The sequence below is a fragment of the Pelmatolapia mariae genome, linkage group LG4 (genome assembly GCF_036321145.2).
Source record: "Pelmatolapia mariae isolate MD_Pm_ZW linkage group LG4, Pm_UMD_F_2, whole genome shotgun sequence".
Taxonomy (NCBI): domain Eukaryota; kingdom Metazoa; phylum Chordata; class Actinopteri; order Cichliformes; family Cichlidae; genus Pelmatolapia; species Pelmatolapia mariae.
In genome coordinates, this window is record NC_086230.1 from 5983646 (window position 1) to 6055734 (window position 72089).

The following is a 72089-nucleotide window of genomic DNA, read 5'->3' on the forward strand; positions in this document are numbered from 1 at the left end:
TAACTAACCTTATGAATAAAATAAAGTTCACTATCAGCAACATCATAGCACCCACCCAGCTGTGTAGAAACTCCGTCATGCTAGCTAGCACGCAGTACAAGTTATTGTAACTGACTGTAAAAAGTCAGCACAACGAAAATAAACTCCACCTAAACTTGGTTTATATCTGACCCAGATAGACTGCAGGTCATAACTTCTTACCTGAAGTTCAGTTCACCTGACACTCGGACCGGCGGCTGCCTCGGGTCTCTCCTCCTGCCTCCCCTTCCCTCATCCACCTGCTGGCCTCTGTGGAAGCTCCGCCATAGCCACCACAAAACAACTGAGTTATTCTTACACATCGGCCAGCATCTGGCCAATCCACCACCTCTCATTGTTCATGACATTACAAAAAAAATAAATAAATAAGTCATCCGCCCACCGGGCAAATGCCCGGTATGCCCGATGGCCAGTCCAGCTATGTTAACCTGTTAATCTTTCGCCGAAAAATTGTTTTCTGCGGTGCCGTCTTTCGTGCTTGGCTCTCCTACTTTTGCCAACATGACGCTCATAGTGCAGAAGCCTATGCTGCATTCACTTACACTCGTATATCTGAGCTTCACTGTGAAAACATAATCGTGCATTTGATATTTCATTGAATTTTATTGTTTTAGCTTCGGGGTGGCACCTGGGGTGGCCAGTCTGGTTGGGGGGGGGGGGGTGGCCCCCCCAGGCCACCCCGCTGGACACGCCACTGTTACATCCAACCCCCCACCACCAACACAAAAAAACCCCAAAACGTAAAGATTTCTCTTTTTTTTTTTGTTATTTGTTAGAATCTAACCAACAGTGAATCAAAAACTCAATCAGAACATTAATTAATAGTAAAAATTACAATTAGCAGCCTTCGTCCTAACTCCACTGAGTTCTCATGTGACCTTGGGAAAACTTTGGAGTTTGCTCACATGTTCCCACAAGGACACTTGGCTTCACTGATTTTGACTAAATACAATAAATAAAGGTATTTAATTTTGCCAAGTGATTGTAAAAGATGGTGCCCTTTAACGTGTTTCCTCATTATATTCCTTGACCTTTCAGGAATGGCAGCCATGAGCTGTGATGAAGACTTGCAGTTGCACAGAATCACCAGTAGATGGCAGCTTTTTGACAGACAGCTCTCATTGGAAGATGAGCTGTCATGGTTGTCATGTGTGTGTGTACACACACACACACACACACACACACACACACACACACGTTCATTTCACAGTCCACAAAAAAAACAACTTTAAAAACCTGACTTCAGGCCACTAATTTCTGATTTTTCACTTCACAGACATAGTAGTGAGCAGAATTCAGTTGGCATTGATCGCTTCAGTGCATCATGGAGTTTTTGTCTATTTTCTGAATGCCTGAACTAACACTTGTGTTGGACCACCTGTTAAGTAGTACTAGAGGCATCAAACCTGCGTGATGAACCTCATAAATAAGGAACCCCAACAAATTCTAGTATCCTTTTTCTGTCCTTGTTCCTAAATCTTCCTCTTCTGGGTCACTGCCCTTTCACCTCTTCTGCCCCCTCCCTCAATTCTTGACTGCTATGTACACACGTGTGCTTCCCCTCTCACATGTTTTATCTCCTCCCACCTCCCGCTGTGCTCCCCTCCCCTTTCACCAGCTCGCTCACATCTCTACTTTCTCTCTCTGTCTGTCTCCGTTGGTGGCGCTGGGATCCATAGGCGTTCAGAGGACAAGAACTGGACAGGACACGCACCCTCAACACCACGTAGCAGCACTACCACAGACATGTCGGACTCTGAAACCGCTGCCGCCCCTGCTGAGGCCCCCGTCCCTGCTGCTTGTGCAAACATCAAGGCTGACCTGGACAAGTGGTAGGTTACTCGGTGCATGTTGGAGTGATTAAGAGAAAAACAGTTTATATGTTTCTTATTTGCATATTCACATATCCTTTAGAGTTGAAGAAAGGTTCTTATCCCGGATACGGAAAACACAATAGGAACCTCTTGCAGTTCTTGGGTACAGCTTTGATGCCTGCACAAGTTCACCTCTGACTCTCAGAGTTGCCTTTTTACACGCGTTTACACGCTGAGAAGTCAAAACTGAATTATCTGGATCATTCGTGATGTTCTTGGCCGTTACTTAACGAGCTATCAAACTGGAAAGAAAAACACCACGGCACCCAAATTAAGGGGGAGACTCGCATGTGTGGCAGCGGCTGGTCGTGGACTGCGGCATCCTAAAGTGCGCCATCCCAAAATGGAGTCGCTTCAGCGGTCATCGGCGTTTGCGCTAAAGGTCTCCACATCTTGCATGTTGAGATGTAAATGAATTTGACAACCTAGCTGAGCGCAAGTTTGAAGGTTATGAAAACTTAGGGTACCCCATGTAGGGCAGAGCGATTAAGGGATTAATGATGCGTGACAGCGGTGGTGATGTTCGATGCTTGTCCATACGGATGGATGGAGGCTGGGAATCTGCTTACGTCACTTGCCTCCCTTTCCCCAGAATTCCTCGCGTTAGCTCATTCTGTTCGTATCCAGTGTCTCCTTTAGCCTCTTGCTATGTCAACGGACACAACAGATGCTGCTTTGTGAGAATGGAGGATAGCAATGACATAACACTACTACAGACATTTAGAGGTCTGAGTTCTTCACAGTCAAATTCAATGAACTGCAGGGAACAGTTTTTCTAGTGATTTCTTCGGTAGTAGTTGGAATTTGACCTGTTCTGGCGTTAATAATTATGTGCTGACAAAGTAAACACATTTTATCGATAGCAAAAGCTGCCCAGTTTTCTTCAGCCAGCCTGTTTAGTCTTGATAAGGTGGATATGAATGTGTGAAGCTATTAGATAAGCAAGCAGGTTGAGTGGGAAAGGAAGGCATGGCATGGCATGGGTAATTGGCTAATCATGCGCCAGTGTGTTGATGACCTTTACGATACCTCTGATATTTCTAGGTGAATGTTGAGGTTTAACATATATTCAAATGAAATATACAACTGATAACTGATTGATAACTTCAGTTCCTCTTATGTTAAAGAATACACTGGGCACTCTGGCCAAAGCTGGCACTCTCAAGAGTATTTGAAAGTACAACGCAAAATGTTTTAAGGTGATAAGACGTTCTGTTGCTCACGCGGCATATCATGGTTTTACAAGATTATACTGTATGCGGGTCATTGCATGAAGCTGACCTGAACCTAACCTTGAAAGGTTGAAAATCAGGCAGCACCAGCACTATTTGTCCTTTAAGTTGTATAGAGCCAGAGTTAATCTGAGGGAGACAGTTGTCCTACACTGATATTTGTCCCATAACCTGTAATCTCTGTGGCATCACTTTTTAAACTAGGGATACATTAAACAGAAAAATAATTATGCAAACAAATTAAACATCAGTGAGTGCAGAATGGCAATCACTGTGAAATCAGTGTGTGTGTGTGTTGAGCTTAGAAATGTCACCAGAATAGGTAACTTTACAGAGTTTTTTTTTTTTTTTTTAAGGAATTTTAGCTATTAGTTTAAGCTAGCTTCACATACCTGGTTTGTTGTTTACCTTCTTACAGTGCTATTTTTGGCCACATGGGCCTTGTAAATGACCCATTCATTAAGAATGGGAGGATTAGGTACTAACTGGTAAACACACAGCACTTACCTGCTTAGCAGTTAGCAGCTAAATGTTAAATTAAAACTACAGGGGTGTGTCGTGCTGGTAGCAGCTAATGCTAGCATTATAGGCACGGTCCCATCGTTCTAATTCCCTAAGATCTGTAAGCAGACTTAAACTGAAAGTCTAACCTCTTAGCTGTTGGGAATCCCACACTCATTCAGTTTTGCTCCTAAAATTCATACGTTATATGTAACTAAAGGTAGATTTATTTTGCTGATACTGACATTCAAATTAACTTCTTTGGTTTAAGGTACGGTTTATACAAGTCAGCTCTCTATAGGACTCTTGCATCAGTATACATGCTCACTTATATGATGGATGCTCCTATGTACACTCATGTCCTGAAAGGAAGAGTTCTTGCTATACTGCTGTCTCTATCAGCCGTGTTATCCCAGCCAATTTTGAGCCAACTATAGAGCCAAGAGGGCTCTGCCCTGTGTAAGCAATATATCAGAAATACCTGCGTATTTATAGACAGCAGCTTGTCAAAGTCATGGATAGAAATGTTACGAGTGTGACTGTATATGCTGGGTATCATTGCATGTTACTAGTCGTAGGTCACATTACTGCTCCACCTGACACCTGCTCCTTTTTAAGCAGGGCAGCCAAATAAGCAAACGCTTCCCTTTCACACCCAGCTGGAAACTTATAGGGCAGCCATGATGGCTTTGGGTCTCAGGTTCTTATTACAGGAATCCCTTTGTACTTGTTCTGTGTTGGACTAAATTGATTTTGCAAATTCTGTTCACACATTCAAGTTTTTCATGTGAGAGAATTCATTTCTATGGCATTTTGCCTTTTAATATAGTCATGACCCTGTCAAGGTCACAGTGGCAAAATCACAGAGGTGAAGTGAGCAGGTTAAAAACTAAAATATAATGCATGAACAGTATATCAACTATATTTTCTGACATTTATGATGAACTGAACTTATTATTCAAAATATGACTAACTAGCATTAATCAAGTGTTACAAACATTACAAATGATTAATATATGTTTATTCCATACATTTTTCAAAAATGTCTCTTATTGATAAAAGAATCATATGTTGTGCTATCTGTTTCAACCAGAGGTCTCAGACCACCACCAGAGCGGCTCCAGTGGCTCCCTTCATTTATTTAAATTCATTTATATAAATAAATTAATTCATAAAAGAAGGCAATGTGCCATGTTTATCGATGTAACTTCTATTTATCGCTGCTGAAAATTATTCGTTAAATTGTCTAGTTGCAAAAATGTGTAACCTATACCTGTATGTACCTGGGCTGCGACATGTTTTATTTATTATGATTCATTTGCAAAAATACAGGTAGGACTGAAAGTATCTCTTTAGCTTTTAACATAAGCATAGACATACCAACACATATTTACGTCCTCTACTTCAGGTTGTTCTGTTTTGTTGGTATAACAACAATGTATTTTTTTTAAAGAGCAAGCTCTTTTTTTTTACTTCAATAATTGCATCGATGCAACAAAACATGATATTACTTTAATGAAATTGCAAAGTTAAAGTACCAAATGGTCATAAATAGCTCACTGAAGAGTAGCCACAGTCTCAAAGTCTCCTCAAAAATGAGGAAGACTGGTTTAGACACCTGTTTGCAGGCCATGGCGATCTATGCAAACTCCTACAGTGAACATGCTGAATGTTAGCCATAGGAACTGTGGACATGCTGGCCTTACTCTTCCTCTGCCTTCCATAAACACTCTCACACTCACTTCCACAGTCGGCCTCTTTGGGCCCGATCGCCTGCAGCTGTATGGACGCACATGCATTTAATTTCTGGCTGGAATTTGGTGACTCGGCAGACGTCAGTAATCTGAGTGTAGCACTGCTGTTGTGACAGGCTAGCAACAGCCTCGTCCCCTCCAGCTCACCATGCTGCACAGACAACAGCTTTGATGCCTGTGGAATCTGTTTATTCGTTGTTTTGGTGGTTTTTTTCAACTTCCAGATGGGTAAAGTGCATTTTACAAAAGCAGATTTTTGAAAGACTCAGATGCTTCGATAAAGGCACAAAATGGAACATCCTTACTTCTTCGGGTCTTAACTTGTTGATATATATTTTTTTAAGAAGTCTCAAGCAGAAATGTTGGAGAATCAGCGTCCTAATAAACTCTGTGATTTGATGATTCTCATCGCTACCTCACAGGAAAGTGACACAGCTAGTCACATGACCTCCTGGCTAAATCCTGGCGTCTGCATCATCATTTTACCCTTCTGCACCTGCTCACTGATCTATTATACATGTTGGTCCCAGTGGACTGACTATGGCGAGCCCAGCCTAAATAATTCAGATTACGCTTCCTGATTGTGTCCAAGACAAGGAGACAACGTCCCTCCTCCATGCCGTGCAGAGTGGCAATCAGACCTGGACATGCTTGGATCAGGATACTAGTGCTCAGTGGTGCAGAGTTGCTTTCATTCAGTCTGCGGTCATGTATTCACTGAAACAACCAATTGGTTTTGTTCCTGGTTGCTTGTACCACGCTCATTCAGAATCACGCTCTCTCTCCCTCTCTCAGAAGATTGCGTGATGCCTCTAGTTGCGATGATGTCATCAGCTCCTTACCCTCGTCTGCCCATGCATGTGAGCACCCTGCTCTTATGCTTTATGTAATCCCTATATTTTCTTAATATTTGTTCACATGCAGATAGTAGGACTTTATTTAAAAATGCTAAATTAAATGAGAACTCATCTGCAGCACAGCCACATAATAAAGGTTATTTCTTTTGAAACATAAAGGATATGAAACAAAACCATCATTTTATTTTGACAAGTACAATAATGTTCCTGTTCTTCTTCTTCTTGTTGGGTTTGATTCAGAGACATGTACATGCATGTTGATGGCACTGTGGCAGGATTATCTGGCAACACAGCCTCAGGGTTAGATTCTGTTCAGCGCTGATGTTGGGTCATTATTGCAGTGCGTGCAACATAACCACTCAATGCCCCACTCCCATTTCCTTGCACACCCTCGCCAAGCAGCAGACACACACCGTTCTCTCCAACTCTCCTGGCAAAGTAAAGTGCTGAGTGATAATCTGCAGCAGCCAGCTGTACGTTACATCACTCTGAAGGCGCCAGGCCACAATATGAAACGATAAAGCAGTATGCTCTGTGTAGCTCAGCTGGTGTATTAAAATGGATCTGACACACTTTTCAGACTTACAGAATAGACTGTATTTCACTTTGTTGCATGTTGAAGGCTGAAAATCAAACTGACCTCTTCGTATTTTCCGTATATTATTTTATTTACTCTGGAGCTGGTTAGCTTAATTTAGCATGAATACTCCACATGGGACCAAATATCACAATGTCAGGTTTTCACCTATTTGAAGAAAAAAAAATTCACAATAACAGTAATATTACAGTATATAAATAAATATATAAATAAAATCAGGAAAAATGCATTTTTACCATACCAAAGGTGTAAGCTAGCTGTTCCCAACAGCTAGCTTACAGCTTAAAGTAAGCTAACAATGTCCTGGCGCTGTGTGTGTGTGTGTGTGTGTGTGTGTGTGTGTGTGTGTGTGTGTGTGTGTGTGTGTGCTTTTCCCAGAAAATTTGTTTTCCCTTTCTCCAAATTATGGTTAGGGTGGAGTTAGGGTTAGAATTACCCACTCAGACCTCGAGGGGTTAACTGTCTGCTGACATCACCAAAATGGCAGCCAAACGAATAAAAGGAAAACCAATCTTCTGATCATAAAGGAAAGGTAAAAGCAGCAGACAGATTAAAAACCAATACTTATAAAAGTTATACCGTATAAGTGAGTAAATCTACATGCTGGATGAAAAGCAAAATCTTTATTTTGGCAGTGAGTAGGAACCGTTGTGAATAGAATTGGAGTCGGGATGGAGGGATTGAGGCCCCTGCTCTTCAGTGGGTTGCAGGAAAAGTGGAGCAGAGAGATAATGAGACATCATGAAGGCGTAGGAGGAGCCAGTCAATTGGTTTACATTCATGTAACATGAACCCTCTCCTCCTGTGGCCTCCCCCTGTTACCTCTGTGTCTTGTTATCTCTCCATTATCACGCAACCTCCCTGCCTCCCTCCCTCTCTCGTGTCCGATCAAACAGATGGGTCCACGCACACGGCTGTTCTGTCTCCCTCCCTCCCTCTCTCTCGCTCCATCACCCTAATGCACTGTGGCAGTGTCGGCTGCTGTGTTCGCTCCTGAATGGGAAGCCTGAAATTATTCCCAAGCTTGAAATCTCTCTTCCTCTCTCGCTCTGTCACATTCATCCCTTCTTCCTATTCTTCATCTTTTCTTCTTGTTGAGAGCTGTTGCTTGTGTTTTTGCTTCTACCAATGTTAGCACACCAAACATGCATGTGTTTTGCCAACAGAATTCCTTGGATTGGGATCCAGTTGATGCTTAACTCCTGTATGTGGGTTTACTTGAGGTCTAACTGTTGTTAATCTTTCCTCCAGTGTGGCAGAGAAGGGAGCCGGGGGCTGCAAAGATCTGATGGAGGCCTTCACTGCTTGTGTGAAGAGTGCAGCTGAAGGGACGTCATGAGGAGTCGCCCTCCAGCCTCAAATGTAAGCATGTTGCATAATTGGATGATTAATTCCATAACAGCTTCAGTCAGGGGTTATTTATAGAAACCTTTGTGAATCGTCTGAAAATGGTTTTAACAGGAATAGAGAATACAAGTGTCTATTCTCTAAATATATCTTTAAAAAATGAACTATGGCTGAATTCCCTTTAGCTGGTCCTGCTGTTTTACTGTTCCAACGCTGACTATAATGACTATAATGCTCAGCTTAGTCTTACTTTGACATATCAAAAGTTTGTAATTATTGCCAAGACTTGGGAGGATAATTTTTAGGAGGAACAAAAATGACATATTCTGATAGACTGGCGAATCAAATACATATATATGACTAAATAAAGATCCAAAATCTCATTATTGAGATGCTGAGTTTTAAAATATTTGCCGCTTTGTCAGTTGAAAAGCAGTTTCAATAAGAAGACACTTAAAATGGCAATCCACTCACCAGAATTAATAAACAGCCCGACTGAGTGATCGGTCTGCTGTAGATATCAGTTCTTGGTGAGGAAACAGGTATTTTAATGCAGGCGTAAATGTATGCAAAACAAAGGATGAGAATGCAACTGGATCAGCCAGACCACATACAGAGATGATCTGGATTTCATTGGATCTGAGCCATGTGGGACTGCAGCCTGGACAACACCTGTGGCCAAAGGTATTCAGCAGGCCTACTGTATAATGAAAAAGGGAAGAAGCAAGTGGTATGATTTTGGAAGATTGCAACATGTGACACTCCTTGTCTGTATCTGTTTGAGATCAGCGGTTAGATATCAGATTATTTGTCAGGTCTGCCCAAAGGATCTTTGCCTTCATCCATCTCAAATGTCTATCGCTATTGCAGGTCCACTGCACTGAGTCCTCCAAGTTCCCAGCATTTTCCTTCTGCACAACAGCACTGGACCGATGACAACAACTCGAATGATGAAAATGATGATGATCATCACAGAGAGGCAAACACTGTGTTGATTTGGGCCGAGTTTGGGATCTGGTGGCAGAAACCACAGTTTCCTCCCCCCTGTCCTCCCCCTCATGTTTTAGGCTTTTCTGGGTCCCGCAGTCTTACCCCCTATTCCCCTCGTCCCTATGGCTGATATACATTATAATGACAATTCCAGAGAGCCAATGGGCTGTGATGTAAATTGTCGACTTGAAATGAATACTTATAAATGGAAATAAAAAGTATGAAATACTTGGTATAAAAACCAACTTGCGATTTCTGGCCTCTTGATTTGTCATACTGAGGATGCAGCAACCTTTGACCCAATCCTAGTTTTGCCTTGTAGAGGTTAGAGGTTAGCATGTACACCAAGACAGTAAATACGCAGAATAACTTCTAAATAAACGAGTAGCAATCTGAACATGTTTGTGATCATCAAAAGGATAGAGTGATGACACTGCTTCTGACATCAATGCTAGTTAAAATGGCTGTACAGAGACACACATTATTGTATTGCTACAGTATGTCTTTATTTTTCTGCAACATCTCCAATTTTCCCAACATACTGACACTTTTTCAAAAACATATATATTAATTATTAATGACAGTTTATAAAGTAAATATGTCCTAAGGACTGGTTTGTCTAGGGACTGTTTATGCTTAGCTATCTTCAATGTTAGCATTTTGATGCTAAGGATGAAACAGTGGAGTTCCAAGTTATCAGCTAATGCTAGCTAGCTTGGTTGCGATACACATATAATAGGGTGACCAACCATCCTCTTTTTCCCGAACATGTCCACTTTTCACGTTCTGTCCGGAGAGTCCGGGAGGATTTTCGAGATTGATGAAAATGTCCGGGTTTTTCTATAGGCCTACAGAGGAACCATATGTGTGATGTCATCTCCGAGCTGATGCTTTGTGAGTGTTGTTCTGTGCTCACAGACCAGACAGACAGCGCGCAGCAGCGCGCCTGATGATGTTTAAAAGACGTCAAAGCGCAAGTGGAGCTTTTCAGATAAACTGCAAAATAAATTTCCCTCGTACGGTCCCGGTAATTTTACTTATAAAGATGAGGCATTATTTCTGTACCATTATTTAATTCCAGAGGTTTTTGAGTTATTTTTTTTTGCCCTTGATGACTTGTAAAAGCCTATATGACATTTTTGTTTCACCATTCATTAACCGCACAGAGAAGGCATTGTTTGAATGTGTTAAAAATTTCTTTAAGCAAACAGTATTATTAAAGTTCTTCATGAATGGGCCAAGTGTCCTCTTTTTGGAAATCAAAATATGGTCACCCTAACATATAAGAGAGTTAAAACTAATAAAATACTAGAATCTCACTCACCAAGTCTGAAGGACAAATTTGTTAGATGGTTTGTACCACACAGCAAAGCACATCATCAGTCAGGCAATCTGCAAAAATGCTCCAAATGGCACTAACAGCACACACAAAGAGACAAGGTCAAGTTCAATGAGTCATAGTAGTGAAGGAGAGCAGATTTGATGGGGACACATCAGTGCTGACATGCCCCTAACATAACTGTACAGGTGGATGACTTTTAATGAAGGTGTAAACTATTAATAGAGGTCTAAACTTTTTATTATTTTTTATTATTTTCTTATTTATACCTGGCTTTTTGACCATGACTGTTTTGTTTTCCGTCCGTTAGATCAATCAGCTTTGCTTGATTAACTGTATTCAGACTAAAATACTTTAAAGGCTAGCTTCAAAGCCAAATGGTGCTCAACCGTTTCTGTGTGACAGGACTGGCAGCCAGTATGACCCAAAACACAAGAATCAGTTTTTAATGAAGAATAAAGTCTATAAAAAGACGATTTTTGAGTTCTAGAGGTTGTCCCTTTAATGAATGATGGCAATCTTGATTACCCAGCAAATCAGAGTTTTCACACAATATTTTAGGTTATATTATAACTTAACATATCTTGCTGTCCTCAATCCAAAAGACAACTGTTTGGGCAAAGGTTCTACAAGTTGCAACAAATGTTAGCAAGAAAAAAAGAAGAAGAAAGAAAGAGCGAGCAGCTAATGTGCCAGTTACAGTTCAGCATTGTAGTGGTCCTTTCCAGTAAGTCCACAACTTCCTGTATTTTTGAAATTCACTGACAACACACGTAAGTGGGGTAGATCAAGATCTTTGTGTAGATCAAACTTTTTCTGGCACACCCTTGAAATGCTCGATTAAATTTAGACCTGAGGGAGTTTGGAGACTGGACTTCAACAGTTTTTGCATTTTGGTGAGGTGAAGTGTCTGAGACCGCTTCCACTGTAGCAATGGTTTATTGGGTAACTGAATGTCAGAAATCAAGAACATTGCACTGTAACAGAATGAACAGTATTATACATGAATCTTTTATGGTTTTCCTGTTCTAGTGTAAATATTGCAGATGATCAGTGTATGACAGAGTAAGCGGTAAATCCAATATAGGTGCTACAGTATATATTACCATCCTATATACCATTTGGACTTATACATAATCATATATATCTTGCATGTTGACATAGATACACCAACAGCAGGGATTACGTAAGGTTATAAATTGCTGAAGAGAGGGAAATTCAACATCTACTCCCAGTCATTCAACTTGTTCAAGTGAGAAGCCTCAAAGATGGGCCTTTACTGTCAGCTGTCTGTTTGGCTGTCCTAATCCAGCCCCAGGGGGTAAGTTCGGACTCTTTTTGGCATCACACCCATACATTCCCAGATTAGTCTGTCCTCAGCTTTCACACAGAGCCTTGCTTTCAAGAGGTCTCGAGTTTGTACATGTTTATGATACTTCAGACATATAGAAAAAGTACATTGTACACTGCATAATTTGCAGTAGTACTGTACAGTCACTTCAGAGGTATAAAAGAGGTATTATTACATTCAGAAAGTAGCACCAGTGTGATAAAAACATTTTTCTAGACACCTCAAAACACTTTTTTTTAACTCCTGCAATTATTTTTCTTTTACTTTAAAAAAAAAACATGTTCATACAAAATCTGTCCACAGTTGTATCCATTTCTTTTATTTGTAAAAGTACCCATAGTGAGCACAAGAGGGACCCAAAGACCCTCCACTCACTTTCCATAAGGTCTTCTTTCTTCCTTGAAATGGTCTTTCCTGTTTAACCCTCTGAGCTCTAAGGCATCCTCTGTGATGAGTTTAAGGCAGGGTTAAGATTATAACCTCTGCTGATCTGGAACTCAGAGAGTTTAAGTCAACTGTACTGAAGAAAATGTGACCAGCAGCCCACATTATGCAACGCTGCACATATGCACATATTGTCAGAGCAGCCCCGCTATGTTTCCAGAAATATTCCCCAGCTATCAACACCTGACAGGACACATCATGTCCCACATTCTCAAACACATATGCACATATATCCCTGTAATGTCCACAGTCAGTCTGTAGGCCTGACTGTATAAGGACCCTTTCTTCAGCACAAGAAATAGTAACATCAATCATAACGTGGAGCATATGTTACAGGAACACAGTGTCGAACTGCCTGCTCTGTGCTTGACATCAGATATACTGTGTCCAACAACCTAAATGCTAAATGCCTCAGGAAGATTCCCCTGGGGGGAGGAGATGCAGTATTTCTGTCTGACTCTTGTAATATTTAAAGAAATTAGGTCACTGCTGAACTGTATATAACCATCATCCTTAACATTACATTAATTATCATTTCATCAAAGTGTTTATTGAAGCTGCTGGCATTATGTTATAAGTTATATTATAGGGGTTATCATAATCAAATATTAACATGTTTATTACAGGTGCAGTTATAACTACTTTAAAATGATTGAGTTAATATATATATATCATAACTCAGAGCCTGAGTATATTGTTACAGTAAAATAGTAGCTGAGCAAAGGCCTGAATGTATTCAGCTTCTTGTGGTATTTGAGTTTGCTTAGTTACAGGTGACGAAAGGATGTCCAGTCCATGGGGACCTCAAAGGCCTGAGATCTTCACCATATTTGGATGGATGGGGAACTTCTGTGTCTGCAGTTATCTCTTAAAATACATGAATGTTCTGTACATGCAAATTATGTGCTTGTAAACGCAAGAGGGGGCGTTACAATACCCTGATGTTATAAAAGCAATCTAGAGTGTATTTTGGGCAGAGATGTACAACTGATGTTTTGCAGTTTGCACCTCTCCACGCTGCGTGCATTCATTAAAATCAATTGTTTGACCGACCTCTTCTGGACCATCATTGTTTTACTCTCGTCCTCAATTTCGAACCCGTAACATTTGGTGCATTGGCCGAGGGTTGAGAGAGGGAGAAAGTTGGAGATTAAGACCGAGAGGGTCCGAGGTACTCAAACAGGCAGACACGGGTCAGTGGTCGAAGTGAGGGGACATAAGCCGGCTTATCTAAAGGTAAGGCACTACCTGTTGAATTATTTCCAAACTGTGCCAGATTGACGATTACAAAATTAAAAGTCTACTCACTGACATTACTGGTAAAGGTCTGTTTTGATTTTGGTGAAAATCTCATGAGAATGGAAGTTGAAGTAATGAGAATAAGAGAAAATAAGTAAAGAGTAAAGAGAATAAGTGTATGAGAAAAGTGAATTAAGATAAGTTTAAGGAATTACACTGGTAAGTGAATATAGTAGGACAGGGAATTTGTGAATTTTGTGACATTAATGTCTCCATTGATTATAAAGCCGGGCTTGGACACCGATTTGGTTGGTTTTGTGGTTTTGTGGGGTGTCTTCAAAAGTAATTAAATTTCTGTAGAACGGAACTCTGGGAGTTCTAAGAAGTGCATTGTTCGGAGGTGACGCTCCCAACTTCCTGGGGACGCTCAGGATTTTCCTTTGGAAGGGATAGTCCGATTGGCAATCGTGGACAACTGAGGACGGTCCAAAATAGCCACTGACTGGGTCAGTTTACCGTCCGGGACGGTATTTTGCACTTTTTTGGTCGATAGAAACCGGGTTTCGGGCGTGTAATTTACAATTATAACTTCGGGGAAGTATAGTTGGTTGCCGCTTTTAAATTGTCTTAGATTACTAGTTATCTGACCACGGCCCGGGGCCGAGACTGGTTTTAATTGATTACAAAAAACTCAGGGAGTTTATCGGTTGGACCGTTAAGGTTAAATTTTTCTAAATTCGGTAGGTTGTTCGCTTTCAGGCCTTGTACATATTTGTATATTTTATAAGACGTCTCGGTGTTATAATTTGTTGTTATAATTTCTATGTTTGTATATAGGCTCTGTCTGCCACGGGCACTGCAGCAAGCTGGTTATCTTGAGAGTGTGTGTGTGTCTATGTAAATGAGATGCCTGTGACTTATTTAGAGTGACATTTCCTGTTTACTAATGAGTGGCTAATGACTGACTGCAGAGCCTGGGCTAAGGACGACTTGAATTGGTGTTTTAAGGGAAGAATTGCTTTTATTTCTACTTTGTTGGCACTACGGTTGTTAGATACGATGACTACTTTATGATACATGTAGAATTGGAGTATGGGTTTTGCTTTAACACGTCCTTGAACGACGTAATACTTGTTGAAAGTAATAGGACTTGTGTTTTATTGACTCTTTGTACTGACACCGTGTTTTTTGACTAACATTTTATAACAGTTTGTGTAAATACACATGTTGGATTCAGGGTATTGTGTAGTTGAATATACATGGACAGGAGATGTTTATGACGTAACCTGTCGATGTCAAGCTGTGGTTTCAGATACTTATTACGGCTTTTTAGTAACTTCAGTAATAAGGCGATCAGAAGAAGCATTATTACATTTTGCATGTAGTAGTATTGTTATATTTCGGGCCCTGGAATTATGCTGTAGGCAGGATAGAAATCTAAATCCCACTGACGCTGATTAAAGTTAAAAGCGTTGCTCACACACATAAAGAGTATTGAGATTAAGTAAAGTTAATATAATGGATAGAGCCCAGAACATGATATTGTCAACCAACTTTGAATAATTAAAGGAACATTAGATGAACAAAGTAGGTTAGTAAGGTGTAGCAGAGAGAGGCTGTTTGTTTTTATCCCTTACAGGAGAAGATTTCCACTAGAGAGGGACCCAGAAAAGGAGCAGAGACCACTTAAGCATGAAGTGTTTTTAAGTGGGAGCTGGTGTTTTATTACTGGACCACCTAGAGGACATGAGGTGGTTGTCTGATTTGCTGAGTCAGAGGACGGCTAGAGAGGGTCAGAGTGGGTCGAGGAGTGACCCAAGGAAATGGTGTGGTGATGTCTCTGGAGAGACATCAAGAGAGGGAATTGTAATATTTAAAGAAATTAGGTCACTGCTGAACTGTATATAACCATCATCCTTAACATTACATTAATTATCATTTCATCAAAGTGTTTATTGAAGCTGCTGGCATTATGTTATAAGTTATATTATAGGGGTTATCATAATCAAATATTAACATGTTTATTACAGGTGCAGTTATAACTACTTTAAAATGATTGAGTTAATATATATATATCATAACTCAGAGCCTGAGTATATTGTTACAGTAAAATAGTAGCTGAGCAAAGGCCTGAATGTATTCAGCTTCTTGTGGTATTTGAGTTTGCTTAGTTACAGGTGACGAAAGGATGTCCAGTCCATGGGGACCTCAAAGGCCTGAGATCTTCACCATATTTGGATGGATGGGGAACTTCTGTGTCTGCAGTTATCTCTTAAAATACATGAATGTTCTGTACATGCAAATTATGTGCTTGTAAACGCAAGAGGGGGCGTTACAATACCCTGATGTTATAAAAGCAATCTAGAGTGTATTTTGGGCAGAGATGTACAACTGATGTTTTGCAGTTTGCACCTCTCCACGCTGCGTGCATTCATTAAAATCAATTGTTTGACCGACCTCTTCTGGACCATCATTGTTTTACTCTCGTCCTCAATTTCGAACCCGTAACACTCTCAAGAGAAGAGCCTAAAAGGGGAAGGATGTGTGTGCGTGTGTGTAAGCAAACATTTTAATATATATTATGAAGTAGTCCTCCTTGGTCTGTGCAGCTACCAGCCTATGTAGCTGCACAGACATGTAGCTGCATGTATTTCTTTGGTGCAAGAAATTTCAGCTATAAATAAGGTCACGACGAATGTTTGTGCATCCCTTTGATTCTGGCAACCATGTTGCTACCACTTTATGCCAGACTGGTTCCAGCTTCACACAGTGACTGAACTGTATGGATTCGAGCTCCTCTTGGAGCCAGACATTGCACGGGAGCCTGATGGTGAGCATTTGGTGGACAAACCTTGGCCTGGTGGCACCTGGTCAGGCACACGCCAAGCTCCTACATTTTGAAACCACCACCCATTAGGCTATAACCGTTGGAATGAAGCGCTATAAGATACACGGCGGGTAAGGAAGGATGGAAGATCACCTGCCCATACACTCATAAATGCAAAGCCAGATATAAACAAGATCCAGACTTGCTCCTTTCTTCTCTGTCAATGAATCATTTAACATTGGCTAAGGCAGAAAACTGCCATGTGGTCTGATGTGTCACAATTTCAAACTTTTTATAAAACTGATGGACACTGCAACTTTGTGGCTAGAAAATTCCATCAGAAGGAGAAAAAAGAAAGACGCTAGTGTAGTAGCCTAACAGCACCACCCTTTGGTTGGAAAATGCACTTACACCAGCAGTTATACAGACTCATCTATGAAAAACAAAAGATTTGTTTTACTCTTGTGAAAATCAAGTTTTGTGCCCCTCTATCTTTGACTAATGAATAATGTGCACAAATGTAGAATTTTAATGTGCAATGAGATAAAAACAGCATCTGTGACACAAAAGATAACCTGGCATGAGTGGACTTACAGACTCACAGAGCACTGTAGGATAATCTGAGCTACATCAACCTGACTCTATCCACAGATTAAGATTAAAAGGGATTAAGATTTGGATACGTCATACAGATATCACAATGTGGAAATTTAATCACATACAGTGATGCAGCACCCAGTGGTTTTGCGTTGGTTTTGTGTGTGTGTGTGCATTATATCATCTGTCCCTGGGGTCACTGAGGTCTGCTATACATGAAGCACTTCATACACCTTTGACAGATCAGCCTAATGCTAAATGTTTCTAATCTAGATTCAAGCATGGCTGGCCACACTCTAGTCTTAACATCAGTTGTGAACTAGATTAGCAATGAAAGAAAAGAAACCAGAGTGCATCTATATATACACTGCTTATGTGCAAACCATGTGCCTGTAAGCCAAGTTATTCCTGACCCTGGAAACAACTGCTATTAAAGATTTTATTGTCCACTTACTTGATTGATTTCTTGCTTTTGACCCCATTGCTTTATCCTCCAATAACAGAGTAACGTTTCCTCCTAGAAATCAAATGCTCACTGCTACAAGCTTAGTGAAGTATGGCTGATAGCCCGTAATAGCTACTGCTGTGAGTGGGTTTATAGATTTTATTCTTCATTAAAAACTGATTCCAGTGTTTTGGGGCTGCCAGTCCTGTCACAGAGAGACGTTTGAGTGCTAGCTGGCTCTTAAGGAAGCACTCAAAGTATTTTAGGCGGAATAAAGTCATGCAAGCAAATTCTTAAGACGGAAAACAGAACAACAACAATCAGCATGATCACCACAAACTGTATGTAAGAGACCAGCACAAAGTCACACATTGGTTTTTGAAAGCCAGCAGTTAGTGTTTAGGCCATGTTGGGGGTTTTTTGAGTCAGAAGTGAACATATTTGTACAAGAGGGTCGAGTGCTAAGTTATCATGCTTAGATATCAACAAGCAACAGTAAAGTTTGCAAAGCACACTAGTCACAAATACCTGCTAACTGGTGCTAAAAAGCCTAGAATACATATATCAGAATTTAACTCACCAAGAGCACAGACCTCTAGGACAGGCTGTTTTTATTAGCAACAAATCATCATTTGTTAGATAATTCCAACAAAAACACACCTAAAAAGGACCAGCACCACAAAAACAGTGACTCCACTTAGTGGAGGAGAGGCTCTGCACACAGCAAGGCCACAAGTCACCACTTTTAGGATCCATCTGTCAGTCTAAGCAGCCACACCCCTAACTTTAAGCCTTAATAGATTATAAAGGCTGCATTATAAAATAATCCCAGGCTGCCAGGCACACAGTAGTTACAAAAGGGCAAAAAGCGGTGGGGGGGTTTTCTTTTTGCCAAACTCTAAAAAGGCAGCTGACTCAAAGTCAGCTGTTGGACATTTAACTTGGGAGTGTTTGGGGGTTGATTAAATCTTGAAGCCGGCCTCCATTCACCATGTGGCACCTCCTGTTGGATTCGTTTTTTCAAACTTGGAGGTCATCTCTTAGCAACCAGAAGTAGGAGGAGGAGTGGCCCTAGTATAGAGCCTTGCTGAACTCCTGCAATTATTTTCAACTTCAGTAATCAAAAAATATATTTCACAATTAATGACAAAGTGCCCAAGTTGGCTGTTTTTCATTTATTTACATATTTATTTTTAATTAAATTTTCATTTATTTATTTATCTGCAATCTTAAACGTTCATAACTTCTTAAATATAAGGGGATTAGCATTAGCATTAGAAGAAAAAACTGAAACAGTGCTTTCTGGGTAAATGTTAAAGGATAACAGCATGTGGGACAGGTATAGGCGGCTGGTCAAACCAAGTTATAGCATATGAAAGTTCTTCTTTTAATCTACACTTTGACACCAGACTTGTCTTCTGGCTGTGACTCCTTCCATGTGTTGAATACAGTACACTCATTTTTTCATTTTTAACACTCAATTTGGAGCCTTCAGTGCTTTCAGTGTTATCCTTTCAAATTCTACTCTGGTAGTATTATGTTCTTGATGCCCACCTCGTTTACTTCAGTGTTTCCTGTAACCCAGACAGGTATTAAAAGAAAATAAAAAGCTGATTCTGAGGGGTTAACAACTGGCAGACTGGATTCATTTTATATGGAATGATCCTGTTACAGTGCATCCAATTTTGCAGTCATATACAGTAATAAAATCTAACACCAGAACCCAGACAGCAGTAACATAGATTAAACTGATGTAAGTTCACGTTGCTGCCATCAAACCTGCAGAAAAACAAAGAAACAATACAATCGAACTTTTACACTTTCTTCATCTATGTGTTGTTCAAAAGTTTTGCCAAACAGATTTTTCTGTGTGCTGAGCATGTGCAAAGTAACACATCAATTGCGTGACTGACTGAATTACGGCTACATCGCATTATAACTGGCGCTAATATAACTTCTGTTTTATTTTAAATAGAAGCCAACATTGTAACAATAGAAATGTCATAATGTTGGCTTCCATTTAAAAAAAATGACAAACGAGATTTCTGTTGGCATATTGCCATTATTTGTACTGAACCAATTATTTATTTGTGTACGTCTGTGATGCTGATGTTTACGTGGTCATGTGCCTTTTCTTTTTTCTTTTTTTTAAAATTACGCTTATGCTGTTGTTGCAGTCAGTCACAAACAGCATTGTGGAACTTTGCAGTAGTTAAAAGGATGGGTGGGAAGGGGGAGGTGGGGAGTTGGACGAGGTAGAGGCGTAGCACCAGGGAGGGGTGGGGCGGGAACTATGGAACCCGGATGCTGATGCTGACCCATGAAAAGGAGGAGGAGGAGGAGTGTAATAGGTGGAGGAAACAAGAGGGGTAAAAAACGGGTAGCGGCAGAGTAGAGGAGGACATCCCGTCAATGATAAACACTCCCATGGATGCGGCCAACTTCGGACTACCTGAAAGACTCGAAACTAAAATGTTTTTACTTATTTAGCGTTTGTTTTTCTGCTCCTTATGCACGAAGCAGCCGGCTAAGGGAGGAGATGCGGTGATATCATGAGCAAAACCGGCCAGCGAGAAAGAAAGGAAAGACAGAGAAGAAGAAGAGAGAGGGAGGGGGAGAGGGAGCAGGGGAAGAGGAGAGGCGGGGAGTCGGCTACCACCAGGCCAGCTGAGGATGCTTGTTGTTTCTAGAAGCGGGATTAATCACCGGGTTGAGCGCTGATCCTTCTCCCGGCGCAGCGAGCGCACCTCTCCACGCTGCAGCTGTCCCGAGCCAGCACGCCTTTCGGCCGTCTGGCCCGGTCTGCCCCCGAGGCTGTTTGCCTTTTTGATGCTCTTCCCCCTCTTCCTCTATTTCCTGATGCAGGGCCGGGGAGGGGGCGAGCCAAAGTGTGCACCGGATATTGGAAAACCCATTCTTCTTGCTGATGCTGTTTGTGATAATAGATTGTTATCTGGACAACGCCGCATCTACACAGAAAGGCAGATTGTGACCAAATGAGGCCCGACTTGACAGGAAGAGGGGAATGTATGGGCTCGGGAGGATTATGAAAACATTTTTTTTGGACGGCAACAGAAGAACGGGGGTCCCTGATATCGATCAGGGCATTCTGGCTTCGGATATTTGAGACTGCTCTTACAGAAATCAATCTGTGGCAAATGTAGCCTTCCTGTCCAGGTCTGAGTGAGATTTTTCGTTACTGCTGTACTCTTGGCCAGCTGCATAAGCTATATAGGATCAATCAGCTTTAAACTACAGTTATTTATAGCAGGGGGGTGGGTTTAATGTGACTGTTCGCACCTCTATGGACATCTCCCATCTCTGGTACCGGCTAAACCTCACACGTCCTCATCTCTGATCTTTTCCTACCTTTCCCTTGAATGATGCCGCTTCCTGTGCTTTGGTAACACTGACTTGAAAGACTCTGGATTTACAGAGTGGAAACAGGACCGGTTCTCACTCCTGACCGCATGACAAACAATTGCATGGGAGTAGCCTGCAAGGCCCGGCTTTAGATCACGACCAGTCCGCACCTCCTCTCTTCTCCTTTCCTCCTCTCTGCACCGCCGTATAGCCGCCTGTAATGTGCGTTACGGCATTACGCACGGAGCAGGAGCGAGCGCTATCTTGATTTGCCTTATATCTGGAATAGAATTTCATCTCGGGAAGGATGAGCAGCAAAGAGCTGACGGTGGGCCAGTCCAGTCAGTTTGTGGGGCCTTACCGGCTGGAGAAGACCCTCGGGAAGGGACAGACAGGTAGGCACCCTGCAGAGTAACGCAAAAAACAGGGCGTCTGCAAGGTGCGCCGGGGTGTAACACCCCACTGCAAAGCCACTTTAACATTTCTGTAATATCGAAGCTCATGGTTTAATCCGTATTTATTCTGTACACTAAGTCTTCTCATCTCCTGTAGTTTTATCCCTCCACGGCCTTCTTAAAGGGTCTCCCAAAGGCTAAACATTTTTGAGGAGGTTTCTGAGAATGGAGATAACTCTAAATCATTTTTTAAAGCTGAGTTGGAAGAATAAAGCTTTTTGAATTAATCATGACATCCCTTCCTTCCTGTTATTCACACCGCATCATGATCTGCGATATTCAGATGCTCTCTTCTCCTCCCTCTGTCTTGCTTCTCAGGACTTGTGAAGTTGGGTGTCCACTGTATAACAGGGCAGAAGGTGGCCATAAAGATCGTCAACAGAGAGAAGCTCTCCGAATCGGTCCTAATGAAGGTACAGCACTCCAAATTCACCTCATCTACTTATCCGGCTGTCTTTCTAGCTGTGCCGTGCATATAGTCACTGTGGCTGTCATTATGGTGGCTGCCAAGCTCAAATCATGTTAAGCTTGCACTCTGCAAAAATAGCAGCAGAAAATGAGTCTTTATTTTTGTCAAGAAAAGCCCGGCAGTGTGTTGGAACTTGGAGCTGCCGAGTGTGTGTGGGCACTGCTTCTGTATACCGAACAATAGGGATGATTTCATTCTGCTAATTAAGCCCTCTGATGAAAGCAACTGCAGCTGAAATACACTGGACTGAACTGAAATCTAAATAGCTTGTTCATGTTGGCGTTTTTAATGTGGTTGATTGCTTGGAGCTTTACAGGGTATGTCTTTTTTAGAACTGGCAGGTTGCACAAGGCACACTTTAGGCGCTAGACTTGCAGCACGGTGCTAGCATATGTTTTAAGATGTGCAAAAATGTCAGCATCCTAAAAACACTGGATAGCTCAAGATTTCACGGTGAGGCAGGTATATATCACACATCTGGTATGTTTGGCTTAAACATCACGAACTTGCTCCTGTCCCATTTCCATGTGTGTGTTTATTTTATCAGAACAATACAAAATAATGTTTTCTTTCTATAGTCTGATAACTGTGTTGGGAAAAAAGCAGCATTCACCAATAGCACGTGACAAATGCCCTGAATCATTCAAGCTTAAAAAGGCACAAAATTCAAGGGATGAACCAGTGCTGTGTTCACACATAACAGACAACTTAGCAAAGAGTTAGTGCTAGTGCTGCAAAAACACATCATTTGTACCAATTTCTTTAGCTGAATATTCAAAAAAATGCCAAAGAACAGTTTGACAGACAAAAAAATTATATTTTTTGCACCAACAAAGTGATTCCAAAACATGGCAAATCTTGTCATGTGTCGTGTGTCTTTAAAAACAAGTGGTGGACAAAAGAAATGACAGGCCTAAAATCTATCTGCAGTCGATGACCTGAAGAAGGAGAACCATCTCAGAAACACAAAAGAAGTCCAGGTGCCTCTCTTTGAATCTTGAACAGTATCTGAAAGTTGTGCCCTTAAGGAGTAGGAAAAAATCCAGCAAAGAGTTGACACAGAATATGAGAGATGCATGTGACCTTTGTTTGGTAAACTCTCATCAGAAATGGTCTCACTAGAAGGATGGATGTCAAGAATCCATCTTAAAGAACAGGAACAGGAAGAAAAAACTGAGGTGTGCCAGGATAGAAAACACACAATAAAACACTATCAGTCATGGATTGGCTTCCCCAGAATCTGACCTCAGTTGTATTGAAGCAGAGTGGAATCATGTTGACAGACAACAAAAGGCAGCCAGTTTCCAAAGAAAAGTTTTTGATGTCCTTCAAGAAGCCTTGAGGACTATTCCTGAAGACTAGTTTAAGAAATTACAAGAAAATGGCCTCAGAGAGTTCAGACTATGGTGAAGAATAAATGTGGTCATACTAAATACTGACTTATATTTAGTATGACCAATATTTTTTTTTACATCATATACTGTATTGCTGTACATTTTTGAATGTTTCAATAAATTGCTGCACATATTTCCCAATTTCCTACCAAAATATAAAGAAATCACTGTGTGGCTCTTTTACATATATTTTCAGTTTTATGCTGTCTTAAAATATATTTCTTGCATCACAGTCCTGTTGTATTCTATTAAACCAAGCAGTTTTTCATAGATGTGTTTTACAGAGACAACAAGTAGTCCTTAAATGGCTTCACAAAGGTCTTTGTTTAAACTTTTAGGGCATTTCAGACTATATTTTTCAGCTGTAAAGTTTATTTAAAAGACAGTAGGCATGACATGAATTTACTGTCCAGCAATCAATCTGGCAGTGTGGAAGGAAAATCAATGCTGCGCCTAGTTCTCTGCCACGTGTTCTGCTCTATAATAGGTCATGCTGTGGACAGCTACTAGAGCTGAATGAATGAATAAATATTTAAAAGGAACACTTAAAATTACATTTCTTTTAAAAAATAGGCATCCATATTTTCATGTATTGTTATAAAACATAAGCAATAAGCATAAAAAGTTTAGCAGTAGCTAATATGAGGGCTGTCTGCCCCTGTCTAAGGAAATACAAGTACTGAATTTCAAATCAAATCAAATCACTTTTTTTGTCACATCACATGTGCAGGTACACTGGTACAGTACATGTGAGTGAAATTCTTGTGTGCGAGCTTCACAAGCAACAGAGTTGTGCAAAATACAATAATGTAAAACAAGCAAAATATAAAAATGGCTAATCTAAAAAGTAATAAATATATGTACAATATGTAAAGGTATATACATTACTGAATGTGTATACTAAATATGTTTTTCTACGTGTGTGTGTTTGAGTGTGTATATAGTATGTATATACATGTTTTACAAATGAAATAAAGTAAACAATAAAATAAGATATATAAAATATACAGAGGTTGGTATGTGCAAAACAGTGGTATTTATATACAGTATGGAGTGCATAATGTTGAAGTTCCAGTAGTGAGGGTGAGGTATCTATGAAGTGTTCAGCAGTCTGATGGCCTGATGGAAAAAGCTGTCTCTCAGTCTGCTGGTACGGGACCGAATGCTGCAGAACCTCCTTCCTGATGGTAGTAGTCTGAACAGTTTATGGCTGGGGTGACTGGAGTCCTTGATGATCCTCCCCGCTTTCCTCAGGCACCGCTTCCTGTAGATGTCTTGGAGGGAGGGAAGCTCACCTCCAATTATACGTTCAGCACACCGCACTACTCTCTGGAGAGCTTTGCGGTTGTGAGCGGTGCTGTTGCCGTACCAGGTGGTGATGCATCCAGTGAGGATGCTCTCAATGGCACAGCGATAGAAATTTAGTCAGATAAATCTTGAAAATGGCCTTTAGACAGAAAAACTAGCTTTTGCTTTGGTTTCATCATATTTGACTGATCAAAGATTAATAAAATAAAATGTAACTTTATAAGTTTTACAGAAAACTGCTCCTGGAATCAACTGGCACAGCCTGGTCTCAAGGCAAAATGTGAAATAGTCACCGAAAAGAAATATTTTGGTTCATTTAAACACAGGTAATGTGCTACAATAGGAAGTAGATTTTATGCCTTAAGCTGTGCTCTTCGGACTCTTCAAAAGGGATACGTCACCTTGACAGAGCTTTGAAAAAGTGGCAGCCATATTTGAATCCAAACCATGTTTTATTTCATAAACCTAGAAAGTTATTTTGGTTTTCAGATGCTAACCAAACATCATTAACATCAATTATTAATTCTGTGTGGAATTTGAACTATGGTCTCTGAGAGACAAAATGACTCAACCATAGTAGCCCTGCTAGCTAAGAAGCTGCTTGCTAAAAGAGGCTAAAATGTTAGCAGCAAAATTACGTAATTATGTATTTCTTTGGAGGTTTGTTAGCTATGAGTTGCAAATGTTATTCATCCATAAAGCAGGAGTAACAAAAAACAAAACAAAACACAGGCTCTAAAAAGGGATGCACTAATAATTTGTCAGAATAGCTCTATAAGCTAATACGGGCCTTCTTGAACGATATCTGCGTATTGTCAAAGTAAGATGATATTTACTGCAGCGGTAGACGTTTATGTACGGTGACACATCAATTTTGCACTAGTTAAAATGTTCAGAGATGGTGTGGTGAAGAGCTGAAATACTTTTAAAAGGCTTGGTTATTTTTCTATAATTAAAAGTTAAAAGACAAACGAACAAAACAACAGAGAAACGGCTGTGCCAAACTGTTATTTTTAACTTGGATAGTGGCCCAGAAATTCACAGTCACACTCTGTACATGCCAAGTCTTTATCTTCATGAAAGTTTAGATAAGACTCAGGCTTTAAACTAGTATTTTGATTAGTAACTAGCATAATGGAGCTAGCTTACTATGGCTTTGACCTGCTTACTAGCTTGCGCAAAGTAAATAATGGTATTAGAACAGCGTACATTTGATTCATGATTTCTTAACAATTTCAGTTTCAGAACTTTTTGTTTTAAATTATAATTTGTGTATTGCATCTCTACTTTGTTATTATTTCAGATTATTCTGCACTAAATGTAGCAAACTATTGAAAAGAAGTTAAAAAACAAGTCTGCCTATTCTGAATTTTTACCCAACTTATTTTTTTATATGCTTGTGTCCTCCCTCTTGCTGTCTTACATCATATTTCCCTTCCTCTTCTGTCTGACATTTCCATTTCTATCATTTCTAACTTGCTCTTTTCTCTCTCCCTCTCTCTTAACCTTTCTCTACACCTCTCCCTCCCTCCGTCTGTGCAGGTGGAGAGAGAAATAGCTATTCTTAAACTAATAGAGCACCCTCATGTTCTGAAGCTGCATGATGTCTATGAAAATAACAAATACCTGTGAGTACATCTCTGTGTCTTTCTCCTTTCTGCTGACATAAAATAATCTGCTTCTGGATCTCTGCTAGAGCAGAAACAACACTGAATTAAAAAGGGAAGAATGTTCTGTAAGACAAAAGCGAGATAAATAAGCACATGGCATAGAAGATATACTGCAGAGATACACCTTTTGTTTTTTTATGTTACTTATTTCTTGTCTGTGACCCAGGTACCTTGTGTTGGAGCATGTATCTGGCGGAGAGTTATTTGATTACCTGGTGAAGAAGGGTAGGCTCACCCCCAAAGAGGCCAGGAAGTTCTTCAGACAAATCATCTCTGCCCTCGACTTCTGCCATAGTCACTCCATATGGTCAGTGAGAAGCTACAGGAAACCTTTCTCATTTGTCGTTTGCCTGTTGATGACTTTTCTTTAATGGCTTTAAGAACTAAATCATTCTCAGCTTTTCTGATCCTTTACTTAGTTAAAGTAGCAGTATGACAATTTAAAGATCTACAAGTAAAAGCAGTGCTCACAAACTCCTAATCAAGGAACAGTATGAATATTATCAGATAAACTGCAAGCAAAAATACTGATTCTGCAGATATTTGCTGCCTGGGCCTTACAGGTTGTTATGAATAATAATTAGACCTGGGTTTGTTTTATCTATTTCATATTCAAGCAGCTGGTTTAGCCCACTGGCTCCCAAGATGGAATAAATGAGAGATAATTCATTATTCATTTAGCCACATTCTAGCTTCTCATCGTCTTATTATAATAGAATTTGGAGAATTAAAATAAATATTATTGAGTATTCGTATTTAGATTTATTTAAAAAAAAGGTAGAGGATTAAAACTATTTTAGATGAGTGTCCTAGCCAAGAAAGCACAAATGAGACTATGTTAGAAGTTTAAAGGGACCCTTTAAACAGTGGTAGGTGCTCATATTAGCCATTAAACCTTCAAATACTCAGGTCAGCTAATGTATCTATAGTGCCTATGACTCAAAACACTAATAGCTTCAGATCATTTTTTCTACTCTTGTGTCTTAATGATTTCAATAAGAGGGAAAGATGCCTAATATGGTCATATCGGGCACCGCCCACTTCCTATTTTGTTGTTTGAGGGGCAGAAAAATTGTCTTAAAGAGAGGCTAGCTTTAAGGAAAGGATTATTTTAAATCATCAGTTGTGGAAAGCTACTCTAGTAGAGTTCTTCAATAAAAATGGGGATTTGGAAAAGAGCATAATCAGTCCACTTGAATGAGGAATTGTCTCTGGTGGAATTATTACCAAATGCAGATTGAGCCCCAAGGTTTTCCATCTAGGGGCCAAACCTATACGCTAGCTGTATGTGATTTTTTTAAGCTCATCATATACTTCTAATGAAGAATTATTGTTTATTAATAAATTGCTGATTGTGGCTGTTAGATAACAGCGATTTTTCAAATTCCTCATTTCATATTTAGTGGTGACTCAAACAAAATTACACTGTGGATACAAATTTTGGTGACTGTTAGTTATGTGTGGGTAACGTACACTGAACGTGACCCATAGACAACTTGATTGGCTTACATGTTTCACTGCTGATTGGCTCTTTGGAGGCATAGTCATGACAATCACCATCTGTGTTTGAATTCTAACACAGGTTGATTTTTTTTTTAGCATTATCTGAGTGCCATGTCACCTGCTTATATATGTGGTCTGATTGAAACCAGTCCCCTATTAGAACCACATGGAGGCTTTCTCTTCCAGATGCCTAACCTTTAATAAACACTGTGCTATGAATGTTCACGTCAAACAAGTCAACCAAATATACAAATAAGTACCTTTCTTCTTTCTACTTACGGCTTGGAAAAAATACTTCCGTGCTTTCATTGAGTGTTTGTATGTTCAGTCACAGAGACCTTAAGCCAGAGAATCTTCTCCTGGATGAGAAGAACAACATCAGGATAGCAGACTTTGGCATGGCCTCGCTACAAGTTGGGGATAGTCTGCTGGAAACCAGCTGTGGGTGAGTATGGCATTCATTGGGCAAAGACCACAAAGAAGATTTTGTGGTTCAGTTGTCTTATCAGTTTTATTGTAATGGATAAAACAGATAGCATGTGTGCAGTATCTTAGTATTTTAATGACTTTAAGCAACCCATAAAACATCCATTGTGCTTTTTACATAATCAATGGCAGCATTCACCAAGAGCTCAAACGCTCAGCCCATTGGGAGGAATATGGATTTAAATGATAAAATTAGCAACAGATTGTAGGTTTTACCTGGATTCACCTATTCAGTCCGTGGATTAAAAAGCAGGTGTTCTCAGTTTTTGTACTCTCAGATCACAACACAATCAACATCCATGAAAGCATTTTTGATATCTTGGTGAATAAAATAATTCTTTCCTTTCAGATCTCCCCACTATGCTTGCCCAGAGGTCATAAGGGTAAGTTCCTTACTTTAAATGAATGATGTTTTTTGTGTGTGTTTGCATGTGTAACATTAACCCACTGCTGGGTTTCAGGGTGAGAAGTACGATGGTCGTAGGGCGGATGTTTGGAGTTGTGGAGTCATTCTGTTTGCTCTCCTCGTGGTAAGAAGATTCTCTCAGCTTCTGGGGTTTTTATATCTCTTTCTTATATTGTGTACTCTTTTCTTTTTTGTATGATTGTATGACTTATGTCTATTTAGAACATTTGCTCTTTGAGCTCTCAGTTATTAGCTGTAACCACGTAACCCAAAACTGAACCTTGTGGTTGAGAGATGAACAAAAAGTACTTCTTTGGCGAAAAGAAAGAAAGAAAGCTGGGGACCATATGCTATAAGGTTATTAAAGAGGTCCAGGTGGGAATCTGCCCTGAGGCCTTATACTGCAGGTCTTCCCCCTGCTCTCCCTCCCAGCTTTCCTGTCTTTTCTCCACAGTCCTTTCACAATAAATGCTAAACAATGGATAATATTTGATGTGGGTTAATAACAGTGATCTGATTTCCAAGATCTTGGCTGAGGTCTGCCATGTGCTTTTACCCCTCTGAGGTCACCCTGGGTGATTTGTCCTAACTTTATATTTTGGAGAAAGGCTTTTTTTCTTTGTTTCCTGATTGCCAAGACAAGAGAGAACTACTTAACACAAAGAAGAAGTAAAAATTCTGATTGCCCTGGGATGGATTTAGAGTTAGGGTTAGGACTGAGTTCGTTACCGATGATGACTTAGAGCTCAGAGGGATTATCAGTTCGACACGGCATTCGAGGGTCCACTTGGGTCTGAGTGATGTCAATTGTCAGATCATAAATGCAAGGTGCCATGCACATGTCTAAGTGCTTTCCAGTTTTTTGGGACTTGTCTGCAAGACACTATACCACATTGCACAAACTAAACATCCTTAAGGTGGACTTGAAGCAGGCTTGGTTATCAGTGGTGTCCACAGCTTTACATGTTCATGTCCTTAGTCCTCAGGATATCATAAAGGTGTAACGTGTGGAGCTGGTACTTACTCTCAGTGTCACCAGCTGTTATTTGATGAGATACATCTCAATTTGGACAGAAGAGTTGGACCAAAAAAGCAATTCTGATATCTGTACATAAAGACTTTAAATGGTTAGGGTTGACTGGAAAAACAATTTTGATACACAAAGTTGCCAGCTGCAGACTGGTGAACAGTTCTTCTTTTTGATTAAACCACCAGTACTTCTTAATCTCATCCTTTCTCTCTCCATCGTCTGCCGTTACTTTCCAGGGTGCCTTGCCTTTTGATCATGACAACCTGCGGCAGCTTCTAGAGAAAGTGAAAAGTGGAGTATTCCACATGCCACACTTTATACCTCCTGACTGCCAAGCTTTGCTCAAAGGAATGATAGAAGTCAACTCTGACAAGAGACTAACGGTAAGAAGGGAACATGTCACTTAAAGAGGTCACTATTACCAACATTAGCTGATGGTGATTTACCTAGATTTTCTGAGCCCATGTTTTAGTTTTTGGTGATTATATAATAATAATGCAGCAACGCACACGATATGTAACTACAGTGACATTGAAGAGGTTATCCAACATCATGTTGGAAGCAAAGATGAAGAGCTCTCTCTGAATTCTTTTCTGTTTTCCTGTTAAAATCTATCGGAAGGAGAATAAAGGAGCTTCAACCCGCAAGATTAGGCATGACTATACAAATCAAAAAGTGTACTCTAATTTGATTCATTTTGTTCTACAACGAACACAACTAAACATTTTGTAATTATGGCTGACTTGAAGCTAACTTGTCTGGCTATGGATTGTTCCAGATAAAGACATTTTTGGACTTGCTCATCTGACCGACTTTCATTAGCATATCTGGCAAGCTAGCTTCCTACTAACAGTATTAACTGGGCATTACTTCCTTAAGAATACCGCCTGCACAGATAGCAGGTTGGTCCTGCTTGTCGCAGTCGGAAGTCCTAGCCAGTGTTACCAGCTAAGAGTCAAAGCCATAAATTATTACCCATTTTATGAGTTGTTTGCCTCATGACATTGAAATAAATTATATTTTTTGAAATATGAACACATAGGCAGCATGGTGGCATGGTGATTAACATTGTTGCCTCACAGCAAAAGGTTCATGATTCGATTCCACCATCTGGCCGGGGCGTTTCTGTGTGGAGTTTGCATGTTCTCCCTGTGTTTGCGTGGGTTCTCTACAGGTAATTTGGCTTCCACCCACAGTCCAAAGACATGCAGTTAGTGGGGTTAAGTTAATTGGTAATGCTAAATTGCCCATCAGTGCGATTGGTTGTCTGTCTCTATTTGTTAGCCCTCTGACAGACTGACACCATGTCCAAGGTGTACCTTGCCTCTCGCCCCATGGTAGCTAGCATAGGCTCCAGCGCAACCTAGCAAGGATAAGTGGAATGGATGGTTGGAAATATGTCTGTGAAGGTTCTCAGTCATCCAAGTCATCGTAGTCTAAGGAGCTTGGAAAGAAAAGCTTCTGGAGTTCTTGGAGTTGCTTGAAGCCGTTTCACCTCTTCACCCTCTTGGGGCGGGGGACACTCCCACAGGGCTTAAATCTGGGACTCTCCGCCATTTGACCCTAGAACTGAAGAAGCTTCTCAGATGAGAGGTGAAACGTCTTCAAGCAACTTAAAGAAGTCCAGAAGCTTTTCTTTCCAAGCTCCTTCATTGGTTGGAAATATGAACACATGCAGTAGCCTAATAATTGGTAAAAATCAGTGTAAACTCAAAATGTACTTGGTAACTATCTTAACACTAAACTACAATTCTTTTTCTCCTACATGAGTTATGGAACAGTATTGTGTGTGTTATCATTCCGTTCAAGTTTCCCATTTTTAAAATTTCGAAAAATAAAGGTGGAGATACTGTTTCACTGAACTGTGGAATGTAATGTTAACTGAACTAGCTAAGTACCTGCAATTTGTATGATTTGTTAGTGACATTTCAGCCAGATAAACTGTAGCACCATTAAAATGAAAGGCCTGTTTTTGTCTTCCTCTATTTAAAATCAACATCATGCTGTTTCAGAAACTAATTTTAATGTTAGATCTGCCTCCATAATCCTTGTAAATTGCATCAAATGTAAAAGCCTTTCAGGTGTCGTAAAAGTAGCAAAGGAGGGTGAGGATTATCAAGTTTTTTACAGCACGTGGCCTGGACATTTAAAAGGGTGGATGAGGGGAAAAGAAAAGACCCGGCCTCTGGGTTTGCTTCAAGATGTGACAGAAATGAAACCTGACACGAGACCTTACAGAGAGAGGATGAAGGAGAGAAACGAGGAGGGTAGAAGGAGTGAGCAGAGGCATGGCCCTAAGGTTTTGCTGAAAGACAGAACTAGAGTCAGCATATGACAGAACTACCACTATTTGTTGTTTCTATTCTTAGACGCAAGTTTGTAGTTTTTAAATGTTTCCAGGAACTCAAAACCTTTTTTAACTAAAGGTCAGATTCTTGAAAAAGAAAAGACTGGTAGGGTGAGTAAGTGAATGAATAAAGAAATGAGTGAATGATCTGGGCAGCTAGATGAAGTTCCATTGCACTCAGGTTATAAAATGAAGCTGCGATAAAGCAATCGTGTGGAAATTAATTCATGCTTAACAGGCAGATAGATGGGGACAACTGTGACAATGTGTGTCACAGAGGGCTGTAAAATAAGGACAGAGAGGAGGAAAAGTCTGGTCAGTTAGTCTACAACAGCAGATTTAATCAAAGCTGTGAGTTTGTCTGATGAGCTGTTGATTAATGGAGCCTGAAACCAGGTCAGACTGTCTCTCCCTCACTCTCTGCCTCTATCCGCTTCCTCGTTGCCTCCATGGAAACCACCCACTGCACAAGGAGACAGATTTCACACCAGTTTAGTAGTAGTTAAGATCAAATAAAGCAACACATCTTTAGTGTTTCATCACATTTAATTTATAACAGGAGGCGGTTGGAAAGGCTCCTGTCTGCAGTCCTTTGTAAGCAAGTTAACCAATGCAAACCCCTAGCTGTGTGCAGATGCTTGCAAGTTTCCTCTCTGCAGATGTATAAATGCAGTGCTTACACAGTAGGCCCACTTTCTCCTTTTATACGCTTGCGGAACTGCAGCTGCTTCATTATTCTAGCCCCAAGAGATGCTGCACAGGACTGATGCGATGGCTTCCACTTATATGCAGTCCTAATGCAGAGAATCTAATGTACGAGGGCATGTAGGACTGCTGCAGGGAAACTTTTTACCATGTTGTGAAAACTAGAATCTGTGGGCTTTCACTGACTAAATGCTCCACCAGTTAGCTCATATAACTATATTGACCTTGCTGACATGTTTATATAATGAAGATAAAAAATACTTATCATGTTTACGATCATGTTAGCCTGTCAAATCTGCAAATCTTAGCTAGCTAGAAAGAGTAGCTAACGCCTAATAAATTGAGCTGTGAAAAACAGAGTACATTAGCAGTGTGTGGAACCACCTTTGGTAGCAATAACCTCAAGTAAATTTTCTGTACTTCATCAATCACTCATCATCATCACTGTGGAGGAATTTTCTGTCTGCTCTCCCTTACAATGTCGCTTCAGTGCAGTGAGGTTTGTGAGCAGTCATTTATGCATTTCAGTTAGGTTGTGGTCTGGACTATGGCTTTGTGGTTTATTCAGATATAACTTTGCAAACCAAAGTTATATCTGTGGCATGTTCTTTTTAAACAGTCTGAGATGTAGCTCGTGGGTCCTTCTGAGCATTGCGTGGTTTGACCTGGGTTTTATGTCCACTCCTGTAGAGACTGAAATATTTCCACTAATAAGATGGGCTTCACATTGTTTCGTTACCTTCCCTGTAAGAAAAATGGCTTCTTTTAGATCACCGTTGTAACATGTCTTTAAAAAGTTAGGATGGGGCAACAAAAGGCTATAAAAGTAATTGGTACTAAAAGAAACAGCTGGAGGAACATTTTCCAACTAATAAGGTTAACCGGCAACAGGTCAGTAATACAACTGCGTGTAAAAAGAACATCTTAGAAAGACTCTCAGAAGAAAACATGGGTAGGGGTTCACGAATCTGCAAAAATCTGCACCTGGCAAGATTTCAGAATAATGTTCCCCAAAGAAAAGACTTTGGATATGTCATTATCTACAGTACGTAATAGTATAAATGCAAAAACCTTTACAAGGTAAAAGGAGCGAGGCCAAAGATCAGTATTGGATGCCGATGATCTTCAGGCCTTCGGCCAGCACTGAATTAAAAACAGGCACGATTCTGTCCTGTAAATCGGTGCATGGGCTCAGGAACAATTCCAGAAATCACTGTCTGTGACCACACTGTACCACACCCAAATGCAGGTTAATGCTACTGTCTTCTCTGGGCAAAGCTCATTTAAAAAGGACTGAGGCAAAGTGGGAAACTTTTCTGTGTTCAGATTAACTGAAATTTGAAAGTCTTTTTGAAAAACATGGACCTGCATCTCCTGGACTAAAAAGGTGAGGGACCAAAGATGAGAGTTTCTGAACTGAGGGGGGCATCAGTACAGGTTTTAGAGCAACATATGCTTCCATCCAGACAATGTCTTTTTTTTCACCAATGGAAAACATCATGTAATTAAAAAATTAGGCTGCTGAGTATTAAACAGCTCAAATGCAATAGCAAACAAGAAGCAGTGGTTTCTATTTTGTGAAAAAACTGTGAGTTTGTGAGATTTGCAAATCATTCTGTTCTGTTTTTATGTACATTTTATACAGCTTCACAACTATTTTTGGACTTGGAGTTGTAAAATATGGGTTTGAGTCAGAAGTCTGGGTTCATTTTGAGATGTTTTTTGTCTTTTTTTAATGAAGCAAATGGTCCGATATAACATGAAACTGGTCAAATGAGACAAATTACATAATCAAAACCATAAAAGCTAATACTACAGATGCTAAACGTACTGCTTCTTAAAGTAGCGCACGTATTTCAGCTGTGCTAACATAATTAGAATAATGGTATTTCTATTAACAATTATCATTTTAGCATGATAAGCTCACATCAGGTAACACAATATGACATTAGAACATGGGTGGAGTTACTGAAAATGTACATCTACTAAAATTTTTATTCAAAATTATAGGTAATTTACGATTAATCACACAGTCATTATCATAAACGTGATCATTTAATGTTATATCAAACATAAACAAATGTGCTTTCCTTAAAAACGCTGACATTTTTTCCCAGAACCCAGAGTTGAGATGTGATTGTACATGTAAATAAGTCACAATAAGTCTCTTTTGATCAGTGCTTTAATATTGGCTTGTGTTTTTTCAATACAGCTTGAAGCAATACAGAAACACCCCTGGTACCTGTAAGTATATTTAACTTCTTATTTTGTTCTTTTGTCCGTCTGGCTTTTTTTTTTTGCATTTTACATTTTCCCCTCTCTATTCAATGCACCTCCACCCCTGCTGACTTTTTATACATACCAGCTTACTATGATCCTTCAAAGGAACTGTTTCAAAGGCAGCGTAAGAAATCTCTGCAGAATTTCCCCTTGTTAAATTTAACAAAGTCAAATAGCATTTTATGGAATCACAGGCGAAGATGTCTTTCCTAATTCCAATTCTTAAATATAAAGCTTTTAAGTCGTGCTGGTACTGAAATACCGTGTCTCATACATAAAGTACACCATCAGTGAGCGTTAACTACAAGTAGGTGAGTGAATCCTGTGATCTATTTTGGGATTTCTCTCTTCAGTCCTGCAAGCTTGGAGACCAAGAGTAGCTCCCGGCCTGGATTTTGGAAAGCAAAATTAATCTTTTCAATTATTATCACATTTTTATTTTTTGTTACTATCTCTTTCAACAGTCATGCTTAAACCAGATCTATTTATACTTATATATGAAAACCTGTGGCTGATGTGGCGGTGTTCACTGCACCACATGCTAAACTCTTTTCTTCAGAGAAAGCATTTTTAATTACACAGCCTAAATAGACTGACTTTTTGTTTTTGTGCCAGGGGAGGTCGGAACGAACCCTGTCCAGAGCAGCCTCCCCCTCGCCGAGTGTGTATGAAGAGGATCCTGTCCTTAACTGAGCTTGACCCTGATGTCCTGGAAAGCATGTACTCCCTAGGGTGCTTCAGAGATCGGGTTAAACTCACACAGGACCTTACAAGTGAGGAGTGAGTAAATACAACACAGAAATGTCCACTTTTACATCTGAGATATTGCCGAATCTGTGGCAACCATGGTTCAACTCACAAATCAGATTTACGTCCACATGCCTGTTTCTCCGATATTCCTCCTGATTCCTGAATTCACACCATCACAGCCGCTGGCATATCAGCTCTTACACAGGCGCTAAGTGCAGTTTTTAAATGTAAGTGTGCTTGTACACATACTGAGAAAGTAAAAACAGAAAACACGACTCTGTGTTGCTGATTTAATTTCTCTTTTTCTCATTATCTCTTTGTCTCATTGTGGCCAGCCAGTTACTTACATCATGAACTGCCTGACATGGCAGGAACAAGAGCAACAATGCAAACAATGCCTCTCGCATCTTCCTCTCTGTCCGTCCTCTCCGTCTGCAGAATTAACGTGGATGTTCACCCACCACACGAGCCTCCAAAATAAAATTGTATTTAGTCTCTTCATAGCAGTAATAAAAAAAATACATATATAAAAGAGTCATTAAAAAAGTTATTAAAAAACTTTGTTCTTTGTGAAGTGAACTTAGCCTGAGGAAAGCAAATGCTTCCAAGTCTTGTGGTAAGGAGCTGGATACTACTGTCTGTATAAAACCAGTCACCCTCTGAATCAGCTGAGATGTTTTTGGATGATAACTTATATATATAATGTATATTTAATAAATGTAACACATGCCATATTTGACCTTATGACTTAAACGAGTTAGCTACATGAAATTTTCAGGGATAAAAAGCTAATTTAAGCTCTCTTAAAACCTGCAACAATTGCAACATCATGGGATATATGACAGTTTAATGTCTGTGATATAGAGTAACAGAAACAAGAATTGGTAGCCTGGACAGTTAATCTATTTCCTGAATATTCACTTAAGAAAATTCAAAAAGTACATTTTCAAATGTCCTTCGAAGGTCACCGCTATGAGTAGAGTGGCTCTGCTCATAGTGTGAATCATTTGTTCTTTATTTTAGCTATTTAAGTTCCCTTTCTGTTGCCTTTGAGCCAGCTTTCTTCTGATTGGCTGCCCCTTGGAAGGGTTTGAATAGCAGGTGGGCAGGACGGCTTTGGTTACAGTAGGAGGAGAATTACAGGTGACGTGATTTGAAAGAGTCCTTAATCTGATCTCTAAACTTTTTTTCTGATTTAGTATATTTCAGTTGCAAGTATTAATAATTTTAGGGGAAAAAGCCACAAAATAACAATAAGAGTTAAAGTGAAAAGGAGCAAAGTGCAATTATTTATATAGAGAAACCATCAGAAAATCCTCTTAGAAGCATATATAATTATCCAGCTGGGCAGTCCTTAGCTTTGTGAAACATGTCTGCAGTGCAAAATAATTCGTATTCTTATCCTTATTATATCCTGGCTCTTTTACTTGCCACAGCAGGAGTAGCAGTTTTTCATACTACAAGCATGCAGACAGGGTTAGCAACCACTGTAGCAGAGGCGTTAGCAGCTAGCTGATCCGTGTGGCAGCAACATGACTTCCAAAACTGCTAATGTTTGTAATAACTTGTTAATTTGTTGCCTCACCTTCAAATAATTCACAAAGGCAGGTTTAGAGTTGACACTGAACTTTGTTAACATGACCAATGAATACTTACTTTCCCCAATCAGGAAGTGACCCAAAGCAAGCAAAAAAAGTTAGCTAGTAGTGTGTCTACTTTATTTAGACATTATGCATCAAAATGTATTTACTGTATGACCAAGTTACTCTAATACATGATTTTTTTTTTTACATATAGATATTAGATTAAGCAAAAGATGACCACTTTCTCTCAGTTATATAGTTTGCTACCTAGCCAGCTAGCTAGACATAGCTACAGGTAGGTTAAAAAAGTCATTTCTTTTTAATGACCACTAGCACACAATCCTGCAAAAACACTTCAGGTCCTGTAGAAGTTTAACTAGCAATCCATGAAAGCAAACAAAGACATCATCGTCTTGCACGTCTTGTTTAACATATTTGTAAAGTCTTTATGATGACCAAAGACTGACCATGCGGCTGTTACATTTTTTCCCTCAGCATTTAATTTCTGCCTTACTACGCTCATTTCTGCAGGGAGAACCAGGAAAAGATGATCTACTACCTCCTGTTGGACAGGAAAGAGCGATACCCCAGCTGTGAGGACGAGGATCTGCCACCAAGAAATGACATAGGTGAGATCGTCCTAACCATAAAAAAATAAGATGTAAAGCTCTAAATGTATATGTTAACCTTCGTTAATGCTACTATTTATTCTTGAAAATGTCCAGAGATGCTTTTAATTATTGCTTGCATTTCCATTTCAATTAATTCACAAATATTTTTGTCTCGCAGACCCACCCAGGAAGCGTGTTGACTCCCCCATGCTGAATCGTTATGGCCGCAGTCGTCCGGAGAGGAAGAGTTTAGAGGTCCTCAGTGTCACAGAACAGGTTTCTCCCACCCCGCCTCGCAGGGCCCTGGACACTAATGCATACAGCCAGAGGTACTAACCGTTTAAAACTACAAGTGAGAACAAAGTGTTCAGCTTTGGAAGAGATTAGAGCTACAAACTGCCAGAATATTTTTTTGATGACTGAGCGTATGTGTTACTTTCTGCTGTCTTTGAAAGGTCTCGTTCAGTCAGTGGGGCCTCCACAGGTCTGTCCTCCAGTCCTCTTAGCAGTCCCAGGGTAAGAACTTCACCCTCTATTGTTTCTGTGTGGATCTCGGTGGCTAGGTTTAGGCAGTATTTCTGTTTAGTTGTTTTAAATGTTTTAAACATAGTCCATATAACCAACCTATATCTATTCAGAATACATATTCTGTATTTTATATTATTTGACAACATGATTGTGTAAAAGTTTAGGAATGGCACAGACTGTTACAGTTCATTTGTAATTTGCACCCATGTGACAGAGTCTTTATACAGTTATTGTTTTTGTAAGGACACTAAGCTACAGCTCATCTTTATTACTCTCTCGGATTTGATACAGTGTAACTTGCTAACAGGTGCACAGTTTCTCAGTTTTATTGTATTAGCTACATATGCTAATGTAGAGCTCCGCAGATTTGCTGTTATTGTTTATGAGCACTACAAAGAAGAGTTAACTTTTTAAACAATAAACCATTAGCATAAAGCTAGTAGTGCCAGAAAGTTAGCTTAGCTGGACACAAAGACTGTACATAATGAGCTGCTGGAAATATCAACTAGCAGATCAAGTGTGTATTCTTCCACAGCAGAAATGTTTCCATTTCTGTATCTTTTGCTAAAAACTGAATTTCTAAAGTAACAGTAGTGTGAGGCTGTGTTTGGATTCAGATGGTTATTTAAAGACACACAAACACATACAAAAACATTATTCTTCGCCCAAAATACATTTAATAAAATGTAACTGCAATATACCAAATCACAGGTTAAGTTAGTCCAATAATTAATCATTTAGGAATTTATCAACGGAATGTTTATTTAATGTATAATTTCATGGAAAACTTACATGTAATAAAATTACTCAGGGATTTGGACCTTTTTTATTAGAGCACGGATTTTGGTAGTTATTAGTATTAGTGGCTATTAGTAATCAAAATACATCATTAAATATCATTCTCACGTGCTTTTCTGCAAGGTAGTGTGTTGTAGCGTGATACCAGTAAAACACAAATAGTGTGTGTGTGTGTGTGTGTTGTCAGTTGCTTTCATCAGTTCAGGTCTTGACAAAAACAAATTTCCTGTATTGTGACTTTTTAATATATATCACAAGCTCTGGCTGTCATCGCTTCTCATGCCTCTCCATCATATCGTTACATCCTGAGTCATACGCATTGTCATGTCATGCTGCCTCATGCAAAGATCTCTGTTCTCATGCTGACATGGGTAAAAAGTGTCTGAAAGGCACACATTTATGATAGAAGTAGAAGTAATTAATTCCATCGTTCGTTGTTGCATCTCGCTGAGGTTCGCTGATAAATCATATCCATGAATCATATTTCATGACCATTTCTTCCTCTCACATCTGTCTGTACCTGTTTCCATCTCTCTCTGTCTACCAATCAGAGTCCGGTCTTCACTTTCAGCCAATCAGAAGTCACCTCCACCTCTGCTTCCTCCTCCAAAGACCCCAAACCAGGAAGTGCCACCACCCCTCGACCTACCCGCCCGGCGCCTGACCCAAAAACCCAGACCTTGCCCTCAAAAGGCCCCGCAGAACGGCCCCAGCTTCACACCATGAAGTCCCTCCCACTCCAGACACCACGCTCCCCTTCCCCTTCGCCCTCCCCTATACTCTCCCCCATTCCACGCTTCTTCAACTTCCCGTCACCATCTGTCTTCAAGTCCAAGAACGTCCACTCGTCCTCTAACTCCTCTGCCACCCCTCCCCCTGTGTCGCAGGTCACACCGCAAGGCTCGCCACTGCCCACCCCGCTGGGCACGCCTGTGCACCAACTCCAACACCCTTCCTCCACCACCCCTCCCTCCTCTTCCTCCTCGTCTTCTTCCTCCAGAGCGGATGGAGCCGGAGGGGCCTCGCTGTCGCTGACCCCGCCCTCCAGCCCGGGGGGCAGTGGTGGGATGGCCGCCTCGGGCTCTGCTCACTGGAGATCCAGGCTCAACTCATTCAAGAACAACCTTCTGGGCTCTCCGCGCTTCCACAGGCGCAAACTACAAGGTGAATAAGGAGTTTAAAACACACACAATTAAAGAAAATAGTCTTTTAGCCAAGAGCAAATGAATCTTATCGATGTTATGAAGAGATGAATCCAAGATAGAATCTATTGTTACTAAGAAAGTAGCACGTGTTCCAGCCTGATGCCTGGGGCTGTGTTAAGTAACATCTTATTTTCTAATAATATGTAATTAGAGCAATTACATTTGAGCCTGTCATCAAGAATTACTGCCCTTTTCTTTCCCTCTCTCTGACTCCAGTTCCTACATCAGAGGATATGTCCAGCTTAACTCCAGAATCCAGCCCAGAGTAAGTAAACACATTAAATCAGTTTTTTTTCCTACAACTCAAAGGGGCGCACTGTGTTTTGCAAAATCCTCCTTCTTTCACTTACATGTCTAAAGACCCACAAAGTAAGAGAAAAGCCCATCCCCTATCACCGATCAGATCATCCTCTCACTTTGTTCCTTTCCTTCTATAGATCAGTGGTCTTGTCTCTGAATCAACAATTCAAGTTTGCAGTCATTTCTGATGTCGTAACCGAATGAGCAGCAATTTTTAGATGTTGATCTCTTACATTCAGAATGAATGGAGCCATTCCTGCTAACTCTAAACTGTCACAGCCACAAACAAATATCAAACATTTGTTGGCTGCCAGGGTGAATACAACAATGTTTATTTATTTCTAACGAACCGATTTGTGTTAGCACGTAGCATCTAATGCTGCTACAGTTAACGTCAGCACTGACTGTCCCCCACAGCACACAGATGTGTTGAAAGTGTAATGCTGAGGCACAGCCAACAGTTTTAAGACAGATTTGAAACCAGTATGCAGGAACTGTGTATTGGTTGTTGGTTGCTCTGCTTTTTTCATCTTTTTGTTTGCCTTTTGTGCTTCAATGCAAACTACACTTAGCTGGCTTTCACCTCTTTAGCGCTGTTTGCTTTTGTGCTACTATCTCTCTTCGCATTTACTGTGTTTTAATACAGCCAACTTTCCATTAAAGCTCTTCTCATGTATATAACTTTTCTGTTTCTGCTGTCAGACAACAGAACAGGTATGGCACGTTAACTCCTTGTTAATTAGCCGTCACTTGCAAGCCATTTTCCGAGCTAAAAGTCACGATTTTACCAAAATCACCATAGACATCGGTTTAAGACACAAGTTAAAGCTGCTGTTTGCAGATAAACATTCACAAACTGAGAGCGAGTTTGAAGCATCATGTTCATGCCTACACACCATGCTTCACACTGAAATAAGTAATTTAGAACAGGGCTGAAGGGCTAGTTTATTATAACACAGCAGAGAGTAAGTTTGCTCCAGTATCTTAAGTTTAAGATTCAAACACACACTTTGGGGAGCAGAGGTGGGCAGATCGAAAATATTAATAGCCTGAATATCAGCACTGGTATCAGTATTGGATCGATACTGGCGCGACAAGATCGATACTTTGTTTCTATCCTCTGTGTTCAGTATGTAGCCGACTGAATTCTGTTTAATAAATACTTTTTTTTTTTTGAAAATGAAAAATATGCCTCAAACAGACACGATGAAAAACATTGTAACCTTTGTTTGTTGATTTTATTCGTAGCCTACAGCTGACCCAAAGTCGTTTAGAGAAAGACACATTGACATTCCAGGTCTCCAACAAAGCTTGTTTCAAAATTCATGAAAGGCTGAACAGGGTTTTTTTGTTGTCTGAACTGTTTTAATGTTCAAAGTAAAAATCACAGGGATTTAGTGGTGAAGAAGATTTATCTCGTAAATCATGACACACTGCCCTCCACTACATAAGCTGCACTTATTGGTTGAATGTATCACTGTTGGTATCGGCATCGGTTTTGGCCATGTAAGTGTTGGCATTGGATCAATACCAGAATTTACAATATGGCACACCTCTACTGGGAGGATGTACGATGGCCCTCAAAGGTCAAATGCACTTCAAATTAAAAAACGAAACAAAACACCAGCACATAGAAAAATGCTACAAAAGCACACAAAACATAACAAACACACACAAGCGAGTGTTTTTTGGGGAGACGGTAACGTCATGGACCAGCTGCAGAAGTGACAAGCTAATGGCAAACAGCTAATAGCAAACATTTATCTACAGTATTAAATGAATCACATCTTTTTGTCCCTCAAGGTAACTGCCTCAGAGGACTCCTTTACATGCTCTGGTTTCAGTCACGTTATTTCCTGTCCAAAAACACAAACATTTGCTGGTGTTCTCTTAAGCAGCAGTGCATTTGACCTCTCAGGCCACCGTAGAGATGCCTGACTTACATTATCATATTAGAAAGAGAGAACATGTGGAGCTTGTTATATGGTTTTAGACACTGTTAGACTTTGATTTGCAGTTCAGCCTAAAACACTCAGCAGCAACATAGCTGAAAAAGAGTAAATGACAGTAAATCGTCATCTTTCACTAAATAACTAGGTAACTTTTTACCAGTTTTGCTGTGCTTCACCCAAAAGCCAAAAAAAACCTCTGTTACTGTGGGCTGACACATCAAGAATGAAAATACATGTTGCTTAGCTCTCCACTGTGATGTGTGATTTTACTGTGTTATTGACTGACTTGGTTGTAGTTGTGCTTTCTTGTCCTTTTTTAGTGAATTTAACCTTTAATCTCTGTGCTGTGTCAGTGCTTATGGATGAGTGAGCCATTATTTTTCTATTTGTACTGTATAAAACGTGTGACTGAAACTAATCTGATTAATTTGCAGGCTGGTGAAGCGGTCCTGGTTTGGTAACTTCATCACGCTGGAGAAAGAGGAGCAGATCTTTGTCTTGATCAGAGACAAGCCGCTCAGCTCTATCAAGGCTGACATCGTCCAAGCTTTTCTCTCCGTGAGTGCAGACAAACTTAGATAAGCTTCGACATACTTGTGCGATTCCCACGGCGGTGTTAAACGCACAAATTTGAGATTCGATCGTCATAACTTAGCATCACTTTTTTCTTTGTCTTCTGCAGATCCCATCCCTCTGCCACAGTGTGGTGTCTCAGAATAGTTTCCGGGCAGAATACAAGTCCTCTGGTGGTCCTTCTGTCTTCCAGAAACCTGTCAAATTCCAAGTATTACTCCGTTCTTATTACCTCCTCAGCTCTAACAGAAGTGTTTTGCATGTTGTCAGTTGTAAGGAATAAGCACTTTTGACGAATGCTTTGAAGTTCTAAAACCTTTTGGTGGAAGTACTCCTTCCTTAAAAGAATTGAGGGTTATAAAAGTTCTTAAAACCTCATTTGTGGATCTTTGTTTAACACTTTTTCAACATAACATAAAACGAAGCTTTGAGGGACGTAAATGTACAGTGATTGGTCTAGATGGTAGATGTAGGGGGTGTCCAAATTCATATGCTGCATCCTTCTGAGGACCCGGCCTTCACAATCTACGTGGACCGGTTCCTCCGAAGGCCGGGTAGGCCGTAAGTGAGCGGCTGTGAAATGGGACGGTTTAGTTTTCAGTTTTGCGTCACCGCTGTCTCGGTGGAGTGTAATCTAAAATATAACAAACAGGACACTGGCGTAAATCCTCGACCATCTCACACTTCTGTTCAATCAGTTTTCCGTTTGACGTTTATTCAGCTGTGTGAAAACTATAACTTTAATCACAGCCAAACCGATTTACTCAAGAACAAATAAAACACTGAAAAAAGCCAAACAATGACATTTTTAAGTTATCTGAGTGACTTATATATCATGTTTAACCTGAGTAGCGAAAGATCGCAGGGGGTTTGAAAACGATGTGCCGAGAGTTCGCTGTACTCGCCCTGGCTAGCTATCAAGCTGGTGGGTAACAGACGTGTCCGAAAATGTCGGAGCATTATATGCAAATATGGAATGTCTTGATAAACCGAGCAGATACTTGAAGTTTACACAGCTACATTCTTGCCTGAAAATATCTTAAAAGTTTATTTTGTGACCCAGAAAGACTAATAAGAGTAATATTAAAACTAAGTAGCTGCCGCCATTGTTGGAAACTGGAATTGGCTGGGCTGCGCTATGCATTCTGGGATAGGTTGGGCCACGAAGGATACACCTGACCAATCCTTCAAATCTGGGGAAATGAAGGACGCATTTGGAGGAGTCTTCGAATTTGGACAGCCTTCGTCGCGTCACTGTGATGTAATCGGCCTACAAAAGTGGCCTGATGCTATGAATTTGGACACCCCTGTAAACTAAGTAGCGCACAAAATAAGATGTAAAACTAAAATGTAAATGTTAGCAAAGGACAAACAGTTGGCTCTATGAATGAACCAAAACAGAGCAAAATTAACCTATTTTGAAGTCAAGTGGACGTCTTATGTGACGGACGAAGTAAGATGCGATGTTGACTTATTAAAACGAGTGAAACTAGCTAGCTAGCCAATTTATAGAACGAAGGACCCAAATGCTGGAGTCAAGGCAGAGAAAATAACAAAAAGCAAGAAACAGATATCCAAAAATTTTAAAAAAGAAATAAAAAAATCGTCATTTACAGAGAATACACTAGGAGAGGTACACAGATGCTTCATCAAAGGAAATAGGGGAGACGGGACTATGAGTGGAGACAACTGGGGAACAAGCCATAGCTGAAAACAAGTGAAGACAATCAGACCAACAAGAAGTCTAAACCAAGCACTAGAGCAGGGGTGTCGAACTCCAGGCCTCGAGGGCCGGTGTCCTGCAGGTTTTAGATATCACCCTGGGTCAACACACCTGAATCACATGATTAGTTCATTACCAGGCTTCTGGAGAACTTCAAGACATGTTGAGGAGGTAATTTAGCCATTTAAATCAGCTGTGTTGGATCAAGGACACATCTAAAACCTGCAGGACACCGGCCCTCGAGGTCTGGAGTTCGACGCCAGGCCTCGATTCCTCTTTTACGAGAAAACTCGTAAAAGAGGAATCGACCCAAAACATAATGACTAAACACAGTGACTAGAAACTCACCCTGAGCACCATACAGAGGAACACTGGATAGGCAGGAGTAACAAAGTCAACAGAGAAAAAAAAATACAAAGATTTTACAAAAAGTTGTTTAAAGCGCTTTGAGTGCTCATACAGAGTAGAAAAGCGCTATCTAAGAACCAGTCCATTTACAAAATGGGAACGAATGACAAGGCCAAAGATCAAAGAACTGCATTCACTGAAGCCGCTATGTAAACTAAACAGAAGCTGTCACTCACTGGGAGAATGAACCTATCCAGCATATGGTGGTAATGGTGTTCATTATTCAGGCTTTTATCAAAGAACTGGGAGCTGCAGGGTACTTGAAGAGGTCTTATAATATACTGAAGATCATATAAAGAAAGTCTTTGTCTGCCTGTATTTTAATTGAAAATAATAATTAAAATTAATTTAAAGTTTTTTTTATAGTCTAATCTTCCATGGAGTACGGCTGAAAGTTGCTCGGTTTATTTTACAAACTCTTTAGCCAAGGTAATCTGGTGTCACTATGTGCAGAATTTGAAAATTTCCAATGACAAAGAAAGTGAGCGTTTTCAAAAATGCAGCAATTACGTGGGCGCTTTGATTTCCAGAGTCCTTTTCCTCCCGTAGGTGGACATCGCTTTCTCTGAGGGAGAGAGGGAGCGAGAGAGGGAACGAGCAGAGAGAGAAGGGAGACGAGAGCTGGGCATTTACAGCGTGACCTTCACTTTAATATCAGGTAGGAGACCAGAGTCCTAACGCTTCCACATGTGAGGAGTTACCAGACAGATGCAAATGAATGCTGCACTGTGTCAGGGGCATACTTGTGTTTCTGCAACCTCACCCATTCAGCAGGTTAAAGCAGAACATCTGTGAGTTAAGTTTTGGTTAAACAAGGGGAAAAGGGGGGAAATTAGCCATGTGATACGTCTAAAACAAATTTAATATTCAACCGATGGAGGAAAAATGTCTCGTTTTATAGTTTAAGATTTATAGTATTAGATGAGAAGTCAGTGATGAACACATTGGAAAATACACTATTTTTTTGCAGCTGCTTCACAATAAAAGCCCAGCTTGTTTTCCTGGAAGACCTACAGCGTTAGGAGCAAGAAACAGGAAGGCTGACACTAATGAAACTGTATTACTGTCTGTTATATGCATGTGTTATTTCATGTCATTTCTTCAAAATCTGTTTGAATCCACTGTGATGATGGTTGACTGCATTCCTAAAGGTGACAAATACAAGATAGAGAAAATTACTGAAACGATCACAAACACTTAAACTGGGTCTAACAGCACCCGATTTATCAGCTAACAGAGGAAAATACAGTGCTAACTAAAGTCTTTAGATTTTGCTGTGGAAATCAGAAAATGTGTGCAGTGATGTGCAGTTGAGCTTGACAGACGGTATTTGGTAGGACCACCTTTATTCTTCAACATACCTTGAACTCTCTCAGGCAAGTTTTCTCCTTATTTCTTTAAGTAGTCCTCAGGAATAGTTCTCCAAGGTTCTTGAAGGACATTCAAAGCTCTTCTTTGGATGTTGGCTGCCTTTTGTTCTGTCCTCTGTCAAGATGATCCCACACGGCTCTGGGGAGGCCAATCCATGACCGATTGTGTTCCATTGTGCGTTTTTCTATCCAGGTTATGTTTTTAGTATTATTGTCATGCTGAAAAATGAAGCCATTGCTAATCAGACACTTTCCAGATAGTACTGTCACTGTTGTACCTTTCTGCTAACCTTCTCAGTACATGTTGACAAAGACGTGTTAGTACTGACTTTCAGTCCAGTTCCTGTGTATCTCTAAAAGTTGATTCTGTTCATCTGGACGTAGCGTTTTGTGGGAGAAACTCATCTAATAAAACAAATTCATCCATTTGGTTCTTGCTACCAACACTCCTGTTTTTGACCTGTTTTTCATCTTGGACTCATCATATCTCCTCATAGAAAAGAACTGTCAAGCATGTAATGGAGCAGTTTAACAAGTAAATGATCAGAAGATCAAACTGTATTACTGAAAATACAAAGAAATCCTTCATATTCTACATGTGTGATGATCAGAGTTTTGATTAAAGGTTTGGGTGGGCCAAATATGACCCAAAAGGAGTTACTGAACCCATAAACTCAGCAGGTAAGTGTTCACAAAGGTCGAGTTCAGATAGCTGTTTTTCAATTCCTTCCAAAGGATAGGAAGTCGTTTTCCAACCAGAGATATTGCCATCTGGTGCAGGTTTAAGGTGCTTTCACATCGGTTTTATTGTTCTGACTCAGAAGCTGTTTCCACTTTTTATGCTGTCTGTGGATAAACCCAGTAGAAATTGGACTTTTAGACTACTGTCCTTTTACCTAAAATACTAACTCATAAGTGACATATTGATTTTTTTCCTCTATTCAGGTCCGAGCCGCAGATTCAAAAGGGTAGTGGAAACCATTCAAGCTCAGTTACTGAGTACTCATGATCAGCCTTCTGTGCAGGCATTGGTTGGTGAGTAGCACCAACACACCACCAACAGCACACGGAGTAGTAGCTTGTTAGCTTTACTTCATCTCTCCCTAACTTTACCTCTTGCCGTTTAGATGAGAAGAACGGTCAGCTTTCCCGCCAGCCCAGCACTCCTACACGTCAGAACTCCAGGAGATCTGAAAGCGGATCGGAGCGGGGAGAGGGGGAGCATGCGGCAGATGGGGGGAGCAGTAGCGGAAGCAGCAGCGGAGCCGTCTTACAAAGACGAGGGTCGGGGAAAGACAAGGCCAGACTCTCGCCGTCCAACGGGACACAGGCTCACCCTTGAAAAGAATGTTGTGGAAGAGAAGTGAGGGCCCTATGCCGGGCTCTTTTCTCTTCCTCTCTTTAGTCCTTTCCACATTCTTTTCTTTCCTATTTCCTTACTTCCTGCCTTGCTTCATACTTTTAGTCCTAAGCAATGGGATGGAAAAAGGGAGAAGATTTTCCTTGAAGCTGATCTAGGGATTTAATGAAGATTTCCCCCTGAAATGGCTCGTTTTCTCAGAAATGTATATTTTTGGAGACTACTGGAGCTGATCTCTAATTAGCCCTAAAGGATAGCTTCACCCTGGTGGGACAAGCCTAAAAACAAATGATGTCCAAAAAGCTCCACTTTACTATGAAAATACAAGAAATTTAGTTCACCTGTTCCTATGGATCGAAAAAAAAGCACATGAAGTTCCCACTGACCAATCACATGCAACACATTGTTCAAACTCAACAATCAAGTTCCCACCCGTCAGTCAGAGTGGCTCGTGAAGATGTTGGTCAGTGACGGAGCGCATCAAGGCATTCTCATTCCTCATTTCCTGGTTGTCTCATGAATCAGCAAGTCTTTTCAGCATCACCTGACATGACAGGAAACCATCTCTGCTCTCGTCTCATCAGTTTCTAATTGAAGGCTGCGTTAAGGGAATGAAAGTAATAAGAGCTATAGGGAGAGTCCTGTTTTAGACTCAGTTGTGAAAATGGATTTAATTCTTAAATTATTAGCCAACTTAATGCTGTGCTGACAATGGATCTGATGTAGCTATGTAACATAACCCTACAGCAAAGTGAATATCTTAATCAACAAACACAACCTGCTTGAGTGTATGATAAGTCCCACAATCATTTCTGAATTACACTTATTTAAAGCTATGATACCATATTGCCTTTAATGAAGGAGAAGAAAAAGTGGATATCCAGTTAGATTTAGCCCCATTTTAAGGACACTAGGACACACCACAGGCAAAATCTCACAAGTAAAAGTGGATGCTAGGGGAGAAAAAGGTGGATACATAAACACAGGATGTCGAGCAGTATCCATTCAGTAGTAGAAAAGAAGAACAAGTTGTGAAAAGCCTCCAAAGCAATCTTGGAGAAATATTTTGTTAAAAGAGGTTTGTCTCATATAACATTCACATGCCATATACACATGGTTTTATTGTTCACCGTAGTTCTGTTCTAAATACTGGCTGTGAAGTCTTAAACTTGCGCCCTAATCGGAACCCCATTTTAACCCTACGCTGCAACCTTCTGGTTGTTTCTGGTTACTGCGTAAGTTAGGATGTAGATTTCCTGCAGAAGTCTAAATCAAGCTTTACCTTCCATAAGTGGATCTCCAACAAAGAAGTGACAAAATCTTTGTTCCCTGGCAAAGTGCACGCTAGTGTTCAGACAAAGCTAGTGTGAAGCTTTAGCGTTAAAAATAACCAGTCTCCTTTTCCACAAACAGCAGTTGCACATGTAGGCCTTGCAAGTATGTAGACCTGTCAAATGCTGATTGTCTTATCTAAACTTCTCAGCATTTCTCTATTTTTACTTTTATATCTTTTCTCTAACACAAGTCTGTGTTAGTCCAACCAGCAACCAGCATCAGAATACGGTCACATTGGAAACCCACAAATATTCACCTGATAGCTTGATGCAAGTTACAGTGGCATAGTTTCAGAACTTATTAGGTCCTAAGAGCTTGTTTACGTTTCTCCATATCCTCTCCATTTTTGTTAATCATGTCTTTATAAAGGCCAAGTTGAATCAAACAGCTCCAGCTACCCAAAAATGCTGTGAGTAAATTTGTCCTAAATTTCTGATTGTTGGTAGCATGTCTTAATGATGACTTGGTGATGAGTGAGAACCTACACAGATCGTCATTAAAGTTTTGGTGAAAATGCCAGCCTTTAAACTTTGAAACAGACTATCAGCAAATCGTTTAACTTAGCTTAACTTGTTCAAACACAAATTTGTGTTGCAAGCCACAAATTTAGTTTACCTGTTTGCATAGACTTTATATGTAATTATGTTGTGCAAAAATTACATCACCTAAAGTCTGATCACCTATGCAGTCATCACGGAACCAGTGTTAGCTTGATAAGTTAGCAAGTACAGCTGATAAAATCTGTTTTTTATAATCGGACGTGTTGTTACATCCTTCAGTGTATGAAAGTGAAGGCTTCTTCCACCAATGGCTTGTGATGTGCACATTAGTAATTGCAGAAAGGTATCAGGGCATCAAAATATGTGCAAATGTGACCATGCTAACTTGGACTGAGTAAGTCCAGTGATCTGTTACTATATTGTTTCCTACAGAAAAAGCCATCCAACTAAAACATTAACCTCCTAAGACCCGAACTCTTCCACGGCATGCATTTTTAATTTCTCTTTGATATTTGGGCATATTGGGGCCCGATGAATGTAAAAACAAAGAATTACCAGATTTTTTTTTTTTACCTTATTTTTGTTTTTAAGAAAAATAAGAGCCACATATGAGGATATTTGTTTAAAATTTTGATAGAACAGTAGCAGTATAATGTCCTCGTAAGTGGATATCAGGCCCATGTAGGGCAAAATTTAGTATTTTGGTCTAAATAACCCAAAATGTGATGTCCACATATGTGGACGGCAGGTCCTAGGAGGTTAAAGATATCTGATTTGAAACCAGGAGGTGACAAATCCTGACAGGGGTCACATGAGGAAGGGTATTTGTCATCAGATGTGGATTTATTCCCTGTGACAACCACTTGGAGCAGAAGCGTTTAGTTGTCTAGCTAGCTATAGCTAGTTAGCTAGAAACTAAACGTTTCAGAATCTTAGCTACTACAAATATTTGAAACAAACAGGAAATCAAACAGTTAAGGGGAAAAACAAAGGTCCATTATTACTTTATTCAGCACATCTGCAATTCAAGACAGCATTTTTTGGACTTTAAATAACCAAAAACAATCTCCACAGAAAATATGTATGTGTGTGCGTGGGTTTGGGTGTGTGTGTTTTAATTCATTCATTCATTTTTTTAAGTTTAGTTCATGTCCCAAATATGGACGGACTCCTGTGCTAAATTAACACCCTAGATATGACATAACTGCAAACATTGCTGAAGCTCCCAAAGAGTTGATTCTGTTCATCTGGACATAGCGTTTTCAGTGGGAGAAACGTTTCGTCACTCATCCAAGTGACTTCTGTGTCAGCAAACTGCAGGTTTCCCCAACCTTATTAACAGTACATTTGCACAATGACTGAAACTAACACCACAGAATGAGCAATGAGCTATGAGGTCAATTCTTTCTCAAAGACAATTGATCAATGGCCATGAGTAACATGAGACTGAACAAGTCACTTGGATGAGTGACGAAACGTTTCTCCCACTGAATACGCTACGTCCAGATAAACAGAATCAACTTTTTGGGATTTCCTTGGATGATTGAGCATCCATCAAGACTTTACTGAAGCGCTATGCTACAATCTGTAATGTAACCTGATGTATATCTCCCTGGAAAAGTGATTACAAATCACCATCTGACCATCCCGCTGGCATAAAGTCTGGAAATGGCTACTTACGTAGCCTCTACAGAGATCCCGCACACAATAGGAGTTTAGGCTTGACATGTCTTTTACTGCAACCAGCCACCAGATGGCAGTCAAGTAATTTGGTTTAGAAAAATGAGTAGTATATCTACTGTTTTTTAATTTTTTTATTTATGAAGTTCCGAATTCTGCAAGCTGCAAATAACTCAGCTATCTTATCCATTTCGCATGAACAGTGCTGTTTTCAGACAGTGATGACACGATGGAAAAACATTATCAACCCTTATTCAGATTTTAGCATTCATGCAGTATTCTTGGATGGCTGTACACACTGCTAGCTTTATAGTTTAGCTACCTTTTCTGTGTTACCTAAATAGATTGAAACAGAATCATTGAAATTAGCAGATATGTAATTTCCTTTTTGTAGTTCTTTTTAATAAGTGGTTTTTAAAATTCCTGATATTTCTTTCTTAAAAGTTACACACAAGCCAGCACATGCCTGTCAGGACAAATATGATAATTTCATTTTGATAAATTTAGAATACAATGAGCTACAGCTCAATATTTGCTAAACCTTTATATGCAGGGTAGGGCGCTGATTGTACTGAGCAGTAGATATATGTGCATGTGAATATTGTACTGAGAAAAATTCAAACCTCTCCTTCAATAGAAAAGACAATTAAGAATCGACTTGCAGGGAACTTCTATGCTCATTTCCAGACCAACATATTTCTACTTTGGAACACTAGAGCATCACTGCATGATTTACAGTTTTTAAAAAATAATTTCTTTAATCTTTTAAAAATCCTACCTGTAACCCTTCAGTCATTTTAGACCCTCCCTACAAGCCCACTTTCTTCCAATTTTCTTGTTTCTGGAAACCTGCAGAGGGGCAGGACCCAGATCTTGTAAACTGTACTGACTGAATTATGACTGTAGCAGGTGAAGAAAAGAAACTCATTCTGGTTGATGTCAGCTTGTACTGCGAGTTGACTGAAATCCTTTGGCTCACTGGCATTACTTTTACATATGTTCATTGCATTAATATGTTTAATATGAACATTCAGCATCATAACACTAGACATACAAATCATAATAGGTCCTCTTAAAGGTAAATGTGGAAGTCTTTTTAAACAGGACACCCGGGTGTTTGTTTTTTTGCCCAACAGCTGGGCAACAGAAACCCATCCTCAGCTGCATTTCCTTTGATAACAATGCAAAACTGGCAGGTTACAAATATCTGCTTTGTGTCTGTAGTCATAAAGACTCTGTACACAAACTGCCTGGGAAGGAAAATGAAGCCACATCTAAGGAATGAAATATGCTTTTTTTGTTTTCTACTTTATTTCATTTTTATACTCTGATCCAGCTTTTGCGTATGGGTATGGGTTTTTGGTTTGTTTTTTTTTGTTGTTTTTTTTTTAAGTTTTAGAGTCTAACACCAAGATAGCACCAACCATGTGAATGTCACGAAACATTTTTGAAACTATTTAAGAGGGCAGAAATATTTTGTTTTGTCTATTTATTGAAAAATGTATGTATGTATTTATTTATTTATTAATGTATTTATGTATTTGTGTATGTATTTATTTGCATTCCTGGATTATTTTCAATAATGGATATAGGTGGCTATAAAGACAGGGAAATGTCAGTTAGATGTCTGGTACTGCAGACAAAAACTAAACAATTAGTCCAAAGTTTCTTTGTTTAAAATTCAAACATTTTAATGCTGCAAAACAGCCCTTTAAGCTTTATGTTGTGATTCTGCAACTAGATTTATTTTGTCATTATTTATGCCATTAGAGATGTCCATTTTATAATGCGAGACCAAGATTTCACACACATAAAATACCTTCAGTGCTGAGTCATTGCCTCTTTTAGGTGTTTGTTCAGTTCAATTTTTTTTTTCTTAATTGAGACCTCAAACGAAAAGACAGCAGGATGATAATTTGCTGGAATGTTATGTAATTACTTGTTGTAACAAAGAGGTCCATGTTTCTGTGTGTCTCTATGTACAACACACACGCTAAGGCCTTTCAAATTAAAGGCCTTTTTCAGCCCAGTTAGGTATGTGTCTTTGTGGATAAAACGAGCATTATTATCTTAATTATTGAATTGATTTGAGTGGAAAAATTCCAGTTTGTCCACTAAATTGGCTTAGTAATTTGACACCAAATTCGTGTATTCTAGGTGGTTTTCTGCACTTTGTGTTTAGAACTAACTGGTAAATGTTAGCATGCTATTAGGCCTATCTAAAAAAATGAACTTGGTGAGCATTATACCTGCTGAGCATTTGCATATTAACAATATATACACATAGCAATTACAATCTTACTGTTTCAGAGCTAGCAATGACCATAGCTGAGCTAACAGTTAGCTATCAGGTAAGAATTGGCATGTTTGGTTAGCATGGTGCATTTACAGACTGTGTGTAACTGTTGTGGGTACACTGCACACAGTTACTTCTTCATTATTACTAACAGCCGAATAAAATATCATTTCACTCTGAACAAAAGCCATGCCATGTTATTTGTCAAATAATTGCGTTAAACTGCTCTAGAATACCAGTACAGTGTCTCCAGTTAGCTGAGGTGATAGCTAGCAAAAGGCTACTGGCCTAACCCAGTTGCAAAACAGCCCTATTAATTCTTAATGTTATTATTAAGAAATTATGTAAGGGCAAGTTATATAAAGTGTCACCCCCTGAAACTGTGATCCTAAACTGGGATATTACCTAACAAGAAAACAAATATTTATTTATTTATTTTTGTACCACCGTGTAAATGAGTTTATTCTGCATTTGAATATGGAAATCGATGGGATTGATGTGGACATTTGAGGTACTGTAGTTTTTGGGCTTCTACTTTGGCTTCATATTTGAGCCCCGGAGGACGTTAGTTGTTTGGCATGCTAACATTGACATTTAGCTCAAACACTGCCAAGTATTACAATGCTAACAGTTTACAGAGCAGTCATGTGCACTCCTTGTAAAACATTGTGTGTCGTTTCATGCAAACCAGCTTCATTCCTTACTGACCTTCAGGCGTGTTTGTCATTACATCTTTTTTTTTTTTTTTGCTAGATTCTTGGTTGCTTTTACAAAATCTGCTTCAGCTGCCTGTAACTAGTTCAAAAGAAGGAGCTGCAAAATGAAAGTTTTCACAATTTCCTCTCTGATGAGTACAGCAGAGCCCCTCATGACGTTCTGATATCTTTCCCTTTTAGTGGATACAGTCAAGAAAGTGTTTCAGTCATTTCATTGTTAGATTTACTGTCCTTTTTTTAATGTATTTATTTTTACTTGTGCTGTCTTCAGAAATTTACTTTTTCCATTCCAATTCTCATAATGTACACCTGTGGGAAAACCCAGCAGTGAGATCCACACACCTGACAGGTCAGAGTTTGGAGAGTGTTAAAGTTGCACACCCAAATACACAAAAGGTAGTGTTAGATCTTTTTTAAAAACGAAAGTTCATCTTTCGTCCACTTAGAAAAGAAAAAGAGCTAAAGGATTGAAATAAGAAGAGGAAAGGAACCTCCTAAATTTTGCTCCACTGAGTAAACACTCCATTTTAATCCATTCAAAGACACAACAGGGCGCTTGGCTTGATTGCGCAAAACTCCCTCATTGAAAGAAATCTCCCCCCTCACTCGTTTCCTCCTTTATCCTCCACCTATTCACTTAACATTTTCTACATTTTCCTCCTCCCATTCTTCCCCTTTGTATTCCTTGAATCCTGCTCCACCCATCCTATCCTTCACCACATGCACATAACTCACCTCCTTATATAACCACCCCTCCTGTATACATTTTATACCCAGTATACTTCGACAAAGATGCTGTATACCTTTGTATACGCTGTGTGCCTGTCTCCATTGTATGCCATCCATATCTGTGTAGCGTTCACTATGTTTTATTGACACTGTAGTCACCATACAATTCTTCCTCTCATCATTATTGCTCATTCTTCTTCTGCAGTTAAAGTTGTACGACTATAATCTCCCATCATGTCCCTCCTCCATGTCCGCCCTTGCTCCGCCACTCAAGCCCCACTCCCAACTCCCATCTTGTGACCCTCCACTCCACACAGAAGAAAAAGAATGTTTCACTCTGGAGAAATTCATGATGTGAGAAATAAATGGAGGGCGGAGGTGGAGCGTAGGAGAGGGTGGGGTCGAGAGAACAGCTCACCCGATTAATGACAAAGAGAAATGTCTGTAGTATAATTACAAAAGAGGAAAAGTGCACTATTATGACAATGATTATTATTGCCTGTGAAAAATACTGACCAATAAACAACAATGGATATATGTATCTGTGTGTCTGTGATGTGTTTCAAAGCATTCAACTCATTAAAATGCTGAGAAAAAATCTTTACTTGAAATGGTATCGAAATCAGTATCGTAGTTATCAGCTCTTGTCATTTTCTTCCTTTCCTCAGTTTGTGCAACTCAACTGTAGGGCTGCCACGATTAGTCGACTAGTCACGATTACGTCGACTATCAAAATCGTTGACGACTAATTTAATAGACGACGCGTCATTTGAAGCTTTGGAAGATCCCAAAAGACACAAGAATAAGTAGTAGGATTTAAGAGTGTAATAATGGAATGAAACAGAAGATGGCAGCACTGCATGTACAAGGATGCCAGCTGCCGTTAAACCCCGAAGAAGAAGAAGCAGTGTCCGGTATTGTAGCTGTGTCCAAATTCAGGAACCGCATCCTCCTGTGGCCGCATTTGTAGGCCAATTATGTTACAGCGACAAGACGAAGACTGTCCAAATTCGAAGACCCCGACAAATGCGCCCTTCATTTCCCCAGATTTGAAGGATGGGTCGCTTCGTGGCCCAACCTATCCCAGAATTCATAGCGCGGCCCAGCTCAGTTTCGAACAACGGCGGCAGCAATGAGACAATGAGCAATGAGTTTTAATATTACTCTTATTACTCTTTCTGGGTCACAAAATAAACGTTTAACATATTTTCAGGTGAGAATGTAGCTGTGTAAACTTCAAATATCTGCTCGGTTTATCAAGACATCACATATTTTCAAAAGCGCTCCGATGTTTTTGGAGACGTCTGTTACCAACCAGCTCGATAGCTAGGCTCACTAGAGCCGGTGAGAACACCGGACTCCCGGTGTTCTGGGAATCCATCCTACCTGACAAACCATCCTACCCATTGTTTCTGCGCATGCGCACAACACGAAATTAAGTCGTTTTCAAACCCACCGCCATCTTTCACTACTCAGGTTAAACATGATATATAAGTCACTTAGATAACTTAAAAATGTTATTGTTTGGCTTTTTTCAGTATTTTATTTGTTCCTGAGTAAATCGGTTTGGCTGAATAAACGTCAAGCAGACAACTGATGGTCGAGGATTTACGCCACTGTGCTGGTATATTTTAGATAGCAAGGAGCAGACGGATGAGTTTATTAAACTCCACCGAAACAATCTGCAAATTTCATTAAAATTTAATAAACTATCATCTTGTCTTTATTTTTAGTTAGCACATACTGTAAAAACTTAAAGCTGTAAGCTAATGATAGTTATATAAGAGCAGATCCATGCTGGTGCAATAAGCTGTACGTTTTACGTCCAATGGACGCATGATCTGATTAGTCGACTAATCGCAAAAATAATTGGTGACTAGTCGACTATCAAAATAATCGTTTGTGGCAGCCCTACTCAACTGCACAAATCACATTTATCGTAAGACGCCCTTCAATACACTCTGCACTTGATGGTGATCCTCAGTCTATAATTTTGGTGACAAAATATCAAAAATTATGTAGGGTCTTTTTCTCTTAATAGAGGTTACTGTATTTGGTAACTTGGTAAAAGGGGTCATCCAAAAATGGCTTCCCCATGCCTTTCCATGAGGTAGTTGAATCACGTAGAGTTCTCCCAGCCAATCTGCAAACATCAGGCTTCTCACAGTGAAGTCATGATAGCTGACTAATCACCAGTGGCCTGGACCATTTCAAACTACAGCTGTGTGCACCTACCTACCTACTCTCGAACCTACAGTCATAACACTGAAAGTTAGGACTGTATATGTGTATTATAACAGTGGCAAGTTATTAAAACTCAAATACCATATGGTTGAAGGGTCGTTGTCACCCAAGTGACATGGACCACTCTGCCAAGAGAAAGTCTGTGGAGTATGCTTTTGAGGTGCTTGTGAATAACAATGACAACTAGAAAATGCATTTTCTGAAGAAACTGCAGTGTGGATGCTGATAGCTGAATGTTTTGAGCTGAAATGAAATAATTGCTGCATGTTAAGTTAAAAATGTTGAATGAGATGAAAAATACAGAAATTTTCACCTGAAAACAAAAGTTCAGAACTATTGAAAGCTGACATTCAAACAGAAGAAGTTAAAAAGTAGGCGAAAATGTTTAAAATGTAAATTAGAAAAAGCTGAGTAATGACAAAAGAAAATATAGAGTCATAAAACATCTGCATAGAAAATTGAAACCTCATATTATTTTAATCACTGAATGACTGAAATGTGGGAAAATCCACTACAGACAGCTAAATGCCGTAAGTTTTAATCATTCAGTCAGAAAAGATGATTCTAAAAGTCATCATTTGACTCCAAATGCCCAGATCTGAACCACCTGTGTGCAGAAGAAAAATCGACCAATGAACAATAAGCTTGAATTTAACAGGCCAATCAGAATACCCTATTTAGTTGGTCTGCACTAACTACTGGCATACTGTTATTCTGTGGCAAAACCCTGTCAAATCTGCCTGGTGCACCTGTTGAAAAACTGCATCTAAATCTAAATGACTAAAAATACAATGTATTTCTATGGGTCAGTTAGAAGGTTATCCCTCTACTTTGAGCCACACAATTCAAAAAGTTTAAATCTCTGAGCTTTGAAAAACACAGTGTTGGAAAGAACAAAACGATGGCTACGTTTTGAGGGTAAAATGATGGCTGTAGAGCAAACACTGTGGACACAGCAACAGTTGAAAAACACAGCCATGACCGCTACCCGGGGTAGCGGTCATGGCCAATTAAGGGCTCTGTTGGCTCTTAGGTGACGGTTTCCTCGTGGCTGCGTGCAGCGGGGCTAGGGGAGGGTCTGTGCTGACGGATGTGGGTTACTGACCTGGTAGCCTGGCTGCCCCTCGGTGGGTCCGGGACGGGCGTGAGGTTCTGGGGGCGCTCCGTCTCTGGGCTGGGGCGCTGGCCGGGCCTCGGGGGCTCGGGTCCTGGTTGGTGTGTTTTCCGGGGTTGTGGGCGGGTGGGTGTATGGGGGCCCAGCCCTGGCGCAGGGTGCCGCCAGTGCATCGAGCCACCTGGGGGGCTCTTCAACTGGTGGGGGAGGTTGTCACATCTTGCAGGAGCTTCCCTCTCTTCAGGAATTCTCTCTGCAGGAGGGGGAGATATAGGAGAGGTGGAGGAAGATCTCAGGCTGGGCGTCTATTGTCTTGTGTAGTCTGGAAGATGAGTGGATGATGGGGTGGGTGCAGTTTTCTCTGTGGTGAGGTCGGGTGGGCTGTCCCGGGCTCTGTGGGGCCGGGCGGCGCTGCTGCACTGGGCCCCGGTCCGGATGGGCCTGGGCCCCCTTTCCCTGGCGGGTTGCAGAGTATGGGGGTGCCTACTGGGGTCAGCGGGGGAGCTGGCCCCAGGGAGGGGTCACTTGCCCCTCCCTTCCTTCCCTCCCCATCTCCAGCTGCCTCCCTCTTCCCGCTCCACCACAATCACCCACACATGCAGGGCCTTGGGGTAGGGGTGTGTCACCAGGGTGCAGAGGAGGCATTCCCCCCCCCCCTCTGTCCCCTTCTGGCTGCCTCTGCCTCAATTTTATCTCACAACTTAGACATTCACATAACTCACACTCTCATAACACATACATATAGGATCTTGGGGGTGGGCACGCAACACGGACTCCAAATTACCATCAGGGTGTACACCTCACCCCTGGCGTCGTTGCCCACCTCTCAATTTTAAATACACGTAGACATTGAGGGCTATCAGGAGGGGCTATGCACTTACCTGCTGCTCTCTGGCAGGTAGCTCCATGCCCTCCTGGGTTTTAAATGCACCTTAGAACACACATACATCAACACTACATATGAGCGGGTGGAGGGAGGTTTGGAGTCTTCTCACACCCCCGGTCTCTGCGGCCTGCTGGAGCGGGGGGGGCTAGGAGGAGGAGTTGGCCGTCCGACTGGGGTCTGGAATGTGGGGCCTCCCTGCTGCTGCGGAGTTGGGGCGGTCTGCTTCTCCCCACTGCAGGGAAAAGGGCAACACCACCTGGGTCTTGGTGCAGTTTCCCCCTCCAGGGGCAAGGGTACCTAGACCCGGTTCTTTGAGTACACTTGGGGAGTGTGATTATGTGTACAGTGTCTCTTTATGTCTGTCTCCACGTTGGTTGAGTGTTGAGTAATTGCATATGAGAGCATGAGGGTGGGAATGGATGTTTGTATCTGTGTGTGCCTGTATGTCTGTGTCTATATGTCAGGTTGGGTATCAGACGCCACCTCTCTGGGGACATCTCAGGCCCTCCAAGGTTTGGAGGCCTATCTCCCCCCACCACTTCCCCTGCCGGTGGCAGACGCCCTCAGACATCGATGCGTTGGTGGTTCTTTGTGTCCGGGGGTGGGCGTCCAGGTACACACCGGCTCACTCCTTGGTGGCTGCTTATCGGGGCCCGGAGCCTGGGGCTCTCTCGGGCCACTTCGGGGATGGGGTGCCCTCGGCCTCCCGGCCTGGGGCTCGGTCACTCAGGCACAGCTGGCTGCCGGCGGAGCTCACGGGCACGTCACTGCAACCCCCCCTGGCTTCTGCTCCGCGGCTGCTGAGTGACCCCTCATCTGGGACTCTCCTCAGCTCTTTCTGGGATAGTGGCGCGGCTGCCCCTCTGTTGGTCTTCCTTGGTCTCTTGTGTTCTGGGGGCCTCTGGATGTCTGGAGTTTTGATCTCCTCCATACCTGCTTCATGCCCTGGAGGACGGGGCAGTGGCCCCCCCCACACCCTCTAGCAGATCATTACATGTAGGAACCTTTTAAATACAAGCGCGTTCATGCTCACAGGTGTACACACACACAAACTACACCCTTTTTGGCTGCTACCTCAAAGCACACTGTGCGCTGTCAATCTTACGTGCTGCACAATAATGTTTAATATTTAGTATTTACTGTCATATTCCCATATATCATTGTGATGTTGTTTATTCTGTTACTCTCGTTTTCTTCTGCTTGTTTTCTTTTTTTCTTTCTCAACAGGTGATCCAGGCGATCGATATATGTATTTTTGTCTATTTATTCTGTTGGTTTTTGTTTTTTGCCCTTTTTCCCCGTCCCTCTTCTCAGCTGTTTTTCTTTCCCTCTTTCTTTCTCCCCTTTCTTTCCCTCGGTCAAGTCTGTCCCGTATTCAGCAAGTGAAAATAAAATAAACAATAAAAGGTGAATCAAATAGACCATTACGGCAAGGCTGGGATGGTCCATTTGGTAAAGTAAATCCGTTGGGCATCTTTCTTTGCCTTTAGACAATAATTCTGATGGCAAAAGAGCCAAACGGAACAGGCACAAAAAAAAATAAATAAATAAAAAATAAACAGTTGAAAGAAGTTTTTAAGATTAATCTTGGCAGAGTGGCAGATAGAGCTCATTAAGCAGGCAGGTGTGAGCCTGGTTGCTACAGCAACTGCACCCAGTGGCACCACACACACACACACACACACACACACACACACACACACACAGACATGTGCCCCTCTTCTGCTGCTTTAAATAAACAGAAAAGTCATTGTGAAAAAAATGCTTCCCAAGAAAAAACTGCAAGTCGTATTGACAAAATTCTTTCACCGTGAGCGCCAGCAATGTCTAGTCTACCGAATTCTGAGTTTTCATGCATGTGGAGTTTATTATATGGACGTGATGACAGTGTAAAGACAGCCTGCTTAATCAGCATCCACACTAATAAACATTTGAGTAAACAATAACATTGTTGTCATTGTTGATTTTGTGTCTTCACCCTGAGTCCATCTCCTGCCAAGCTGCACCTGTGATTCTACGGCTGCTCGCTGATGAGCTGACGGATAAGTAAATCTTTTCTTGGATCTTATCCTCTGCATCTTTACCCAACAATACTGTGGATGCTTAATCAGCATCCACACTAATGACAAGGACGATGACTAGCCAGCACCACAAGCCAAGAGGCCCACCAAGAAGAAGCAGTCAACGGACATCCAACTAAACTTGATCAGGAAAACCCAACCCTGACTGAGTGCCAGCACTCACCATTCAAACATGTTAGCAGGTACCAGGCCAGCTTACTGCAACCTATAAAGTACATCAAAACCACCTTCACCGCTGTTGAAGATGATGATGAACTTTGAGATGATCCTGATATACATGGGGATTGCTGAGCTGTCCTCCATTTATCACTACTGGGCAATGGAGAGCAGGAGCTGTCAGCTCAGGAACGTCATGTCAAGTCTTTGTCTAAGAAGTTTCGGGTTGATAAAGGAAGACAACGACAATACTCAGAACACTGGACACTGATCGATTCATGACAGGTGACACTGTAAAGCTGTTGTTGTGGATGCTATGTGTCACGTCTGCTGTGGCAGACGTGTGGAGGTGGAGAATTAGGACCCAAGATGCAGGCAGCTCAGATGCAAGTGAGTTTATTCATCAGGTGGTAATACAAACAGATACGGCAAAAGTGAGCATGGAAACTAAGCAAAACCTAAACTGGGAAAACTAACAGAAACAAACCAGAAACAGAGATGCAGGGAGATGCAGGGAAACGACGCGGGGAAATACACAGACGAACCAGCAATACACACAAGAAAACACAGGGCTTAAATACACACGGGGCAATCAGGGAATGGGAGACAGGAGTGAGACATGGCTGGGATTAATTGGACATAACGAGACAAGGAGAAGCAAAACTAGAAACACTGACATGAGACACGGACCTTCAAAATTAAACAGGAAACAAACCGACTGAACTCTACACACGCAAACTTAACACAGACTGTGGAGACAGAACATAGGAACGTGGAACAGGAGAGTACAAAGGACACAAAATACTAGGGATAATCATAAAAAAAATAAAATAAAATAAACAAAATAAACAAAACCACATAATAATAATAATAATAAACTTAAACATAAACATGGAGTCCACAGACTCTGGACCATGACACTATGGCTGTATCCCAATGCAGGGTCTGCAGCCTTAAAGTAGGCAGCCTTAACGGTCCTCAAGGGCCGCGTACTCAAAGACCGCTAAGGCCGGAAGTGCGAGGCTTGTAGGCTTGTGAAATGGGACGGTCTACCCTCCGTCACGCTGCCCAGGTTGCCTAGCAACCATGATACTAACAGCTGGATACAGCTTTGTTTGACAGAAATGAAGGAGAACATATTTTGTTCATTTGTTTCTACATGAGCTTTGTGTGATTTGATAAGTATCTGAGGCTGAGACCACAGGACTGTAAAACATGATTGTTGGGCTTCATTTCTGTACTGAGCAGTCATTTTAAGATTAGTTAGTAAATAAGAATTAGCTAATGTTGTTCATGAGACTAAAGTCATCTCACTTTGGTAATGTAAATATAATATGGCCAATATTATAGTTATTATATTAACCATTATTAGTTATTACAGCAGTGAGTTTGGGCTCCGTGTAAAATACTGAGCTTCAGTAAAGATTCAAGTTGCATTTATTTATATGTCCTATCACCTTAAATCTTCACTCAAAGACAAGTATCTTTGACAGTGTATATATAGATGTATTATATATAAGAGACAAATATTGTTCTTTTAATATGTTGGCATTACTAAATTTGGCTCAGTGCTTACATATATGTGGAAAAAACAAATGTATGAGCTGTGATAACTGTTTCTGATAGAATAAAGAGTAGACTGATATATTAAATATTCCTTTATTGGGTGAGAAAATCAGACCATGTCATAAGTGCTTTAAGTCATACAGAATAGATATCAGAGCCTTAAACAGGCTGACTTCTGCTAAATGGGTCAAACTGGGCAGAAAGTATACAAACACATAACATCCTTATAGAATATGATGTAACACTATAGATCAACTTAGCTCAGAATATATAAAGCATATAAACAATTACAGCAATATGATGCAACAAACACAGCAGTACTACTAATCCAAAATACTCAAAGCTTCATAGAACTGAAACAAACATTTATTTTTAGGTCCATTCTGCTGCTGATACATACTTTAGGTTTCTGAATATTAAACTTGTTTCTGTCTTTCATAGTGTGTAACTTGAAGGCCCTGAGTACTTTCTCCCACACTGAAAACACTGGAATGATAAAATTATTTGAACATTGCCTAATAAGACTGATTCAGGACAGACAATTAGTTATTTTAAACTTTTCTAGCAGTCCTTCACAAACAGGGAACAGTCTGTCTATTCTCTCCATCTGTCAGCTGCTGCTGGCTCTTCCTCCTCCTCTTCCTCACACATGGCTGAGTTTGTCCTGGTGGATCATCAGGGGTGCAAAGCCTCACAGATGATGTGCAGCAGTGGGTCCCTCAGTCTGTCCTCACTCTGGACACTTGCAGTTGTCACACATGGAAATCAAATGTGTGATAAGCTGCAGGATTCAAACACAAGTGTAACTTATAAATACATGTTCATACTTTTATTCCACAATCAGAGAGAAAGAAACAGAGAGAGAGTGCAGGACAGACAGACAGGTGACAGTCTCAGGTGTATACACTGCTACAAAAAAGCACAAGAGAAGGAGGATTTAGTGTTTGTGTTATTACGAGTGCTAAACAAGAAGAGTTCCCAGATGGTACAGTGGACACATGTGTGACTCCTGTGATTAAAGCATCTTTCTTTCAGCTTAACGAGTGAACCGTCAGCTCGTTCAAACACACGTTAAAGTCCATTTGGCACCACCGAACAGAGGCAGCAATATAACATAGCTAACATTAACAGTGCAGTGAATCCTGCTTGTGCCGTGATATTCAGGACTGCAAACCGAGCAGCATTCACTGACTTTCAGCTTGTTGTGTTTGTGGATAAATGACTGACTTTAATTATCCATAAAATCATCACATTCTCTGTAAGATTAAGGTCACCTATTGAACGGCGTATATTTTAAAGTAAAGGCTTTAAAACCAAGTAAACGCTGAAAGTGCAAACATCGCTAATGTCACATAACTCTGCCGACATGTGGCCAACAGTAATGTTTTAATGTTCTTCATTATTAAACATTTGCACATAAATAAGTGACATAATATTCAGTACTTACTTTTAAAAGTTTACTCTTTGGCCGCTCCGCTTCCACCATTTTTTTTGGCAAAATTATCCACACCCACCGCCGCGCTATGCATTCTGGGATATGTTGGCCCACGAAGTCTACACCGCCACATCCTTAAAATTCAGGGAAATGAAGGACGCATTTGAGGGCCGCATTTCGAGCAGCCTTCGAATTGGGACAGCCTTCGTCGCATCGCTGTGACGTAATCAGCCTTAAAATGCAGCCTTTAAGGCTGCAGACCCTGAATTGGGATACAGCCTATGTCACTAAAAATAACTTCAGGAATCAGGTGTTTTTGGATTCTAACAACCAGAATCCACTTGTCTTGCTCCTGAAGGAGCTCAGCATTTTCAGGTAACTCCAACTCCTCTGTCCCTCCCAATTGTACCACAACTCAACCACCTGTCTATATCATCACCCAGACCTGCAGTTACTGCAACAGGTAGGGGAACATGTTGAGGTCAAACTTGGTCTGTAGGGTCTGCAAGGTTCACTTGTGCCTCAATACTGAACTCAGCTGCTTCATCTGTAACATGAAGCAGCTGTTTATGTGACCAGACTCGACTGGTCTTTCCTTTTCTCAAAATGGATAAGGCAGACATGTGATTGTAGCTGAATAGCTCTCTCACCTTTAAGTTTATATGTTTTTCTTACATTTTTTGGGACATTTACATTTTTTAGAATTTCTTACAAACCATTAGGTGACTGGAGTTAGCATGGCTCAAGTTTAGCAGTCATTGATTCAGTGGCCTGTGTTAGCACAGCTATCAATCACAATCTCCCCATAGTTGTTATTAAGCAGGAAATTAGACATAAACACTTATCAAAAACACTTTTTACACCAGACTTTTTCTGGCCGAGGTTGGGCATTTTAACATGCGAGTCTATGGAGACTGATTAACTCTTCTTTTAGATTTTCTAGGAGATTATAATTACATGATGGCACTTACTAGACTCATTGGCAGTGGCCAAACTCTCAGCACCTGCCCTGAGCATGTGGTCATGGCACCAATGGTACCAACCTTTCCCAAGGCCCTTTGGGGAGCAGCTGAGGAGATATTCTAAGCACAGAGGACAGGAAGACGTATAGGTTTGCTGGGCTTGGAAGGAGATCATAGATAACTTGCACAAGGAACCCGACCCAGCTGGAGCCTTCCTGCAGCTAATTCTGCGCTGCGGTTAGGGTTGCCAACCGTCCCTTAAAAAATGGAATCGTCCCGTATTTAGAAACAAAAGTACACGTCCCGTATTGAGCTAATAAGGGACGCACTTTGTCCCGTAATACAGTGAGAATCAAAAGTAGTCTATAAATGTTAATGGAATTAACGCTTTGTTTGAAAACATAATTCCCAGCCCCTCTCCTGCTTTGTGACCAATGAACTGACAGCACACTTATGACAATTCGAGTATGACAATTCAGATTACTGCTTATCTCATTGGTCGAGGAAAGGTCGCTTATGGAGAAAATACGGGAAGACAACAGATGACCACAACAAGAAGCATGGCCAACAGGGAAACAAACACCGACACTGCGGTCGACAGTACACCTAAAGCTGGGCATACACTGTGCGATTTTTTCAGTCACGTTATTCAGCTCCTGCTCAAACTGCACGATTGACTCGCAGGGGTTATAAGTTCGTAGGTCACGATGCAGGGTCTCACACACTGATGCGACCTGAGTGCTCACACTGTGCCTCCATAAAATGAAGGTTATAACAGAAAATCTGTCGCTCGCTCTCCCTCTCTGTCTTTCACTCACACAGAGTGAAAGACAGAGAGGGACCACCATCAACTTTGCTAAATTGCTAATGAAAAACATTGATCAGGCAGCTGTGATTGAGCAGCAATGTAAATCCAACTATTTTCACGGTTGTTGTGGTCGTGATAATTTTGTGATGCCACATCGAAAAGGCTCGGATGAGCTTTCCAAAGTTCTACAAGTTGTGCCTCAATCGCTTGTGTCCAGATCACACACTGCACAGCCGTGCTGCTCCGTCTTTTTCACTGACGTTTACATGTTTGCGCGTGAGCAGTGTGAGCGGCTGCGGTGACACCCTCACGAGCGATTGATGATCGGGAGCTGGTCATGAGGTGTTAATCGCTTCTCGTTACCCCACGTATACTACACGATGCACGATGAAGGCCAAAATCGGGCCGATCACCAAATCGGTCACACGACTCAAAAATCGGCTCAAAATGGGCCAAAAATCGCACAGTGTAAGCCCAGCATTAGACCAGCGATGTTTGTTCCCCTCAGAGAAAGAAAAAAAAAAGGCTGCAAAAGTACAGGGAGGAATGGGAAGAGGAAAACACCTGGCTGGAAAAGTGCACGACAACACCTATAAAGCCCACTGCACTGTGTGCCGGCGCACTTTTTCCATAGGCATGCTTCTAATGGTGGGCACATGAAGAACATGAGGGGCGTGAAAGCTCGGGGAACCCTTAACCAATTTTTTGTCCACCAGGCCACGGCAGAAGCAGATATGGTATGTAAACATTGGTTTGTTTTTTTTAAACCCTCTGGTTAAGGTTAATATGGGCATGTGCAGTGAATATCAGTGCTATGTGGCCAGAAGTGTGATAATATAATTTATTTTGTGTAATAAACAACTGCAAGGATAGATGATTACAACAAATAGATGACTAATACATAAAAGTCATCTACATAGATAAATAATGATGATGAGTTATGATGCGTAATCATGGGAACAAGTGGGTTTACAAACAGGAGCAGCTGATTAGCATTAGAAAAGCTGAAATAATACCTCAACTGAAGCCAATTGTACTAAAAGCACTATATGTGCACTGTTACAAGAATGCTTTTCGTTCTATTGTTTTCTATTAATTTATATAATTTTAAGTTAAGCAGGACAGAGTTCTTTTAAAGAAAGATTTACTTATATTCTCAAAAGTTAAGCATGACAGGCTTCTGTTTAAGAAAGAGACCTGTTTTATTGTGTTAATGTTGTCATTTTGAGCTAAAAATAAATGGCTAAATGATCATTTGTTTCCCATATGGTCATATCACAAAGAATATGCATCTACTTAAATCACATTCAAGTCAAATGGTTAAAAAAATAATTTCACACACAAAAAAAAGAGCTACACTGTAACAAAAGTCAGTAAAATATACAGCAAAACACCGTCAAATTCCAACGGTAATGGAGCGTAAAACCAAAAACTTCCTTTTACTGTATTAAATAGATTGAATAACCGTTAATTGTGAGACTGGATAAAACTTTGTTTTTTACTGTAATAAAATGTTGAAATTATAAATATTGTCTGTGAAAACAAATAAATATGCATACATTTTACAATTAAATATTGTAATGTTGAAAATGTCTGAAAAACTTAGATTTTATGGTATTATTTGAGTAAAACTACATCTTTTGGGTTTGTGCACATTGGAATTCACAGTATAAAGCTGTAGATTTTTAAGCAAACAAAAACATTCATTTTTACAGAAGCAAGATGTTAAAAAATAGGGTCCACCGTAATAATACAACCAGTAAATACCATTTAAAAAAAAAGCAAATATCAGCAGTGAAAGACAATAAAATTGATAGTATTTTTTTTTATTTTAAAATTCAGATACTTATATACAGATTAAAAGTTAGGCCTGCAGTATATCATTGTTAACCTTCTGATAAAAAAAATCAACAGCAAAAGAAGATGTTAAAAATAAAGTTCATGGTTGTGAATAAAATTGATTTCAATAATCTTTTTTAATTATTATTTTAAAACAACTTTATGTTGTTGTGTTTCACGCCATATTATCAGACCACCTTAAGTGGGTCCGCCTTAAATTTTGAGTTTGTGTGATTGCTGTTGATTGGTAGCTAAACTGCTGGTAAACTGTGTACAGACGTTTTATGTTCGAATTGCAGAGAACAAAAAATTCTGGTAGCAACATTGTGCAGTATGAGCGAACCATTTCACCAAAAAAAGGGGAAGCAAGGCAAGACGTGGCTGCAGCGGTCTGCAGACGTGACTTCTGATCAAATTCGAACCTCCTCCTAAAGAAACAAAGAGCGACACTACATTGCGGGATGACATCACCTGAAAATGACCAATAGCGCAGCGCGCTGCTGAGCTGTGTGCCAACCGCTCTTTTTTTCATGCAGGAGACTCAAGTTGGCTTCGCTAACGGACACAGTTTTGAACTCGTATATTAGCGCCATTTATTGCTGCTTCGACCACAGCATCTTCGGAATTTGTAGACATCCTGGCAGCTTACAATTAGTTCGAGGTGAGGTGAGTACATGCAACTTCAAGTTATCTCTGTTATAAAAATCCACCAGCCCAGCGTTTATAGATAATTTTAGCAGTTCGTTTTTTATGAGTGAGGTTGTGAATTTAGTTAGCATTTGTGAGTTGAGTTAGCATTAAGATAAGATAAGATAAGATGACCTTTATTAGTCCCACACGTGGGAAATTTGTTTTGTCACAGCAGGAAGTGGACAGTGCAAAAGTTATGAAGGACAATTAGAATAAAATAAAATAAGAATAAATACAGTACACAACTGTACAGAATAGAATAAAAATAGAATACTATATACAGTAGAATAAAATAGAATAAAATATACAATAGGATAAAAATAGAATACAAATGCTATATACAACAGAGTGAAAAATACAACGGTGCCAGAAAGATTATTGCACATTTGTGTTATTGCACATTTGTGGATGTGTGTGTATGATCTGTTAAAGTCTTTGTTGTGGAGTCTGACAGCAGTGGGGAGGAAAGACCTGCGAAATCTTTCCGTCCCACACCGTGGGTGCCGCAGTCTCCCACTGAAGGAGCTGCTCAGTGCTGTCACAGTCTCATGCATGGGGTGGGAGATGTTGTCCAGCAGGGATGACAGCTTAGCCACCATTCTCCTGTCACTCACAACCTCCACTGGGTCCAGAGGGCATCCTAGAACAGAGCTGGCCCTTCGGATCAGCCTGTTCAGTCTCTTCCTGTCCCCAGCAGAGATGCTGCCACTCCAGCAGACCACACCATAAAAGATGGCTGAGGCCACCACAGAGTCATAGAAGGTCTTCAGGAGTGGGCCCTCCACTCCAAACGACCTGAGTCTCCGCAGCAGGTACAGCCTGCTCTGCCCTTTCCTGTAGAGGGCGTCTGAGTTATGAGTCCAGTCCAGTTTGTTGTTCAGATGAACACCAAGGTACCTGTAGCTGTCCACAGTCTCAATGTCCATACCTTGGATGTTCAGTGGTTGCAGTGGAGGATGTTTGTGCCTGCGGAAGTCTACCACCAGCTCCTTGGTTTTACTGGCATTGATCTGGAGGTAGTTCAGCTGGCACCAGTCCACAAAGTCCTGAGTCAGTCCTCTGTACATTACTGTCGCGAGGGAAGCATTGCTCTGGATTAGTTTCTGTGTTTGGCGTGCTTAATTCGCTAGGGAGGAATTACCAAAGTACATGGAGTTATGTTAACCTGTAATTTCTGTGGTAAGGTAGTTCAGTCATCAAGGGGCTACGTGCTTCATTGTAAACTGCATCGGAATGAGCCACGTTGTTTCTTTCGGTGTATTGAAGCAGGCTGCAAGCAGACATACACCAGGTATGGCGCGTTTAAGGCTCATTTTTACCGAAGACACTCTGCCCCCACCTATGTCACTGGTGTGGCGGTGGTTTCTTCGTTTACATGTGGAATGGCGATGTGTGAACGTCAGTGTCAGAACTCTAAAGAGTTAATAGCTCATCTGAAGAGCCATATTGTGGAAGGACACGTGGTCACTTGTCCAGTAAGAGGATGCACAAATACCTTTAGAGTTAAATCATCTTTTACTGCTCACATGTCACGTAAACACAGATTTTTCAGACAGCAGCATTGGTGATTTATATAGAGAGTCTGCATGTCAATCATCATCTGTTCCAACCACATCAGATGACTTTGTACCCTTGATTTCCGTGCCTGCTGCACAGTCTATTACAGATGAAGATAACATGGAAATGCCCCCTGAATTCTGTGATCTTTTTCTGAGAAACGTTTCACTATTCTACTTAAAATTGCAGGGTCAGTTTCTACTGCCTGCTTCAACCATACAGAACATTGTGGAGGAAATGCAGAACATACATGAGTTGGGACAGACATACAGTTTGGGTAAACTTGCATCACTGTTAAAAGATGACACATCATTATCAGAGGAGGACATCAACAAAGTCTGCGAGTCTGTCAAAAGCTATGATCTTTTTTCTGCATGTCATACAAAAATCAGGGGTCATTTAACACTTTGCACTTTGCACTTCACATTTTTAAACACATTAAAATGAATTTGTGTCAGTTACTCTGCATTGAGGACAGTGCACTCCAGAGTTCAGACCTTTAAAAAAGCCTTCAACTATGTGGAACCAAAGAAAATATTTTTAGGGAGAGATGAAAACAGAAAAGACCTATTATGCCTATTATGTGCCTTTAAGAGAGACTTTGAGATGTCTGCTAGAGTCTGATCTGTGGCAGAAATCAGAAGAGCCCTCTACTGAGCCTCCTGCTGATGTTCTGTGTGGCATAAGTGATAGTAAGCTGTTTAAATCAAATTATTTTTTTGGTCAAAACCCATCATGTCTCAAGCTAGTACTCTACCAGGATGCCTTTGAAGTCGTTAACCCTTTAGGCTCTGCAAGGACAAAACACAAGGTATTAGCTGTATATGCATCAGTGGCAAACTTGCCACTTCATGTACGCTCAGACACAGATCACATGTCTCTTGTCTTACTGTGCAGGGAGAAAGATTTTGAAGAGTTTGGTCATGCTAATGTGTTCTCTGAATTACTGGCAGACTTGAAAGAATTGGAGGACAGTGGGATTGTTGCATCAGATGAAACTAGAGTCAAAGGAACTTTGTTTTGCATTGCTGGTGATAATCTGGGTTCTCACTGTATTGGTGGCTTCACTGAAAACTTTAGCTCTTCAAAGTACTTCTGCAGGTACTGCCTGATAATGAAATCTCAATTTCAGGGTGCTGACCCAAATCTGTGTGGACCAGAACGTACCAAAGAGAACTACAACTTTGCTGTTGATCGCCTCCAGATTGACAATACACCAGACGTCGAAGGAGTGAAGTTCAGGTCAGTGTTCAATTCACTGAAATACTTCAACGTTTGTATGCCAGGCTTGCCACCATGTCTAGGTCATGATATCTTTGAGGGAGTTTTGGCTTATGATGTGGCACTGTATCTGAAATACTTCATAAAGAAAAAAGCATGGTTCACTTACTCCACTCTGAACCGACGCATCAAACAGTTTAGTTACCATGCCTCTGATGCTTCTACAAAGCCATCTGAGGTCAGTCCTCAAGCAGCTAAACTCT

General features: G+C 40.6%; 1 protein-coding gene and 1 long non-coding RNA gene across 3 annotated transcripts; both read left to right on the top strand.

The window, feature by feature from the left end:
* The first annotated feature begins 1647 nt into the window (after positions 1 to 1647).
* LOC134625870 (uncharacterized) lies at positions 1648 to 9437 on the top strand. Its single transcript, XR_010093779.1, has 3 exons — positions 1648 to 1871; positions 8107 to 8217; positions 9073 to 9437. It is a non-coding gene; the product is annotated as an uncharacterized LOC134625870 (long non-coding RNA).
* A 10376-nt stretch (positions 9438 to 19813) lies between these two features.
* On the top strand, positions 19814 to 55804 carry LOC134625871 (serine/threonine-protein kinase BRSK2-like). 2 transcript variants are annotated; one of them, XM_063471192.1, is made up of 20 exons: positions 19814 to 21192; positions 21571 to 21665; positions 25966 to 26051; positions 26260 to 26400; positions 27925 to 28041; positions 28432 to 28465; positions 28544 to 28612; positions 29755 to 29901; positions 34783 to 34814; positions 35466 to 35630; positions 37715 to 37812; positions 37973 to 38123; positions 38250 to 38310; positions 39672 to 40284; positions 40542 to 40590; positions 43012 to 43135; positions 43260 to 43361; positions 45831 to 45939; positions 47597 to 47686; positions 47779 to 55804. In XM_063471192.1, the coding sequence occupies exons 1-20, from the start codon at positions 21105 to 21107 to the stop codon at positions 47991 to 47993; spliced, it is 2586 nt and encodes an 861-aa protein (XP_063327262.1). In that variant the 5' UTR covers positions 19814 to 21104; the 3' UTR covers positions 47994 to 55804. The 2 variants fall into 2 exon arrangements, with proteins under 2 accessions (XP_063327262.1, XP_063327263.1); XM_063471193.1 differs by having other exon boundaries at positions 40008 to 40284.
* Positions 55805 to 72089: the final 16285 nt, after the last annotated feature.

Bases quoted from the DNA above. Each gene is read 5' to 3' on its own strand.
- LOC134625871 (XM_063471192.1), top strand. From the start codon at position 21,105: ATGAGCAGCAAAGAGCTGACGGTGGGCCAGTCCAGTCAGTTTGTGGGG. The intron at 28,613-29,754 runs GTAAGAAGATTC...GTTACTTTCCAG, and splicing joins TTCTGTTTGCTCTCCTCGTG to GGTGCCTTGCCTTTTGATCA. The intron at 34,815-35,465 runs GTAAGTATATTT...TTTTTGTGCCAG, and splicing joins CAGAAACACCCCTGGTACCT to GGGAGGTCGGAACGAACCCT.